Source organism: Nicotiana sylvestris, chromosome 3 (assembly GCF_000393655.2).
Source record: "Nicotiana sylvestris chromosome 3, ASM39365v2, whole genome shotgun sequence".
Taxonomy (NCBI): Eukaryota; Viridiplantae; Streptophyta; class Magnoliopsida; order Solanales; family Solanaceae; genus Nicotiana; species Nicotiana sylvestris.
In genome coordinates this window covers 177,089,510-177,158,999 of record NC_091059.1, presented here as the reverse complement: position 1 = coordinate 177,158,999, position 69,490 = coordinate 177,089,510, and the positions used below count along the sequence as shown (strand labels likewise).

Genomic DNA, 69,490 nt, shown 5'->3' with positions numbered 1-69,490 from the left:
GAACTAAGGATTCTGCTCTTGAGTGGTTCCCGTAAGTACCCTCATGGACTTAACTCATGGAGTATTCGGTCTCTCCCGAACCTAAGCATCTAGCCTGTGGGCCGAAGAAGGGTTTTTTGAACAACACCCTTTCGACTAAGCTAAATCTGGCAGCTTTGGTGCTCAGGGCTCTTGATTCCTTGGGGTCCGATGGCAATTTTCCTGTCTTCAGGTAGTCTATGTATTTGTTTCTCCAATCCCAAGTCAAACTTGTCGAGTTTACTTCGGCGTGACCTTTTTCTACCACCGAGTTCATCAGTTGCACTACTGCCCCCGAGCTGAATTCATCAGAGTCAATGAACGACCCCAAGTTGGCCAGTGCACAACCTCACTATTTTGATCTCGAGGTATATGCTTCAGAGTCCATTCCTTGAAATGGTGCAGGGTTACCTGTAATTTTTCCAAGTATCTCTACATTCATTCCTCTTTTACTTCGAACGTCCCATTGATCTGATTTACGAAGAGGAGGGAGTCACATTTGGCTTAAATCACTACAGCCCCGAGGCTCTTAATGAGTTCTAGACCTGCAATCATGGCTTCATAGTCGGTTTCATTGTTAGTCAATTTTACAGTTCTAATAGACTGCTTAATTACGATTCTTGCTGGTGGTTTAAACATGATATCGAGCCCGAACCCATTCGCGTTGGTGGCACCGTCTGTGAATAGGGTCCAAATTTCCGAATTAGCCCTCGAGGTGAGCAATAATTTCTTTTTGACTTTTGTTATTAAGGTCTGCGTAAAGTCAGCCACGAAGTCTGCCAAAGTCTAAGATTTTATGTTAGTTTGGGGTCGGTACTTGATATCTTACCCGCTAATCGCCATGGCCCATCTGGTCAGCCGGCCCGAAAGCTCGGGCTTATGCATGATATTCCTCAGCGGTTAAGAGGTTACGACATATATGAGTGGCATTAAAAGTATGGCTTTAACTTACTAGAAGCGCTTAGCAAGGCGAACGCTAATTTTTCTAGGTGGGGATATCTTGTTTCGGCATCGCCCAGGATTCTACTAACATAGTAAATAGGAAATTGCGTAATTTTTTCCTTCCGAACTAAGACACCACTTACCGCCACCTTGAAAAACCGCCAATTAGAGGTACAACTGTTCGTCTACCTTCAGAGTGTGCAGCAAAGGAGGCCTCAACATGTATCACTTGAGTTCTTCCAAAGCTTTCTGGCACTCCGGAGTCCAGGAAAAATCATTTTTCTTTTTCAATAGTGAGAAGAACTGATGGCTCTAGTCCGATGACCTCGAGGTGAATCGGCCGAATGCGGCTATATGAACGGCCAGTCTTTTAACTTCTTGACATTGTTCACAATGATGATCTCCTCTATGACCTTTATTTTGTTAGGGTTGATCTCTATCCTCCGATTACATACCATGAACCCGAGGAATTTGCCCAAACCGACCCCAAATGCGCATTTCTCTGGGTTTAGCTTCATGTTGTACATCCTTAGTATGTCGAAGGTTCCCTGCAAATGTTTCAAATGGTCATTTGCTTGCATGTACTTGACCAAAATATCATCAATATAAACTTCCATTGATTTCCCTATTTGTTCTCCAAACATTCGGTTTACTAGGCATTGGTAAGTGGTACCGGCGTTCTTTGATCCGAATGGCATTACGTTATAGCAGTAGGTGCCGAATTTTGTTATGAAAGAAGTCTTGTCTTGATCGTCCGGGTCGATCCGAATTTGGTTGTACCCAGAGAAGGCGTCGAGAAAATTGAGTATCACATGCCCGGTCGTCGTGTCGATTATTCGATCGATCTTAGGCAAAGGGAAAGAGTCCTTTGGGCATGCTTTGTTTAGATCTTTATAATCCACACACGTCCTTAGTTTATTTCCTTTTTTAGGTACTACCACTACGTTAGCTAACCATCCAGGTATTTAATTTTGTTGATGGATCCTATTTTTAGAAGTTTGGATACCTTGTCCTTGATGAACGTGTGTTTGATCTCGGTCCGTAGCGTTCTCTTCTGCTTAACCGGATGGACCTTTGGGTTCAATCTCAGCTTGTGAGTGGTTACCTATGGTGGGATCCTTGTCATGTCAAGATGGGACCAAGTTAAACAATCAGAGTTAGCTTTAAGAAAATAAATAAGTTTTTTTCCTAAGCTCGGGGGTTAACCCCGTGCCCAGATATACCTTTCGATTCGGTAGATGCTCGATTAATAAAACTTGCTCCAACTCTTCAACCGTTGATTTAGTGGCGTCGGTGTCATTGGGACCTATGAATAATCTCGAGATGATGTAATCAGCCTCATCGTCCGCTCTTTGTTTTTCCCGTTTCTCCAGTTCGAGTGAGGTCGGTATCAATGACTGCAATTTAATCTCTTCTTTTTTGGTCAGTTTTGCGCTCCTCGATGTTGAAATCGTGGCACCATGATTCGTCAATAGCAAACATTTCTTTTGCGGCTGATTGTTCTCCGTAGACCGTTTTGACTCCCCTAGTGTGAAAAATTTCAGCTCCTAGTGCAACGTCGAAGGTACCGCCCTCATGTTGTGGACCCATGGCCTACTGGAAAAAATGGGTTACCTCGTATCCCCTTCGATCACGTAGCGTTTCTTGGATTCTCTTGGCAGTGTTTACTGGCAAATTTATCTCTCCCTTCGTGTTCCCACACGCCATGTTGAATCCATTCAATACCCGAACTGCCGGTACGATTTGATTCGGTAACCCCAATTGCTCTACGACCCTTGATCTGATGATATTGGCCAAGATACCCAGATAAATCAACACACATTTAACCCGCGATTCATTGATAATTACAGATATTACCAGTGCATCTTTGTGAAGTGTACGATGCCCTCGCCATCTTCGTTGTTGAACGAAATGGCTCCCACCGAAACTTAATCTCGGTTCATTATTTCCACGTATTAGATACTTTAGTATGTTTTATTATTGGCCCTTGGAGGACTTCGTGTTACATCTCGCGTTTTTTCCTACATTAAAATTTCGTCTTTAGTTAATTGACATAGACTCAAGGATGAGATTATCTGGAGGCTAGCATATTTATGCGATTTATAACAAGCAATAACTAAGTACCATGAAGGAAAGGGTACACGAATTAAAGAAAATGAGTTTCGTTGAAGGTTGTCAATTTGGAATAAAATACGGGTCGAGCGATAATACCCGATAATTATGAACTAGTATCATGCAAGGTACCATATGACCATGGTAGTATATATATAAAGTATATATGATGTATTTTAAAAATAAATAGAATTTTAAGTAATTTGTGATAATTTTTAAATTATGCAGGTAATGGGACATTACCCGATTAACTAATAAGTGGATAAAAAATTAATAAAATAACTCACCCCTACTCCCCACGTGGAAGTGTGCCATCATTCAACATATGACTCTTGGTCATATGTATGTAACGTGTAAGTCCCTCCATAACTCATTAGAATGAGTCACTTTAGGGAAAGAATTGATCAAACTTTAAGGCTTGATACCTTTTGGACAAAAGAAGGAAAAGCCCGCTCTGATCCTTGGTTTTAATTCAAAATGACACTTTGTCTTTAAGAAGACAAACGTTCAAGAATAGAATCAGAAGTCTCGTCCAAAAATTTCAGAAAAATCAAGCCAATTTCGTCCCACAAGTTCGAAAGCGCAGAAGCTTAAATCCGATTTTTGGATTCTAAGTTCAATCCACGAAGGTTTCCAAACGGGATAATTATACGGAGTTGTTCCTTATCTAGATATGTTAAGGCTATCCTTTCTTTCTTTTGACATGATCCATACGATACGAACGAAATGTGCAAGTGCACAAATTCCATGAATAATTCTATTCATAGAAGTATTAGAGATATCTATGTTCTTGAATTTCCGTGTATCATAATATTTTATCATCTGTTCATGGGTCTCAAAAAAAATACAAAAGTTGAAAAGAATTTACTTTATGATATTACTCAAAGGTAAAATGGTCTTATGAAGCTTTGAAAGATTTTATTACGTATTTTTCATGCATTTCATACATGTGCATTGACCCATGACCAGATGGCGTTATATACGTGTATATATGTAAATATATGTAAATGGGATATGGAAAAAGGTTACGGCGTTATATACGCACCACCACCTGATCAGCTGGTATATGATGATGATGTTGCCCACAGTGGCTGAAATATGATTCAAACGGTATATATATGGGATACGGGAAAGGTTATGGCATTATCTACGCACCATCACCTAATCAACTGGTATATAATGATGATTTTGCCCGCAGTGGACGATATGATATGATGTGATGCCCTCAGAGGCTGATGATGTTATGAAACATGTACTTATGCACGACATGACGTTCATACGCATATGCATGATACTAAAAGTAATTTTTGATTTACAAAGTTATTCAGACTTACAGGTTGAGTCATGTACTCTATATGTCTTCCATATCTCTTATGTAATTTTTTATGTGCCTTACATACTCGGTACATTATTCGTACTAACGTCTCTTTTGCTTGGGGACGCTGCGTTTCATGCCCGCAGGTCCAGATAGACAGGTCGAGAGTCCTCCAAGTAGGCTATTAGCTCAGTGGAAGATGTTAGTGCGCTCCATTTGCTTCGGAGTTGCTCGTTTGCTTAGTATAATTTAGACGTGTATTATTTGGTATGACGGGTTTCTGTCCCGACCTTTATGATATTTATGTATTCTTAGAGGCTTGTAGACATATGTCTTGTACATAAAATATTGTACGGCCTTGTCGGCCTATGTTTTGAGTTTATAAAGGATCATATTGGCTTATTAGGCTCGTATGTCATGTGTATATAATGATGTAATAAGAAAGATACATTATGTTGGTATTCGGTTAAGTATAGTACCAGGTTAGGTCGCTGCCCATCGGTTTGGGTCGTGACAAAAGTGGTATCAGAGCAGTTCTGTCCTAGGGAGTCTACAAGCCGTGTCTAGTAGAGTCTTATTTATGGGTGTGTCATGCACCACACTTATAAGCAGGAGGCTACAGGGCTTTTAGGATTGTCACTTTTTCTTCTTACTCTAGATCGTGTGGTAGAGCTAACTTATAAGAATTCAAACTCCGAAATTCTATTTCATTCGTAATAAGACGATACCTACATCCGCAAAGAAGGTTGGAAAGACAGATAGTTGAGAACGAGCTGAGTCAGAGGAATTAGATTTTTGTATGATGCCTACGATAAGTAAATGTGAGGTCTTTAGCAGATGATGGGTATATTGAAAGGTGTAAGCCTCCTGATAAGAAGCATTAAGGCAAGAATGCCTACCCATCTTTATGGTGAAAGACAATGAGAGATTAACAAGATAAATGCAAGTTTCAGTAAGCAAAAGAAACGAGACGAAGAAGGATACGAGGCGCCCAGTTAATGAAGGTTAACAATGTTTATAATTCAGGCAGAGAAACATAAGCTTTTTGAGTTATATTCAACAGTAACAAAGGTATATACAATTGGACGCACCCATTCTAGATATGCCCTATGGGGGTTAACAGAAGTAGTATAAGAAGATATGTTGTATGAATTGTTTGCGCCAGTTGACATTTTCGAAGGATGTTGTAAATGGGCTAATAGATCTTTTTTTGAGACACCCACATGGTACACTCTAAAATAGTGCAGCTAGATATAAGTACTACAAAGACATGCACTATAAGCCTTCGGGGGATATATATTACCTTAGTGTGGCTTGCGTCCCTAGTAAAGCGAGAACGTTAAGCAACTTGAAGAGCCACTGGATGGAGCAAAGGGAAGCTGAAAGCAAAAGAATGTCTTGTTTGAGTTTTCAGAATTAGCAAGAAAATAAGAAGAGAGTTAATGAAGCATTATGAGTAAGATGTGATACATGGATGACAACGGTAGATAAAAATAAAAAAAATGACAATATTACAGAGTTTACAGTCAAGTGAAGGGAAATACAAGAGGTGACAAGCCTTGAGACAACAAAAGAGTATAGGCCACAAAGTCATATCGTCACTTTGAGAAATAAGTTCGTGACTCTAACACGACTACCAGAAGGAAAAGTTAGACCCCATAATAATAGAAATTAGCGTAGATTGGTGAACAAGATAAACTAAACATGAATTAGGAACTGAGTGATTTGATAATGGTTGGCATCACGAAAATTTCAGATTGCATTCCAGCAATAATAGAAGGGACGAAGAAGAATAACCTTTAAAGGTCATTCAGGAAGACGCTTCCCTAAAGCAAGAAATGTGAGCAAAGTTAAGATTAAGCGACTGTATGTGCCAGTTACACTAAATGTCACCATCGCGAGTGAGGAAATTTTGTTATCCTTTGTACGGAAAGACTATCGCAAGGCGAGTAAGGATCATTGATGATGTGAAAGGATGCCAAAGATGAAAAGGTAAAATATCTATAGGCAGGTCGTCGTAGCTCCAACTCTTAGTACACCCCTAAAGGGGGAATATGGAATGGTGTGGTATTAAGTCAGAATTAAGTGGATCTAGTAATTATGGAATGATAAAGGAAAAATGCGATAAGAATGAGAAAGGGATGAGATTGTACTAATTCAAATGTTACAGATATGCTATGATTCCAGAACATTATTTAAGCACGGCACCAAGAAAAGGAAGTAAGGGTTCCTGCCCGGGATGTTTTTGATAAATAAGGAGCCAGTGCGAGACGTAAGTTAAGACAAAGGAAATAACCCAAGAAAGATTTCACAGAATATTGACATGAGAATAGGCCAACGATTAGTTAGTAGTTGATTGAAGAAGAGCCTAGTCACAACTAGACAAGAAGTTATAGACAAATTAGCAGATCATGCAAGATAAATGTAGTAAACCCCAACATGGAGAATTCAGCCCCGCAGTTATGACATTGTAATACTTGAGATATATTCATATAGGAGTTGGAGAAGTTAAAAAGGTACTATATGAGTGTTATGGAAATAAAAGAGAGTGCCACTAGGAAGACAATCAAAATATCAGTCCAGAAGCAACCCCACAAGTACAATGGCGTGGAGATAAGTAACTACGGATAAGTATAGGCAAGGAAGGATAGTAGAAGGTCCGTCAAGTATACGATATAATAAGCTCGCATATTTACAAGAGTCAGAGGATCCTCCGTAAGTACTACAGTGAAGGACTAGCTTAGGAAATGAGGAAGAAGGCTTCAACCTAAGCACAATAACCTAATGAAGAAAGGTTCATGTAAAAGCAGTATCACAACAAAAATTGTATACCCTCCAAAAGAAAGTGGCACCTACCGTGGCTAATGAACGGGGAGAAAGATCGAAGGTAATATTTGAGACTATATGAGTTGCACAAAAATTCTGGCATGTGTGGGAACTAGGATGAGTTAAGTATGCACGCAACAAGGGGTAGAAAGACCAGGAAAAGTAATTGCATACGTTTTAAGAGAGCTGAGATGGAACGAAAGGAATTATTCGATCAATGATCCATAGTTAGTACGTTATGGACACACTCAAGATTTAAGAGCATTATAATTGTTGGCAATCATACAGCCATAGAAGACTCAGGTATAAGTTAAAAAGAAGAATTGAGCCCAGAGCATAGACAAATGATTGAATTGTTAGAAGATTGTATCATGCATATTTCTCAAGCCCATGAAAGGCTAGACAGGATAACTAATACCATGAACCACAGATCGGAAGATAGCTTAAGCCTATATAAAGGTTGATCAGAGGGAAGAGGAAACTAAAGAGTGACATCAACTAAGTAATCAGGAGTCTGATTATTGGACCCAAAAGTTATAGGAATCATGATTGAGAACATAGAAGAATCACTCTTAATATTAGAAGTGCAAGAGAGATAGCACAACAACTATATTCTATAATGGCTCTACGATAAAACTAGTTAGAAGAAGTACCAGCCTCATAAGAAGTCAGTATGGAGCTCCCACCAGATTATATAGGCACCAGAGGTGTAAGTATTATAATAAAGCTTCAAATGGTGGATGTGATTTATACCTATGTGGGAGGAAGGTTATGAAGGAAAGATAGAAGAATGTAAGGTGATATTTTAAAGTAAGTAAGGTAAAGGTAAACAACGTATGAAATACTCAAGTATAGAAGGATGAGAGTGGTCCATACTTGAGGTACAAGATTAGAAGCGCTGGGATTCAATATCCAAGAATGATAGCGGCTCGTCAGTGACATATCTTCTAGTTAATGATTTCTAGGTATCGAGAGGTCTAGTTAAGAAAATAAAGAAGAGTTAGAGACGATGTGATGTCTCACTTTATGTATAACACAAGGAAATTCAAGCAAGTTGAAGGAAGATTATGAGTAGTATAAATAGATATGTATAGTTATAAGCTAAAGTATGGTAAAGCAACAAGGTTTTAGGAGGACAGGAATACGGATATGAAAGGGCAGTGAGAAGATGACGAAAATGGATTAGGCCTATGAAAACAAGGGAGCTAATGGCTTCTCTATAATAAGCTCAGTATAGCCTGAATGGACTCAAAGGAGTTACTCTTCAAAAGTAGCATTTAGAAGAGATGGAATGCTGCCCTAATAGTATAATAAGGGTGTAATTGTGATAGATAAAGGATGACGTTTGGGCCTTTGATTGAGTAATGATTTAAAAAAAGAGAAAAAGAGAGAAAAATAAAAGGGATTCATGAATTGTACGGGATTAAATACCCACTTTGGGATGCTATAGAATACGGTTATTGCATTACAATATCGCCGCTAAGTGGATTAGGAAAATTACTTCGAATATTCCTTGATGTAACGTAAGCCCTAGAGGCAAAGTATTACGTAAGAAGTTTCAAGTTAGCAGTGTTATATTGGAGATCAATATTGAGGTGAATCAATAATGGATGGACAAAAGTCACAAAGTATGAGATGAGATTAGGCCATCATTCTAAAGATGAGCAGTAACGAGGAAGCATTAAAGGACTTAATTCATACACATGGAATAAGCAATGAGAGTAAGATGGAATTTGGTAGCAGACCTAGCAACGATAAATTAAGGTAAAAGCTATGGTAGTAAATTCATACGGTTGGCTAAACGGACCTATGCGATAAGATATAACAATATTCGTGAATTCAACAAAGTACCCAGCGAACAACTTCAGTATACTCATAGATGCCCAAAGGAATATCTTATCAAGATCTACGTATGAGGCCTAGATATTAGGCACCTTTAAAGGTCAAAATCGTACAGGCTGCATGATAAAAGGTAGCAACAGTTACGAGACTGGAAAGGTTCCGACCATAAGTCGTGGTGTGAGAAAGAGGCATGAAGGGGGGAATACAGTGGACTTTGGATTTAATCATAGAACTGTTGCTTAGATGGCAAGGAGAGTAATAAAGTATTCAGAAGACATAGGCTATGAAAATGATAAGAGCACCAGTTAACATTCGAGGACGAATTCCAAAGAGGGGAATGATATTACATCTCGCATTTTTCCTATGTTAAAATTTCGTCTTCAGTTAATTGACGTAGACTCAGGGATGAGATTATCTGGAAGTTAGCACATTTATGCGATTTATAACAAGCAATAACTAAGTACCATGAAGGAAAGGGTACACGAATTAAAGAAAATAAGATTCGTTGAAGGTTGTTAATTTGGAATAAAATACGGGTCGAGCGATAATACCCGATAATTATAAACTAGTACCATGCAAGGTACCATATAACCACGGTAGTATATATATAAAGTATATATGAAGTATTTTAAAAATAAATAGAATTTTAAGTAATTTGTGATAATTTTTAAATTATGCGGGTAACGGGACATTACCCGGTTAACTAATAAGTGGATAAAAAATTAATAAAATAACCCACCCCTACTCCCCACGTGGCAGTGTGCCATCATTCAACATATGACTCTTGGTCATATGTATGTAACGTGTAAGTCCCTCCATAACTCATTAGAATGAGTCATTTTAGGGAAAGAATTGATCAAACTTTAAGGCTTGATTCCTTTTGGACAAAAGGAGGAAAAGCCCACTCTGATCCTTAGTTTTAATTCAAAATAACACTTTGTCTTTAAGAAGACAAATGTTCAAGAACAGAATCAGAAGCCTCATCCAAAAATTTCAGAAAAATCAAGCCAATTTTGTTCCACAAGTTCGAAAGCGCAGAAGCTTAAATCTGATTTTTGGATTCTAAGTTCAATCCACGAAGGTTTACAAATGGGATAATTATACGGAGTTGTTCCTAATCCAGGTATGTTAAGGCTATCCTTTCTTTCTTTTGACATGATCCATACGATACGAACAAAACGTGCAAATGCACAAATTCCATGAATGACTCTATTCATAGAAGTATTAGAGATATCTATGTTCTTGAATTTCCATGTGTCATAATATTTTATCATCTATTCATGGGTTTCAGAAAAAAAATACGAAAGTTGAAAAGAGTTTACTTTATGATATTACTCAAAGGAAAAATGGTCTTATGAAGCTCCGAAAGATTTTATTACGTATTTTTCATGCATTGCATACATGTGCATTGACCCATGACCAGACGGTGTTATATACACATATATATGTAAAATATATGTATATGGGATATGGAAAAAGGTTACGACGTTATATATACACCACCACCTAATCAGCTAGTATATGATGATAATGTTGCCCACGGTGGCTGAAATATGATTCAAACGACGTTATATACGCGTATATATATATATGGGATACAGGAAAGGTTATGGCGTTATATACGCACCACCACCTAATCAACTGGTATATAATGATGATTTTGCCCACATTGGACGATATGATATGATGGGATGCCCTTAGAGGCTAATGATGTTATGAAACATGTACCTATGCATGACATGACATTCATACGCATATGCATGACGCTAAAAGTAATTTATGATTTACAAACTTATTCAGACTTAGATGTTGAGTCATGTACTTTATATGTCTTCCATATCTCTTATGTATTTTTTATGTGCCTTACATACTCGGTACATTATTCGTACTGACATCCCTTTTGCTTAGGGACACTGCGTTTCATGCCCGCAGGTCCCGATAGACAGGTCAAGAGCCCTTAAACTAGGCTATCAGCTCAGTAAAAGATGTTGGTGCACTCCATTTTCTTCGGAGTTGCTCATTTAGTTAGTATGATTTAGACATGTATTGTTTGGTATGGAGGGACTCTGTCCCGACCTTTATGACATTTATGTATTCTTAGAGGCTTGTAGACATATGTCGTGTACATAAAAGATTGTACGGCCTTGTCAGCCTATGTTTTGAGTTTATAAAGGATCATGTTAGCCTATTAGGCCCGTATGTCATATGTATATGATGATGTAATAAGAAAGATACGTTATGTTGGTACTCGGTTAAGTAAGGTATCGGGTGCCCGTCATGGCCCATCTGTTTGGGTCGTGACACTTCGAATCCCCAAACAATCATGTTGATCACGTGCTGAGGCACCTCTTGTTTGACCCATTTGTTGGCATCAATGTTTCTGAAGTGGGTTTTGGCTCTATCACTTAGGAATTTTCGGAGGTTCCCATTGTTGAACTGTCTAGCAACTTCTTCTCTTAGCTGTTGGCAATATTCGGTCTTATGACCGTAGGTGCCGTGATACTTATACATCAAGTTAGGATCTCTCTAGACTTGGTCGGATTGCAATGGTCGGGGCCACTTGGTCTCTTTGATGCGCCCTATGGCTGACAAGATGCTTGCATCATCCACGTTGAAGTTATATTCCTATAATCCTGGTACCTTCTTACTTCTGAGCAACCTGAAGAAACCATTATTGCTTATCAAGCCCCGACCACTAAGCCCTCGATCGCTTTTCTTTTGTTCCTCGCAGGTGACGTCTGGATCCACTCCTCCTTCGGTCTGTGCTTTATGGTTGATATCAATATCGGATCAGTGTTGGATATTGATCAATGGCATTCTTAGATCTATCATCGGTCTTAACAAGGTAAACAGACCTAGAAGGGGCCCCGAGTTGGTCGTCCTCGACCCTAATCTTCGATTGACACCTGTTGTGGATGTCGGCCTAGGTTACCGCCGGGTATTCCACTAAATTTTATTTTAGCTGTTGGGAGGCCACGAAACTTCAGAGGTTGAGCCCCTGAGTGAATGCCTAAACGGCCCTATCATCTGCAACCGGTGGTAGGTACTATCTGCTCTATCTGGAATCTTGACACGAACTCCCTGAGCATCTCGTTATCCCTTTGTTTTACCTTGAAAAGTTCTGACTTTCTGGTCTCGACCTTGATGGCCCGAGTATGGGCCTTTACCAAAGCATCCCCCAAGCATATCACATGAGTCAATAAAATTGGGAGGCAAGTTGTGATACCATATCATTGTTCCCTTGGACGAAGTTTTCCTAAACTTTTTCAGTAACACCGACTCGATCTCATCATCTTCCAAATCGTTCCCTTTGATCACACATGTATAGGAGGTCGTATGCTCATTTAAAGCCATAGTCCCATTATATTTGGAATTGTAGGGCATACGAAACCTCTTTGGGATCGACTTTGATGCCGCGCTCGGAGGAAAGGGCTTCTGGATAATTTTTTTGGAGTCTGGTCCCTTCAATATTAGGGGTGTTCCCGGGATCTGATCAACCCTAGAGTTGTATGTTTCCACCTTCTTGTCGTTAGCTTGAATCATTTTCTCTCCCGGCTCCACCCGTTTTGTTAACGCTTCGAGCAACTTCATCACCTCTGAAGTTATCCCGGGCTCCGCTTCACTCGGCCTCTCGATAATTTATTTGCCTCTTCGAGTGCTTTCCGAGGATTGTTCAGGCTTGACCCTGCTGGGGGCATGGCTTTGATTCTAAAGCCATGCTATTGCCGTTTGTTGAGCCTGCGACATTTCAAAAATTAGTCGTAGGCTCACTTCATCACCTTCACCTTCACCTTCGGGCGCTTCTCGAGCTGTTAGTCGGGGTCTCGTGCAAGTTGGCAAATTGATGTTGATGGCCACCTGCTAGTTATCACCGATCGGGTCAGCAGCTGGGACACCATTGGGATCTGCAGGAAGCACATTATTGCTGGGGCACCATATTATTATTTTTGCTATAATGGCTTGACTCAGCGCAACGTTCAAGTGAGCTGGCCGAGAGTTTGACATTTTTAGGCTGACCTGGAATTAATATTTCAAAAAATAAGTGTAAAATAGGGTGTGTTATGGAGATTCGTATCAAATCACCACTACTATCCTTAGCCCCACGCTACGTGCCAAACTATTTACCACAAAAATGGGTAACAATCAAATTTTTATGTGGTTTAAAGGATACGTGGTTTAATTCAATTCGAATAATTAAGAATAATAGATAGATAGATTAAAGGAAAAATAAACGATCAAACCAATTGCAATATGACGACCAAGTCTATTCTCAGATTGAACAGTGGAGTTCGTCCTAGATCGGACCCTCGGTACAAGCTCGATCGTGAATAAGGAATAGAACAAACAAGTGATGCCTTGAACAATAGCTAGAGGACATAAATAAATTTTTTATTGCCTTGAGTTGCGTGTCACAATGTCCAAAACTTTTCCTTTATATAGTAGGAGAATTTTAGTCATAGTATAAGTCTAAAAAAGGTAAAAATCTTCTTCTTCCGGTAATTGTTGATCCATAATCGATACTGAACGAGATTCGCGCTGTAATATCTTATTGAGGGCAAATATTAAGGCGCACTATCTGTCATGTATAATCGTTCATCGCGTCTCCCGAGGTCTAGAAGTCATACTCGGCCCGATATGCGTTGCTTCACCATATCTGATATCTGATATATCGTTCATTCTTCCTAAGTCTCAATACGAGGGATTTCTGGCCTCTATTACAATCACGTCGCTTCGTGCTTCCCCTTTGTTCTCTCATCAGGGAACCGAAGAAAACTTTTGCCTCGATTTTACCCGTACACACTAAAATCTTTTTGAAAAAAAATACTTACCAACACTCAATGTCTGCTCTAGATCAAGTAATTTAATATTAAGACTCAGAAATTAAGGCAAGAATACATAACACTTAACTATAAATTGTAATAGTTTATATACTCGATGCATATCTTGCAATTATTCATTTGGTGCAAACATCGTGTATGTGAAGTTCTTTTTTTCTGTTTTTATGCAAAAATTGGCACAATTATCTCATAACAATTAAACCTAAACAAAAAGAAAAAAGACAAAAAAATGCGTCCCTCATGATCAAGGAAAGATTAGTGAATAATTTGATCAAATGATGGTACAAATAACTTGATCAAATCACCGTTAATTTCAAATTTTCCTATAATTAATTATAATAACATTCTAAAAAGTTAGCGTATGATTTAGAATTAGGTCACTATTGACGAGCAAAACCAACAAATGCTACTCCCTTCCGTCCATTTTAATTGATGTTTTAGATGTTTTTACACATATTAAAGAATTCATTTTCCAATCAAGAGGTTGTGAGTTCGAGTCTCCCCAAGAGCAAGGTGGGAAGTTCTTGGAGGGAAGGATGCCGAGGGTCTATTAGAAACAGCCTCTCTACCCCAGGGTAGGGGCAAGGTTTGCGTACACACTACCCTCCCCAGACCTCACTAAGTGAGATTATAGTGGGTTGTTGTTGTTGTTGTAAAGAATTCATCTTTTAGCATTAATTAACAATAAAATTGACCTTATTAACCTTAATTTATTTATTGAAAATACAATAAAAACTTCTAGGCTCTTTACTCCAAATACAACTTTGAAAGAAAAAACGTTAATTCCTTCTTAATATCTGGAAAAAATCAAATATCATGGACCATAGTAAAAAGGCCAAAAAAGTAATTAAAGTGTACCGGAGTATAGTACTACAAATGTGGAAAGGATAACTTGGGGGCTTCAATTAATAAATTGTGATAACTACTCATTAATCAATAGGCTCATTAAAATTATCCGTTGCAACTGCGTGGAATATATGGTGAAGGTTACGAAGAATTTCATACTCATCATATAATTAGCAAAACAATTACTAATATCTTGACTCTGTAGTCTGTCTACACATAAAGTGTTTTTCCATTTTATAGGAAAAATCTTTAAAGATGTCCCATACACGGCACCATCCACCCTGTGAAAACTGTTGAAGTCTTCGACTGCATCTAAAGTCAATGCCTTTTTTGCATCAATGAATTTCCCATTAATATCAACGACTAGACCTATAGAATAGTTGTATTTGATGAACACTTTATTATTTTACATAATTGTAGCAATCAGTCTTTATCTGGCCAGAACCATATCCATATGACGTGCTACATAATATTTCCTCTGATAAGAGGGAAGAAAAGGGTAACCCAACCAAAAAAAAGGTTTCTAAAAATAATGGACACTATGGATTCATATTTGCATATACCTAATTGGAAGCCTAAAAGGATTATAAGTGTAGTTTCTTTAAAAGATTACGAAAAGTAATTACTCTTATCCATTTACTATTTCAAGTTTACAAGAATATAACACAACATCAATACTCTTAAGGATTTAAATTCTATTCACAGATTGCTTAAATTCCTTCTTTTCTGTAGGTTGTTAACCCATATTTTCATTATTTGTAGCTAGCTTAAAAAGGAAAAAATGTATTGGTACCAAACAAATAAATGACTGATATGTATATTTCCTTACTTTCATTTCTAGTAATTCTAAAATAAAAAAATTGTTTGATTTGATAAATAATCTTATTATGTAAATACTTTTTATACTCTCCAAAAGTTAAGCTAATTCTTGGTTAATTATAGAGGACACCATGTTGGAAGCAATCTAAAATAATTTTGGGAAGAAGCTATCTTTTTATTTCTCAAAAATTATTTCTGCTTCATGTAAAAGCACTTATTTTTCTTTTAAATTTTTTGCCAAACCCCTTAATTTGAAGAAGGAGAAGAAAAATCATCAAAAAAGTACTTTAGGCCAAAAGAAAACTTGGACAAAAAAGCAAGGAAGTCTACATCTTCATCTAAAGTCAGTGCGTTTCTTGCATCAATCAGTTTCCCAGTAATATCCAGACGACTAGACCTATAGAATAGTTATATTTGATGAACACTTTATTATTTTACATAATTGTAGTAATCAGTCTTTATCCGGAACGAACTATATCCAGATGACGTGCTACAGTCTACATAATATTTCCTCTAATTGAAGAGAAAGGAAAAAGTAACCCCCTTTACTGCTAGACCAGCAAAAAAAATGTTTCTAAGAATAATGGACACTATAATGGATTCGTATTGCATACTTCTATTTGGAAGCCAAACGGGTCGTTTGATATGAGGTATAAGTAGATATGATGCTGGTATAAAAAATTAATATCATTATAATACTTTGTTTGGTTAGCAAATCCGGTAAAAGTTATTTCAGGATTAAAATTAGTACTAGGATGACTTATACCTTGTAGGGGGTGTGGTAATTAGTGTCGGAATAACTTATACCTTCTTATTAGAAATTATGCAATTGTCATTTTTAATACAACATACCAAACAGTTGATAAAAAACAATACCATAATAACTAATCTCAGCATAACTTATCACAGCATAAGCCATATTCAAACTAAACTACTCCTAAAAGGACTAAAAGTGTAGTTTTTTTTTTTTGGCAAGGAAAGTGTAGTTTCTTTAACGAACTAGGAAAAGGTATTACTCTTATCCATTTATTTCAAGTTCACAAGAATATAACACAATTAATACTCTTAAGAGTTGAAATTCTATTCGCGGATTACTTAAGTTCCTTCTATTCTGTAGATTGTCAACCCATATTTTAATTATTTTCAGTGCTTAAAAAGGAATAAAAGTATTTCACTACTAGAAATCCGAAATTTAGCGACCAAAATTTTACGACTAAACTTAGTTTGTCCAAATTAACGATCAAAGTTGATCGGTAAAGAAGAAAAAAATATTTTATATTTATTTATATAAATTACCGACCAAAGTTGGTCGGTAAAGTGGTCAACAGGTTGACCCAGATGGTCAGCATTGTGTAGTCAAAATAAATTTCACATTACCGACCAACTTTGGTCCCAATTAAAAATTTTTAATAGTTATATTATTATTTAAAATATTTTATAAAATATAAAGAAATCTTATTTAAAATTAACGACCAAAGTTGGTCGGTTAATACAGGGGAAGCATTTACCGACCAACTTTGGTTGCTTTTTTTAATATCTAGAAAGTAACCGACCAACTTTGGTCGGTTAGTTGGTCAACATTGGTCAAAATTTAAATCACTTTTATATTTACTATCTAAATAATATAAATGTAATCCGTTAACACTTTTGTAATAAAAGGGATGAATACACTAACATATACTATAACATGCTATATATGTAGTTAAAGTAGTACAACGTTTTATTTTTAATATTCAACGATGCATCTAAGTAAGTTATAAGTCGATGAATCAATTTACAAACAGATATATTTGATGATAAATTATATATACTAATTAGGATCTTCACAAGTACGTCTTTTTGGGATTGATAGACTTGTGAATATCCTAATTAGTATATATAATTTATCATCAAATATATCTGTTTGTAAATTGATTCATCGACTTATACCTTACTGAAATGCATCATTGAATATTAAAAACAAAACGTCTCACCTATATATATATATATATATATATATATAAATTAATTATCTAGTTAATATAATTTACTTACATAGATGCTATTAAAAATTTATTAAATAATCTACTTAAAAATTTACTTACATAGATGCTATTATAATCTATTAAAAGTAATTATCTAGTTAATATAATTTTTTGTAAATATTATGCTTATAGTTTATAATTATTTATATTAATTATAGTAAAATAAAATAAATATTTATAGTTATTAATAATTTTTTATAGCTTATAATATGTTAAACAATAGAAATAAAAAAGTTAGTTTTTTAAGAAAACCGACCAAAGTTGGTCGGTATTTGGTCAAACGGTCAACACTTAATGTACCGACCAACTTTAGTCGGTAATTCTGAAAATCAGAAACTAAAAACGAGTTTCCCCCTCATTTCTATTATTTTCTTCCCCAAATTTTGTTAACTCCTCCCTATTCTCCTTCTCAATTTCCCCCATATAAATCCCATTTTCCACCCCGTGTAGCCACCGCCCAACGCCGTCTCCGTCGCCGGAGTTGCCACGGCCACTGCTCCGCCTCTCTCCTAAACCCTAAAAAATCAAGGTTTGAATTACAACTTATTTCTTTGTTATCTCTAGTTTTCGTTTCAATTATTTGAACATTGTATTTTATTGTTTCAATTCTTTGAACATTGTATATTATTGATGACTAGGGTTTAGGTCTTGTTTTAATTAGTTTTGTTTATTAATTTTATTAACTAATTAGTTTAATTAGTCTTGAATAATTTAGTAAGATTTGAATTATACTTTGTACAGTCCTGAATAGTTTAGTTAGAATCTAGAGTTTAGTAGTAGTAGTTGAACTTTTATTTTATGAATTGAAATTTAGGATATAAATTGAAATTTTAGGATTTGTAGTTGAACTTTTAGTTCATGAATTGGACCTTTTGGATATTAAATTGAATTTTTAGTTTATAAATTGATTTTTTTATATGAGTTGAACTTTTAGTTTATGAATTGAACTTTTAGTTTATAAATTGAAATTTTAGGATATGAATTGAACTTTTAGGATTTGTAGTTGAACTTTTAATTTATGAATTAGACTTTTAGTTTATAAATTGAACTTTTAGTTTATAAATTAAAATTTTAGGATATGAATTGAACTTTTAGGATTTGTAGTTGAACTTTTAGTTTATAAAAAAGATTATGATATGAAATAACTAAATTAATTTGTTCTTGTTTTATTTGTATAGATGGAACATCGTACTTGGATGTACAATAGGAATTATTCTAATCGGCGGGGATTGCAGAAGGATTTTGTAGAAGGGGTTAATGACTTTATTAGACATGCAATGTCACTTCCACTATACCAAAATAAAGGAGTAATTAGGTGCCCTTGTGTTAGGTGCGACTGTATGAAGTTTGAAAAATCGGAGGAAGTTAAGCTTCATCGTTATAGGAAGGGATTTATAGAGAATTACTTTGTATGGACTAATCATGGAGAGATCGATGGTAGCCGTGGGATATTTCATAACATGGTTGTTGGTGAAAGTAGTAGGTCGGTGAAGAATACAAATCGTGATTCTAGAATTCATGATATGGTTATGGATGCTTTTGGGATGCACTTCAGGGTTGAGCCCAATGAAAATGTTGAACAAACTCTTAATGATGACGCAAAATGTTTTTATGAACAGTTAGAGGAAGCTAGTCGTCCACTACGTAAAGGAAGTCTGCACTCTGAGCTGTCTGTTGCAGTTAGATTACTAAGTATCAAATCTGATTGGAATATTTCTCAAGCAGCTATGGACTCTTTCATTGACCTTATGAGTGAATTAGTTGACCCTAATATCAAATTACCTGGTGATTTCCATAAGGGAAAGAGATTAGTTTCTACGTTAGGACTTTCGTCAATGAGAATTGATTGTTGTGAAGGGGGTTGCATGTTATATTATAAAGATGATGTAACTTTAGACAGTTGTAAATTTTGCAAAAAGTCTTTCAAGAGGCTTTTCATCGGGAATATGGTCGCTATCAAGGCGATGCATTATTTACCTCTTATACCTAGGTTAAAGAGGTAATATGCGTCGATGCGTTCTGCTCCTCAAATGAGATGTCACTTTGAAAATAGAAAACCACCTGGTGTTATGTGTCATCCTTCAGATGGAGAAGCTTGGAAGAACTTTGATAGGACATATCCAGATTTTGATAGTGAACCAAGGAATATTCGGTTAGATCTGTGTGCGGATGACTTCACGCCTTTTTCTATATCTGCGACACCATATTCATGTTGGCATGTCTTTCTTACACCTTATCATCTACCACCCGAGTTGTGTATGACTAGTCCATATATATTTTTAAATTGTATATCCCCGGTCCACGTAACCCGAAAAATTTGATTGATGTATATTTGCAACCTTTGATTGATGAGCTAAAACAATTGTGGTATGATGGTGTTGAAACATATGACATATCAACCAAGCAGAATTTCAATTTGCGTGCTAATTTAATGTGGACTATTAATGATTTTCTTGCGTAAGGAATGTTGTCTGGGTAGATGACTGCTGGGAAGCTAGCTTTTCCTTATTGCATGGAAAATAGTATAGCATTCACTTTGAAACATGGCCGAAAACAATCATGGTTTGATTGTCATCGTCAATTCTTGCCTCATGATCATGAGTTTAGAAAGATGAAAAATGCATTCAAAAAGAATAAAATGGAATATGATTCTCCACCTCCGATACTTTCAGGTGAGAAAATTTGGGAGAGGGTCCAGAATTTCAGTAAAGTTACTGAAACTCCCCCTTATAGATTCCCCGGATATGGTGTTACTCATAATTGGACGAAACATAGTATATTTTGGGAGTTGCCTTATTGGAAGGATAATCTTCTCCGTCACAACCTTGATGTCATGCACATTGAGAAAAAATATTTTGATAATTTGTTCAACACAATGATGGATGTTAAAAGTAAGACAAAGGATAACCCGAAGGCTAGAATGGACTTACAAGAATATTGCAGGCGGCCTGAATTATACTTACAGACAACAAAATATGGTAAGGTGTTCAAGCCCAAAGCAAGTTAAACATTCACTTTGGAGGAAAGATGGCAAATTTGTGATTAGGTTACGAAATTGAAGATGCCTGAGGGTTATGCGTCGAATCTTGGAAAAAAAGTAGATATGGAGGTAGGGAAGTTGAGCCATTTGAAAAGTCACGACTGTCATGTTTTCATGGAGACCTTAGTGCCTATTGCATTTTGCGGTTTGCCTGAAAGAATCTGGAAACCCATCATAGAGATTTGTTTGTTTTTCAAAGACTTGTGTTCTACCATATTAAGGGAAGCAAACCTACTCCAGATGGATCATAACATTCGTGTAACTTCTAGTAAGATGGAAAAGATATTTCCATGTGGTTTTTTTAATGTGATGGAACACCTTCCAATCCACCTTGTACACGAGGCACGACTTAGAGGGCCTGTTCAATGCAGATAGATGTATCCCTTTGAGAGGTAATATTATAAGTTTGATGTAATTTTCTATTTTATTTGAAGGATCTATGGCTAACATGACATTATGTAGGACAATTGGAAAATGCAAACAATTTGTTAAGCAGAGGAATAAGATTGAAGGATCTATATGCGAAGCTTATCTTGCAAAGGAAACTGCTCATTTTTGCTCTTATTATTTTGAGAGTAACGTGCCATGTTCTAGGAATAGGCCCAATAGGCACATGGTCGAATGTGTGAATGATCCATTATATCCGCCAATGCCCATATTCAATCGACCAGGCTGATGTTCTAAAAATGTTAGAAAGAGAAGTTTGAGTGATATGGAGTACAAGTCAGGTACACTTCATGTGTTGCTAAATTGTCCCGAAGTTGTACATTTCTCAAGTAAGTATTGATTTATTAGTTATCAAAATATAAAATTTACAGTGATTACATCTCGATGCAACTACTAAATTTTTTTGATGTGTAGCAGTCACTTCATGGGTCAATTTGGCCATGATGCTGTATATACGAGATTTGATACATCGTTCAAATAATTTGTAAGTTTATCTTGATAATTTTCTAACACTATATAGGTAAATAATGTTTGTAAGTTATGCTAACTTATGAATTTTTTTAACATCATGTAGGTAAATAATTCAAATAATAGTGTAAATCAATTTTTGAAAGATATATCTTGGGGACCTGGGCTTGAGGTCACAACAATGTCTAAGTACGTAGTGAATGGTTATAAGTTCCATACAGAGGATTGCTCTAAAAATAAAAATAGCAACAACAACGGGATGTGGGTTCAAGGTGGTGATGGCAACCAAGTTGGAGATATTGATTATTATGGTGTGCTCAAAGAAATAATAGAACTAGAATATACAGGTTGGCCATTTAAGAAATTGATGCTCTTTAGATGCAAGTGGTTTGACCCAAATCCAACAAGAGGTATAAGAGTGCACAATCAATACAATATAATTGAGGTTAATCATACGAGGGAGTATGATCGCTATGATCCTTTCATAATTGCACATAAAGTTAGGCAAGTGTATTATGCTCCTTATCCATTGGGGCGAAATAAGTCTGATTGGTGGGTTGTAATAAAAACTAAGCCTGTAGGTAGGGTGGAAGTCGAGAATGTGTTAGATGTTGCATATCAAAACGATATCTTCAGTGTTCACCAAATAGTGGACGATCAGCTAGAAAATAATTTGGAACATCGTGAACACATATTGGAAGAAGTTGATATAAATGAAGTAACAATTATAGAAAATGAGGACGAAGAATCAATTGATGAAGCTCAAACAAGTGAGGACGAAGAATTCTCGGACGAGGAACAATATGTCGATGAGCTTTAAAAAGTTGATTTTTGAAATAACTCTTTTTTATAGCTAGTTTCTTATATGTTTCAATCTAAATATATATTATATTATGCAGATGATAGGCAAGGGTCAAGGTAACAATGACCCTACTGGTTCTCGGGGTCGAGGAAAGGCTAGGAAAGAAAAGAGGAGGCTAGTTAATGATACTCCCTCTTTTCCACCCTCTACAGAGATGCCTATGTCTTATCCTCCACCCCACGGATATATTGAGCTGCCACAGCATCACGAGCCCTACACCTTCATGCAGACACCAGGTCTTTCATCACAGGGCCATAGGACTGTACGTCCGACATACAGTCCAACTACCTCACGATCATGTGGATCACAACCATCTGCATCGTATGGATCACATCCATCTATGTCACAGCCACATAGATCACAACCACTCCAGTCACAACCATCAGTATCACAGCCACTTGAGGTCTATCTAGCTATGTCGCAGTCATAGGGATCACAACCATCTTCATCATCAACTCTATCTATTTCAGGCCTTCGCCTACGAGGTAGTAGCTCTGACCCCCCTACACCGTCCACACATACCTCTGATATACATGCTTCGGACGATGATGCTGATGATGACGAGGAGGTGCATTATGATCGATATGGCAGGATCATCATAGTCCCCGAGGGTGATGGGTAAGCGTTATTTGTTATTTTTGCGTTTATTGTTTTGTAAAGTTTTTACTAAGATATTAATCTATTTTTATTGTTAAATTGCAAGTTCATCCCGAGGAATAAGACCACGAGGATAATCACCAAAACCAGCAGAAAGCTTTATGATGGCCCTTATGCGACTTGGACTGATTTCCTATTCTCGCTGAAGGAGCAAATTTTCAATCAATTTAAAGTATAATGTTCTTTTAAGCAGTTTAATAATTTATATTTATGAAATTTTCAGATAATATTTAACTTTTGAAATACAGAGCAAGTGTGTATGGGAACACCGCTATAGCGCGGAAGTGGCTGCAAATTTCCATCACAAAGCTTGCAAGCGATTGTCGCATACTTTCTCCGAAGTTAGAAAGAAGAACAAGAAGCCTAACTGGTTACTTCAAAATTTATGGGATGATTTGCAAAGGCAATGGCTTACCGCAAAGTTCTTAGAGAAGAGCGAAAAAGGAAAAAAGCTCACGCATCTGAGAAGGGAGGCTCCTTGCACACTAGAGGTGCGATCAGCTTAGGGACAATAAAAAGAAGATTGGTACATAATTGTTTAAATTATTTTAATTTTCAAAGTATATCTATTCTGTTTATTAACTAAATTAATTTTTTTTTCAGGAAAAGAAGTTGGGGCGTACAATGAACCATGATGAGCTATTCAAGGAGACGCATATTGTAAAGAAGAAGAAAGAGAAGAATCAAGAAAGATGGGTCGAGGACTGAGCCTCGACTGTATATGTAAGCTTTCACTTTTCTTTAAGTATTTTAATTTACTTTTATATAAATTTTGAAATACTAATTCAATTTAAATTTTCGTATAGGATCGCTACCAAACTAACGTGGAAGAGTTCATCCGCACTCAGCCAACTGATGAATCGGGCGAGCCAGCCCAATCTTCGGACGAGGATGCTGAAAGAATATGGATGGAGTCAGCTGGCAGTCCAAAAAGAGGGAAGGTATACGGTCTTCCTACTAAAAAGTTTCATCGCTATAAGTGTGGAATGCAAGGAATAAGGACTTCCTCGCAAGGCGAGCAACTTGATGGGGAGAGCCTCTCCGCTATGCGGGAGACTGTGTCACAGCTCACATCCGAGCTAGAAGTGGCCAAGGAAAGAGAAAGGGTTAGAGATGCTCAATTCCTTGGCATGCAAGCTCAGATCAGAACTCTCCTATCTACTGGAGCTTTTCCATTGCCCCGGTCTCGTGAGTCATCGCCAGAGGCTCGACTTGAACGTGAGCGTTCCTTCCGTTCTCCCCGTGATTGTTCCTCCCGTCCTCCCCGTGGTCGTTTTTCACGTCCTCCACAAGACCCTTCTCGACACCGTCTTTTAATGAAAGTTCATCAGACGGTGATGATGATGTTGTACAAAACACTCCTTGACTTGTATATACTTTGAACTAGACAAATAGAACCGATTTTGAACTAGTTGTAATAAGTATTAACTTGGTTTTGGATTTTTTTAGTTCTATTGAACTTTAATTTGTTAGTTTTAATGTATTTATTGAATTGTGTTGTTGTTGGCATAAAATGTCTGTTTAAGAATTTTGGTATGCTGGCAGGTGGTGTAGCTGCCAAAACAGACATTTTATGCCAAAATTAAAACCCAGAAAATCGACCAAAGTCGGTCAGTATTTAATTTTAGAAAAAAAATTCTTCTGATTAGCGACCAAAGTTGGTCGCTTAATCTTAAAATAATAATAATTAATAATTACCGACCAAAGTTGGTCGGTTAATGAACAAGGATTACCTAGATTTCACATTTACCGACCAACTTTGGTTGCTAATTGTTAAATTTTAATTTTTAAAAAAAATATATATTTTAATTTACCGACCAACTTTGGTCGTTAATCTTTAAATTTTAATAGTTAATAATATAATGTAATTTACATACACCGAATAACTTTGGTCAGTAAAATTAAATTGTTAAAATATGTTACCGACCAAAGTTGGCCGTATGTGCTTTAAATTGCACAATTGGTCCTTTTACCTTTGCGACCAACTTTGGTCGATATATAAAAGCGACCAAGCCTGTTAGGACGGGTTTTGGTCGGTATTTTGCATAAACAGACCGACGTTGATCGCTTTTTGTGATCGCTAAAACCCAGATTTCTACTAGTGTTTGTTTAACAAATAAATGACTGACATATACCTTTCCTTACTTTAATTTATAATAATTCTTAAAATGTACTTATTTGATAAATTATTTTATTATGTAAATACTTTTATACTCTCCAAAAGTTAAGCTAATTCTTGGTTAACTATAGAGATTAGAGGGTACCATGTTGGAAGCAATCTAGAACTATTATGAAAGCTTAATAATTTATCAGGTACCATGTATGCTAAACAAATCAAGCCATGTACTAAACTTTACTAGTAATAAATAAAAGTAGTTTCTTTTGGACAAAATAAAAAATAAAGAAGATTTTCAGTAAGATATTTTCCAGAAGTATCTCTCTCATTGTTTGTAATTTTTTCAGGGCTCTCACGTTATAACTTGCTTAAAACCCTTCTTACCTAAAAAAAAAAAACCTCAATTTCCAGGCTGTTTCTTTTCTGGCCTAGTTGGGATCTTCGGCTTCGCATATATAAAGAGGGCAAGACTCCCCAAATTGAGTTGGTAGTTCGTTTCATTCTGCAGCTGTTGGTTTTGCGTCATAAGTCGTAAGTCTCTTCCCCCCACTCAGTTCCGCTGCATGAAACATCTTGTATATATTTAAAAAAAATACTCCATTTTTTATTTGTATGTGTAGATAGATGATATATTTTCGCTTCTCCATTTACTTTCATGAATTTTAGCTCGTGACTCTCTTAACTTTCTTGTATTCTAATCTTTAAGTTTCATGTGTGTCAGCATGACTAACTGCATGACATCCGCTTTCTAGTAGAATTAATCGTTCAGTTGGATTCTCCAAATAATTTTATGGATTAAAAAGGGTATTAAACTTCTGTAATGCCGTTGATTTAGTGCCTAGTGCTTCTCGGTTTAAAAGGTGGGTTTTTGAATTTTGGGTTTGATGAGGTTATGTAGGTTAAAAAGTTACTTTTCTTGAGAATTGACAGGAAACTGCAACGTCACCATCAATTGGTGAGATATGGCTTTCGTTACTGCTGGCGTATCAATGATAAAAATTAAAATTTGGGTGTTTTTGAAATCATGATTCTTGAAATTTGTTTTGGGTTTATCACGTTTTCTTGTTCTTACTTCTCAAAAACAAAACATTCCTCCCTAAGTCCCTGTCTTCCACATACTATACCTACCCGGAAAAAAAAGGTTGCTCCCAATTGATCTGTTGTCTTAGTAAATGCAAAACCAGGGAAAACTGAATTATAGTCTATATTATTGCTCATTTTGACAAATTTCCGGAAGCGTTATATAGACTTTCTACTAGAATCTGAAAAATCCCTAAATTGCTGGTTAATGTAACAAAGACACAAGTATCATTTGCTCCAATTTATTTTGATATTCTTTTGGGCAAGTTTAGTGGGTTAATATGTGGACATGTTATGAATTAAATACTCTTAATATCTGTTGTTATGCTGTCTTTGCAGAATATGGGCAATTTGTTCTGTTGTGTTCAAGTTGATCAATCCACAGTTGCAATTAAGGAGCAATTTGGCAAGTATCAGGATGTGCTTGAGCCAGGTTGCCACTGTGTGCCTTGGTTCCTTGGAAGCCAGTTGGCTGGTCATCTCTCCCTCAGAGTGCAGCAACTAGATGTGCGCTGTGAAACCAAGACAAAGGTCTAATTTTTTCCTGTCTCTGATTTACTTTGGCTTGAAATAACTAAGTTAACATCGTATACTAATATCAAAGTTACTACGATTTACTTGTTGAATGGAAACAGTAGATGTAAGTTTGAAATTTATGAGTTATAGCTGATGCATTTATTGCACTAATATTCAGGACAATGTATTTGTCAATGTTGTCGCATCAATTCAGTATCGTGCCCTGGCGGACAAAGCAAATGATGCTTTCTACAAATTAAGTAACACTAAGGGTCAAATTCAGGCTTATGTTTTTGATGGTCGGTAACTGAGCTTTCACTTTATTTATATCTGATGATTTATTTCATGCATAGGTTTTTGTTCATTTATGACCATCTAACTTAATATTGATACAATTAAATAAGATATGACACATTTTTTGACTTGTCTGTGCTTTATTTCATCAGTCATAAGAGCAAGTGTTCCAAAACTCAATCTGGATGATGTCTTTGAGCAAAAAAACGATATTGCTAAGGCTGTTGAGGAGGAACTTGAGAAAGTAAGTGAATTGCTTGATGAATTTTCATTGATATCATTGATGTGGATCATATAAGTGCTTTCTTGCTCTTTTACAGGCTATGTCAGCTTATGGATATGAAATTGTTCAGACACTTATAGTTGACATAGTACCAGATGAGCATGTGAAGAGGGCTATGAATGAAATCAACGCTGGTATGAATAAATTCTTTACTCTGATTAAGCCTACCTTACACGCTTACTGTTTCTCAACTGCTCTAATAGAGAGGAATATCCATTCCAGTTGAGGTATTTTCCATGTACAGTTATAGCGATCTTCTTGTGGATAAAAATATTTAAATATGGATCAAAACACTGCGGTATTACGAATTGTAGTTACGTCTATGTCTTCCAAGCTTTTGTTCTGGTTAATATTTTGATGTGGAGATAGAGATGGCAATTCGATTTTAGTTTTCCAAATTCAAAATTTTGATACTCTTGTTCAGTCTTCCTTACTATTTTCATGTTCTAACTATATTCAACTCTACAGCTGCTCGGTTGAGGGTGGCTGCTAATGAGAAGGCAGAAGCTGAGAAGATTTTGCAAATTAAGAGGGCTGAAGGGGAGGCCGAGTCTAAGTATCTCGCAGGCTTAGGTATTGCACGACAACGTCAAGCAATTGTAGATGGTCTGAGAGACAGTGTGCTAGGATTTTCAGTCAATGTGCCTGGAACTAGTGCAAAGGATGTTATGGACATGGTCCTCGTAACCCAGTACTTTGACACAATGAAAGAAATTGGTGCTTCCAGCAAATCATCTGCTGTCTTCATCCCCCACGGGCCTGGTGCTGTAAGAGATGTGGCACAGCAGATCCGTGATGGACTTCTTCAGGCTTCTGTTGAGCATTAAATACTTATTGCTCATGAATGTTAAACGGGTTTCACATCAAGCAAGCTTTTGTCATTTTTAGTCTTTTCTTTCTTAAATGTGGAAATATGTGGTGACTTTGACTTTGTTAGAGATTGGTGAATCCCAATACTATCTCTGTTTATAATCGGATTGTGAGGTATTTACAGAAGAAATTTTTACAGAATTTTCAAGTTGTTCTACAACATCACATATACTTTTGCAGCTACCATGATCCCATACTCTTCGGCAGAAGTAACTCATTTTCTATCTGCGCTGCTCGGAAAAGTTTGGTTGCCCAAATTCTCTTAGTCTTTCATATCATGGCACCAGAACACTCGATCTGTAAGAGCCCCATGGAATATTTACGTGGTGCATTACTTGGTATTTTTACTTTACTTTGACTCACTTTAGTAGGTATTTTGCTTTACAATCAGGCATTTTGGTTGAAATCACACGTGTAATGTACAAAGTTGCGATATTGGGGAAGACTGACATTAGAAGAACGCTCGAAATTTACCATTATCTGTGAAATTGACCAATGAGAAAATTTCTTTGCCTTTTGTTCCTCTTCAGAGTATCGCTGGCGCTGCTACTAGAGTGTGCTATAATATTGGCTCTTAATGAAGCATCCTTGTGAATTTGACGTCTTAGGTTTATTACTTATCCTTCTTGACATTGGCATACTTTGAATAATGTGAGAGGAGATAAATTTCCTCTGAAAATAGTAGGAACGGCTCGAAAAGTTCAGCGTATCTCTAATGCATGTTGTTACTTCTACAATGGAGTAATTCTTTTGAAAAGTAGAGACACGGATAAATAGCACACCACCACCACCACCAACAACAACCCAGTATAATCCCACTTAGTGGGGTCTGGGGAGGGTAGTGTGTACGCAGACCTTACCCCTACGGATAAATAACACACCAAAAAGAGAAAAGTTGCTAACATGTGGCCTTCAAATTCAAGTTATGTAGTGTCTGTCTTCTTCCTTCAAAACATCTGGCAGTTTGTTTCTATCATATAACCTATAAGCTACATTAATTGTGGAAGAGCTGTAAAGATTTCTGAAGTTCCTCTAAGGTTTTCTTCCTCTTTAACTATGTAAAATTAGTCTCGTAGTCTCAGGCATTGCCCAATGAAGCCCAAAATAATTACACACACCAATCTCAGAGGCTGTAGAACAATGAAAAAAAAGAGATAAGTCCGGGTTTCTGTCAGGTTTGACACGTATCATTTAAAGCGATCCATCCAAAACAAGCAACTTTTAGGAGGGATTCTAGTTCTCGAGGAGAGAAACCTTGGCATGTAGTATTACCATTACCAACTAGTTTCCAGTACACCTTTTATAGCGTCAGCCATTTTCATGCTTAAGAGTTTATTGTCTTCAAACATGCAGTTTATAACAAGTACAGAGTGATTCTAGAATGTGGGACTTTGTTTGCATTAATAGGTCAAATATAGGAAATCCTCGAAGATAATATGCCCCTGAGAGAGACTGTTGCTGTCTTTGTTGTGACTTGTGACTCAGACCTTAAGGGAGAGTGAAACCCCCAGTGAAGCAGTGTTTATGGCATCCATGACATTCATCTCTGCTCCAATGGTTAGACCGAGCCGTGAGAGAAGATCGTGTTGAAAAAGAGTAGCCAAACTGCCATCACTTGCAACTCGAGCTTTAATCAGCATCAAAGGAAACGGGGAATGCTGGGCTCCCAGGGTAAGAGTCGTTTGTTTGCTGGAGAATTGATACATTAGCTCCGCTGCAATCCCTGTGTGTGTTAAGGGTTGAATTTGACGGTAAGCAAGAGCTCTCAAAGTGTCAGCTTTATCGCTCCTGCATTTTAACTGCATCAGAACATTGAGCATTCTTGCAACAGAAATGCTAGTACCAAATCTATATTGAAAGTTCACCCTACATTATTTAACAAAATGGGAATTCAAACTTAAAAAAGAAAAAGGGAAATTAATTCCTGTTGGAGAAGATTTACAAGGTGAGTGAAGCAGTGAGAATGTCAGTATTGAAGCTCAAACCAGCATCGCATTTGGCCACTGTATCAGTTGCTGCATCAAGTGAGATATCTGTTCCAGTGTTGAAAAAACCATTTCCAATGACACCAGAAAAACTTATCAGGGGGCTTTTTGTCAAACTGATGCCTGCTGTATACCCAAAATAATCACGCAAGTACTGCATTTCCACCTGTTTATACATATATAGGCATAAGAAAGGTAACAGAATTGTAATGTCAAAAGAAAGGAAAGAAATTCTCACCTTATTAGACCTCTGATATGGTAAATAGAACTTGAGAAGTGCCCTTATTTCCTGTCCCGGTACACTAGCTCTAACTACAGTAACCGAGAATACATAGATCGCAAAATGATACTTTGAGAAAGCAGAATATAAGGAAATTGAAGAAATAACAATAGATACCTCCACCGCTGAGGTTTAAGCTCCAATCTAACCAATTGAAGTGATAGCAAATTGGCGGCTGCATGTTAAAATCTCCATACAGAAGATCTGATATAAACAAGTAACATTATCAAATCCTCAATAGAATATACAAAGTTACAGATTCCATTGATTTACCTCACCAACACATGCCTATGTATACAGAGAGGAAACACAACTATATTCTAATTAAACGATTTCCAGCAGTCAAGCGTAACAAAATCAAAAGCGGGAGAAATAAATGACAGCAAGTACCTGTTGCATCTTTGCCAATATCAGAATAGATCCCTGGCTGCTTGCTCATTTTTTCTCCTCCGACCCAAAAATTGAGATCCTGAACTGTTAATTGATCCTTCCTTTTTAAAATTATATTTGAATTTGATATCTGCAAGCAAGGTTAACAAGACAAAAACGAAGCTTCCTTTTGAATCGAGATTTCATGCTGAGGAAGCTTCCATAGGAATGGTGGTACAACAGAGAAGATTATTGCAACAAGTTTCACATAAATGGCATTTCATGGTGCCGAGGAACAACAAATATTGAGCTTTTCGTTAAAAAAAATGTAAAAATTCTTCAAACAATGTGCATATTAAGACTTTTGCTTAAACTCTTAGCTTTGGCACTTCTCTGAATCACATTATTGGATTCCTGCACATTACTGCAGATCGATGAATAATCACATACAGCAGGACGTACAAGATCATAATATATAAATTGATTAATAATCAAATATAAAATCAATGCATACCACTGGAAGCTAGAAGATACCCACAAAAATCAAGTCTGAGTAGGTCAGTACGGTTTCTAAGAGCTGCTGCTTTTTGTTGGAGAAATCCAATATATAGAAATTTGTTTCTTGCTTCCCAAGACAAGTTAACTGCGGAGTAATATCTTTTTCCAATCAAGTAACAACTTAATGACTCTAAGTTCTGATTTGATTCAGCTCCTTTCAACATGGACTATTCTTTCCATAATAAATTAGTAGTTATTCCATTAAAACTTAGTAATAGTATTCCTTATTAAATTTCAAATTTACCATTAAACAATATTTAACTCTCCATGCTAATATTACATAGAACTAACTATCAATTACTGAATATTTAATTAATTGATTAAAACATTCTTTGCCAGATACAATTTTCGATTGCAGAGTTTACACAATAAAAAATCTCCAAACCAACATGAATTTCTATCAATACATTATTATGTCACATAATGTATACTTTCATCATCCAATTTATTAGGTATTTTTATCCATAATGAATCTCTCCATTAATAAGTCAAAATAATAATCAACATACATTGTTCATAACAATCATATCCAGATTAGAGTATAAGTATATTTAATGAACTAGAGAATTTTTTATATATAGCCAGTATAAAAACATTTATCTCTATTTAATCTTGTTTAATACATTTATAATGTACTGTTGAAATTAGACCATTTTCATAATCAAGATAAATTATATTTAGAAATTGTACTGTAATAATGTCGATGGTGAGCCCAACTTGCACATTAGATTGTGAACTTAAACTTATTCCTTAAAAATTAATCTTTTCATGTATGATCTAAACTCTAAACACCAAAGGATACACCAACGAACAAATGATCCAGGTAATGCAAATCTTTATTAAAGTAAATAACAATTGTTCCATGAATACATGCGAATACACCTAAAATTGTCACGGTTTTTTATTTAGACAGCTCACGTAGACGTTCTTCGGATTGAATACTTGTGGTAGACTCAAAGTATACCAATCAGACACATTTCATTGATATAGTTGATATCGTGAGTTGCATCTATAGGATGCTCGTGTTAATTGTCCTCTACTAATGTCCTATGAGTATTTTTGAAGCATAAATATATGTTCATACACACTTTCATTTCTTAATTATTCTATTTTCACTTTAGAAAAACTTACTTATTGTGGTTTATTTTTTTGGTACACTACAACCAAAAACATCAAGCCAAAGCATATGTTATACGGTGCAACTAACGCTATCAATTATGTCAGCGAGATATGTTTGATTGGTATAACTTGGACCTACTATAAGTATTTAATTGAAATAAGACCTACTTAAGGCGTCTAAACAAAAATCATGACAACTTTAGGCGTCTCCATATATATTCATTTCAGCCTTCTAAATACTAGTGTAACTATAGGCATGGTTAATAAACTGTGTTCCCTTTTTGCAAACTGATGCTTTGTAAGATGACTAATACTTTGGCCGGTTTATATATACTTCAAACAAGTCAAAAACAGAGCTGCAAGTTGCGAAGTTCCGGAACCTATTGGGAGATGAAGATCTTTGTTACTTTTCTTGTACGGAGAACTTTATCAATTTCAGCATTTCAAAACTGAAGCTGTTAATCTTTTCAACTATAGTATCCTTTCAGCGAGCCGTTCAAGCATCAGATATCGGAGGTATGCAGCACTTTAACAATGAAGCAAAAATGGAAAACAAATCAACAATGGGCGTGCAGTAGAATCTACAGTTGCAATATTTGTTCTCATGCGCTGAAATTGATTACAAATTTCGCCTTGCCAACTAATTGATTACAATTCGACCTTCCTAACTAACATAACATCAATGTGTCTATTCGTCTATCTTCTAAAACAAATACTTTTTTATGTATCTGATCCTCTTTACCTGCTAAACCTCACACCGTAACAATGAGAAGCCGTAAAAATGTGGGCAAGAACTTTAGTTTTCTGCTTTAGGGAGGATTCTATAGACACTGTCCGGTCTTGACTTCATCCCAATATGTGTCACAGAAAATTATAATGAAAAAGTTCACTTGATTTTTTTCATTTTTTTCATCAAGTGGCTCGATAGCGGATCGAACGGAAGGCGAGCAGCACTTTCATTTGCTGCAATTTGCCCTGCTTCATTAAGCAACTTGAGAATTACCTCCCTCTTGTCTTCCAAATCCTGCATCTTGGCATCAATTTTCTCCACTTTAAGCTTTAGTTTTGTTAAGTCTTTCTTAACATCGGGATTCTTTTCTTTTTTATCCTTCTTGTTCTTCTTCGTCTTATCTTTTCCATCCTTTTCCTTGGTTTTTTCATCCTTGTCTTTCTTCTTTTTATCTTTACCTTCCTTCTCATCTTTATCTTCTTTTCCATCTTCATCCGAATGCTTATCTTCTTTCTCCTTCTCATTAATTTCCTCATTTTCAGTTTTGGTTGCACCGTCATGTTTTCCTTTATCTTCTGTCTCTTGCATTGGTTACCTTTCTAGTTTAATATACCATTCAGAGTGTTGAAACCGAGTATAAAAAAGAGAAACGGATCAAGGTCATGGTATATATTTGATGAAGATGCTGATTGTGCTAAACATTTCTGGAAATGTCGGTAACGGATTTAAGACTAATTCAAGGTATCAAAGGGAAGAGATGACGATGAATTAACAGACCTGAAACAGTTTAAACATTGGTTTCTTGATCCAAGTGTTCAACTATGGTCCGTTTGTGTTGAAAATAAATAGGAAACCAAGATTTGAGAGGCTCCGTCCATACTCCCTATTTCTCTGCCATGGACACAAAAGAATTACAGCATATTGAACGGTATAGGCATTTTCAGAATTGTGCTGACGGTATGGACACAAATCACGCTACATTTAATCTGAGCGTCCTCTAGACATAACAACGTAGGCCATAATTTTGAATCCTGGATAATTGATACGTAATTATCTTAAGACTCATACCAATTTCAGAGTCCAATTCAAAGTTGATTTTTGATTGGCTAAAAGATAATAAGGCAAACGACTTCTATTGGATAGATACAAAAATCTCTTTCGTTTCAACTTGTTGAAATTAGTATGTGAAGTGTAGAGTTGTACATAAGCAATGATGTTTGTACATAATTGATTAGTGTTAGCTTAGTGTTGATAGTTAATTATACATGTGTTAGAGTTAATTAGAATAGAAGATATATAAATGTAAAAGGTCACACGTTTGGTATGAGGCAATAACAGAAAACTTCTCCAGAACTTTCCACTCTCTCTTTCTCTACTCTCTGTTCTTCCCATCTTAGCTCAAGGATCAGATCCTCTTCTCCTTTCAACATGGTATCAGAGCCATAGATCTATGATATTTTTTGATCCGATCCTTTGAAGAATCTAAGATTAGTATAGATAAATCCACTCAATATTGTCAGAGAAGTGAGAGATTAAGAGTATTCGTCGGAAATTTGGGGAATCTACCTAGGGTTTACGATTGATTTCAGAACTTGTGAATTCCGAGAAAGTGAAAGGTTTTCCTTGAAGATTGATGCAGATTCAACCTTCGAATCACTGATTCAAGCCTAGATGATGACGAACACAACTACTGAGACAGGGAAGGACGATGGAGAAAAATTCACGAACATTTATCCCATGCATCATCTGTACTTGCATCCCTCAAACAGTCCAGGTAGCGTACTTATTCATCAACAACTAACAGGAATAGAAAACAATACAGCTTGGAGCAATTCTATGCGAGTAGCTTTATTAGCCAAAAATAAGCTAGGATTTATAGATGGAAAGTGTCGGAAAGAACAGTATAGTGGTGATTTAGAGCATGAATGGGAGAGATGCAATGCTTTTGTATTATCCTGGATAACCAATTCAGTGTCTAAAGAGCTAGCCAATGGTATAATGTACTCAACCAATGACTGTAGTGTTTGGACAGATTTAAAGGAAAGATTTGATAAGAAAAATCTAACTAGAGTTTATCAACTTCTCCGTGAAATTTGTACCACCAGTCAAGGAAGTTTATCAATTTTAGAATATTACTCAAAACTGAAATGTACATGGGATGAGTATTGGTCAATGGTACCATTGCCATGTGACTGTACCAAGCATAAGGAATATGCTGAACACATGGAGCAACAAAGACTAGTACAATTTCTGATGGGCTTAAATGAGACATATGCACAGGCAAGGAGTCAAGTTCTATTAACTGTCCCTGTTCCCACTCTCAATCAGGCATACAATATGATAATGCAGGATGAAAGTCAAAGAGTGCAATCAAACATGATATCTCAGGTAGCACCAGCCTTGCAACAACTTGATTTGAATGATTCTATAGCATTAGCCTTTATTCAAAGTAACAGGTTCAGAATAAATAATGGAAATAGTGCATTGCAATGTGACTATTATTATATAAAGGGTCACAAAAAAGAAAATTGCTATAAGCTGGTAGGATATCCATCTAACAACAAGTTTAACAAAAGAAGAACTTTTGACAACGGAAATTCAGGAGGAAGTATGGGACCTACAGCTAATAATGTGAGTTGCATTGATGAATTTGAAGGAACTAGTTTAGTAGATGGTTTATCAGGAGGGCCCAACAACATACCATTTTTCACTCCAGAACAGTATCACCAACTGCTGAAGCTAATTGACAAAGAACCTTCAACAACAGATGCAAAAGCAAACATGGCAGGTATAGTTGATCTCCTTAATGCATGCCTATCTGTAGGTTCTGAAACTAATCCTTGGGTTATAGATACTGGAGCTTCGAATCATGTGGTTTCTAGCTTGGACATATTAACTGATTCCCACTCTGTTGCCTCTAATTCTAGTAAAGTACATTTGCCTAATGGTAACACTACTTCTATAACTCACACAGGATCATTAACTCTTTCTAATGACCTAGAACTTTATAATGTCCTTTATGTTCCTAACTTCAAATACAACTTGTTATCTGTCTCAAAGCTAACTAAAGAACTGAAGTGTTGTGCATTAATCTTTCATGAATTTTGCATTTTTCAGAGCCTCTACAATAGCAGGGTGAGTGGGATTGGTAAGGAGAAGGATGGACTTTACATACTTCAACCTGCCAAGATACCACCACCTGTCAAAGTGCCTGATACACCTTCAGCTCCTGCTCTCAACTCCTTCATATCTTCAGCAACCCCATATCCTAATATTCTAATACCAGAGTCATCTAATATCACATCAAAGCCATGTTCACATCCTTCTATTTGGCACCAGAGACTTGGTCATGCACCTGTAGCAGTATTACAAAAAATTCCTTCATTGAAGACTCATTTGTTGAATAAAGACAATTTAAACTGTATTGTTTGTCCTTTAGCAAGGCAAACTAGGTTTCCTTTTCCTACTAGTACAAAGAAAAGTGTATGTTCTTTTGATCTTGTACACATGGATGTTTGGGGTCCTTATAGACAATGTACTTACAATGAATACAAGTATTTTCTTACTATTGTAGATGATTACTCAAGAATGACTTGGATCTACTTGATGAAAATGAAGAGTGATGTCTTTCTTTTACTCATATCTTTTCTTGCTCTTGTCAAAAATCAGTTTTCTACCACAATTAAGATCATAAGATCAGATAATGGTCTTGAATTCTTCAATTCCCAGTGTTAAACTCTTCTCTCATCACTTGGCATTTTAAATCAAAGTTCTTATGTACATACTCCATAGCAGAATAGAGTAGTAGAAAGGAAACATAGGCATTTGCTTGAAATGGCTAGAGCCCTTAGGTTTCAAGCTCATGTTCCATTAAAATTCTGTGGGGAATGTGTACTAACTGCAGCCTTTCTTATTAACAGACTGCCATCTTCAGTCCTATTGGGGATATATCCTTATGAGGGTTTTCATGGACATCCTCCCACATTTGACTTTATTAGAGTCTTTGTTATGTAACTGCTTTACATAACACTGATAAACTCTCACAAAAGGCCATACCTTCTATCTTCATGGGTTATTCTACCTCTCAAAAAGGATATAGATTATACAATATTTTTACTGGGACTTTCTTTGTCAGTAGGGATGTCTCCTTCAGAGAAACAGTGTTTCCATTTAAGCATCCTAAATCTACATTCCTACATACTTTATCTTCAAGGTCCTCTCCTACATTTCCTATCAGTACTCCACCTTTTCCTTTTGATGATTCTTTTCCAGCTTCTATAGATTCCTTACCACCTACAACTTTAGATTCTCCTGTTCCTCCAACTACCTCTGAACATTCTTTACCTCCTTACTCTTCTATTCCTATATTCTCTCCACTTCACTCTTCTCCAATTCCTTCTCCTACTTCTTTATCTCCCATTCTGTCTGACTCTCCTACATTATTACCTTCAATTCACCAGCACCAGGATTTGCCCCATACTCCTGCAGCTCCCTTAAGAAAGTCTGGAAGACCATCTAAACTACCCTTGTGGCTTACAGATTTTGTCCATCAAGTCAAACCCTCATATTCTACTCCTTATTCCATCACTGATTCCATCAATTACTCTTCCTTATCACCTTCTTATCAAACCTGCTTGTCTTCTTATTAATCCATCATTGAACTAACTTCCTTTGACCAAGCTGTCACTGACAGTAATTGGGTTCAAGCTATGAAACTTGAGATTCAAGCACTTACAAACAATAATACCTGGGAGTTAGTGAATTTGCCTGCAGGTAAGTCTCTCATAGGTTGTAAGTGGGTTTATAAGGTCAAATATAAAGCTGATGGATCTATAGAGAGGTATAAAGCCAGGCTAGTTGCTAAGGGGTTTACTCAACAAGAAGGTCTGGACTATCATGAGACTTTTTCTCCTGTGGTTAAAATGGTCACATTAAGGAGTGTGGTTGCCTTGACTGCTCAACATGCTTGGTCCTTATTCCAGATGGATGTTTATAATGCATTCCTCCAAGGTGATCTTTCAGAGGAGGTCTACATGTCCTTTCCTCAGGGCTTTGGTAGGCATAGGGAGACTAGAGTGTGTAGACTACTCAAGTCCCTGTATGGTCTGAAGCAGGCCAGCAGACAATTGTTACAACCCATATCCACATGTGTTAGTTTATGCCATATATTAGTTAACATAAATCCAAGAAGGAATTATCTTTGAGATGATAAGAAGTCAATCCTATTGGTCTTAAATGATACAAGAGTGTATAAGGGTGATTAACAAGTATTAGAAGTTAAATGAATCAAGGATGTTGTAACTCATATTTTCAAGTAATCTAGCGGTGCTTAATACACTCAAGAGTTCATTTATTAAGTTATTTTAATCATATAATATCCGTATCATAAGTCTTGAAGTCAAACGAGTTATGAAACAAAAGTCGACAAAAGTTGTCGCAACTTAGGTTCATAATTTTACTTAAATATTAGGTCAAATGTTTCTAATCTTTTCTCCTAATTTACAAGGAATTACGGGGTGATCTACTAATCAAATTAAATATCTATGAGTCTAATTTCCAACTCATTAAACCGTTCATCGATACGATCTCGGAGTAGAGAGATATTTGCATTTTCGCGAGACTGCGCCAAACACCTCTCTATGGGGCACACTAAGGCGGTTTAAGATATTTGGACCTATATAGGATGCCTCCAACCCGTTTTAAGTCATTTCTTCTCACTATTTTCAGACCTTAGAACCCTAGGAACATCCTCTCAAGGTTCTCTCAAGATTCAAGACCCAAAAAAAGGGCAAACAACACAAATCAAGTGTCGGGAATTCCGTGGCGCTAGTAAGTCTCTTGTTCTTCTTGTTGTTGCTCATTTTTGTGTCGTTCCAGCTCGTGTGGGAGGTTGTTTTAAAGGGTTTATGTTCTGTAAATACTCCCTCATGTTCTTAATATCAATCCTAGGTGATTTCAAGCCTTCTAAAGTGATTCTAGTGCCGAAAAACACTAATTGATCGCTAGTTTCGCTTTTTTGTTGTTGTGGCAGCATTGGAGGGATATTTCATGGAAATTTAAGGTCAAATTGGAGTTGTTATTTCTGTATAAAGGTAAGGAACCTCTTACTCTATATGTATTTAAGATTATTCAAGTTGCGGCTAAGCCATTGAAGCTAGAACTTGTGAAATATATATCGAAAGGCTTGGTAGTAATGTTATTGTTTTGTGGACTGTTTTGCGTTGTTGTTGGGATGCATATTTTACTACTGTTTTGTGGAGTTTTGGAGGAGGAAGGGTGTGGAGAAACACCATATATATGTAGGGTTATGGGCTGATAGTTATTCGTAACATTTCCAGGTTGTTTGACACGATTGATGTTAATGTTGCTTCTCTTATGCTTATGTTATCAATGTTGTTGGTACTTCCTGATTCTTATAAGGTTCATAGTGAAGATTTAGTCCTAATAATGTGTACAGAGGATACCGACCTTACGTCACTCCAAAAGGTTTAGAATGTGATTCCATGAGTCGAGCATGCATTATATATATGTATCTATTTTACTCTACCGAGCCACGATATAGTTGGTCGGGTACGACACCTATTGTGCAGCCACTGATCAGTTGGGTTTTACCGAGCTTCACGTGGCCGAGTGCGATTCTACCGAGCCTTATGATGGCCGAGTACGTTTTTTTACCGAGCCTATTATGGACGGGTACGATATGATGATGATGATGCCCACAGAGGTGAATGTTTTAAGGGTTTATGTATTTATACATATGTATCATGCATTTCATGTAAGTAGCCCTCAGAGGTACTAAGATGTTACAGGTTGTATATTCTCTATCCTTGCTTACATTACTGATCGTATTTATGGTTCCCTGCCTTACATACTCAGTACTTTATTCGTACTGACGTCCTTTTATTTGTGGACGCTGCATGTCGTGCTGCAGGTCCTGATAGACAGGCAGGTGCAGCTCCCCACCACAGTAGGTTGTCCAGTTCAGTAGTGATTGGCAAGATCCCTTCTCCGGACTTGCCTTGGTCTTGGTATGCATTTTTGTTATAGACATTATGGGTATGTCGGGGCCCTGTTCCGGCTATGTTGCAGCACTTATGTTCATTTAGAGGCTCATAGACAAGTGTCGACTCATGTATAGTTTGGTATGCCTTGTCGGCTGGTTTTTGTTGTATAGTCTTTCATGGTAGCGTGGTAGCTCGTACCTTATATGTAGTTTCTTGATTGTCTGGTCATCCCCTGCTATGTATGTTCATGCCATCATATTTTATTGCTGGTTGTCCATGATCCAGGTCTACCATTTATATTGATCTCGTCAGCCCTAAAAGATAATAATGAAGGTTAGATGAAATGTACGTTGGTGCTCGGCAAGTGTGGTCGGGTGCTAGTCATGGCCCTCCAGTTTGGGTCGTGACAAACTTGGTATCAGAGCAAGTCTGTCCTAGGGGTTGTCTATGAGCCGTGTCTAGTAGATTCTTGATTATGGATGTGTAGCGCGCCACATTTATAATCAGGAGGCTACATGACATCTAGGGTTGTTACCTTCTTCCTGAATCTAGATCGTGCGTAGAGTTGAGTCGTAAGTGTTCGTCTCTAATATTCACCTTGTTTTTTTCAGTGATGCCTTCGACTAGGAAGCAAACGATTAGTAGACGGCTTGACACAACAGCGGGAGAGGGTACCAGTCAGGTGCCCCAAGTCAGAGCAAGACAAAGTGAGGCTCAGAGTGAGATGCCCTCTCATACCTCATCTACTCTATCTCCTCCAGAGGATATTAGAAGGCACCCAGCGCCTCCAGTTCCTCCGTCTGGCACTCCAGACTAGGATATGTGGAGTGCTTTGCAGTTATTGACCAGCTTGGTAGCTGCTCAGGCTCAGAGGCAGAATACAGGTGCTGCTGAGAAACCAGTTAGTACAAGAGTTCGTGATTTTATTAATTTAGACCCTCCAGTGTTTACCGGATCAGACCCCAAGGAGGACCCACAGACTTTTATTGACCAGGTTCATCGTACACTTCGGGTTATGCATGTTAGTGATACAGAGGCAGTAGAGTTGGCTTCTTATCGGCTACGGGATTTAGCGGTTCTCTGGTATGATAGTTGGGAGAGATCCAGGGGTCCGAACCCTCCTCCAGCTGTGTGGAAGGAATTTTCTGAGGCCTTTCTTCGTCACTACTTGCCAGTTGAGATACGACGAGCTAGAGCTGATAAGTTCTTGAACCTTAGACAAGGTAATATGAGTGTGCGAGAGTACAGTATGCAGTTTGATTCTTTGGCAAGGTATGCTCCCCATATGGTGGCCGAGATGAGTGATAGGGTGCATATGTTCGTGAATGGGTTGGGACCACATCTGATAAATGAGTGTACGACAGCCTCCTTGGTGGAGGGCATGGATATTTCCCGTATTCAAGCTTATGCCCAGACCCTAGAGGATCGTAAGCACCAGCAGAGGGCAGTTAGGGAGCAGGATAGGGGCCAGCATAAGAGGGCGAGATTTGCAGGGTATTCTGATGACTTCAGAGGCCGCATCAGGCCACAGTTTTCGAGGAGTTCGGCGCCACCTGTAGCTAGTGCTCCTCCACAGTTTCAGAGGCCTCGATATGATCGATCCTATTCTGGTCCAGGTCAGAGTTCGCGGGCATCTGGCTCGCAACATCACAGGGATACTAGTCAGATGAGACCCCCAACACCACATTGTGATCAGTGCGGCAAGGCCCACTTTGGACTGTGTCGTCGAGGTTCTGATGCATGCTATTCGTGCGGGCAGCCTGGCCATATGATGCGGGATTGTCCTAATAGAGGAGGTGATGGTATGGCTCAGCCGACTGGATCTGTGTCTGGTTCTTCCTCATCAGTTCGACCTCCAGCACGGGGTTTTCAGCAGTCGACAGGTCGTGGTAGGGGTAGAGGTGCAGTGCCGAGTTCGAGTGGTGCTCAAAATCGAACCTATGCTCTAGTAGGTCGACAGGATCTCGAGTCGTCTCCAGATGTTGTTACAGGTATTATATCTGTGTTTTCTTATGATGTATATGCGCTGATTGATCCGGGATCTACATTATCATATGTTACACCCTTTGTGGCTAATAAGTTTGGCATTGAACCTGAATTGATAAGTAAACCCCTTGTGGTATCTACTCCGATAGGAGATTCTGTGATTGCTAGAAGGGTATATAGAGGTTGCACTGTGATGATTTGTAGTCGTCAAACCTCGGCAAATTTATTTGAGTTAGAAATGGTTGATTTTGATGTGATAATGGGAATGGACTGGTTGGCCTCATGCTATGCAAATGTTGACTATCGTACAAAGATGGTTAGGTTCCAATTTCCGGGTGAACCCGTCATTGAATGGAAAAGGAACATTGCTACACCGAAAGGTAGGTTTATTTCCTATCTTAAGGCAAGGAAAATGATCTCAAAAGGTTACATTTATCATCTCGTTCGCGTTAGGGATGTGGAGGCGAAACCGCCTACTTTACAATCAATCCCTGTGGTCAACGAATTCCCAGATGTTTTCCCAGATGAACTCCCAGGCCTTCCTCCTGAAAGGGAGATTGAGTTTAGCATTGATGTGTTGCCTGACACTCAACCGATCTCTATTCCTCCATACAGAATGGCCCCGGCAGAGTTGCGAGAGTTGAAGGTGCAGTTGAAGGACTTGCTGGATAAGGGCTTTATTAGGCCTAGCACTTCACCTTGGGGTGCACCAGTCCTATTCGTGCGGAAGAAAGACGGGTCGTTACGGATGTGTATCGACTATCGACAGTTGAATAAGTCTACTATAAAGAACAAGTATCCACTTCCAAGAATTGATGACCTGTTTGACCAACTCCAGGGTGCCAAGTATTTCTCCAAGATTGATTTACGTTCAGGGTATCATCAGGTGAGGGTTAGGGAGAAGGATATTCCAAAGACGGCCTTCCGGACAAGATATGGGCACTTTGAGTTCTTGGTGATGTCGTTCGGGCTAACAAATGCCCCAGCAGCTTTTATGGATCTCATGAATACTATATTCAGGCCCTATCTTGATGTGTTCGTGATTGTATTCATTGATGACATTCTAGTGTATTCTCGTTCGGAGGCGGAACATGCGGGCCACTTGCGGATAGTATTACAGACGCTTCAGGATCGTAAGTTATATGCTAAGCTCTCCAAATGTGAATTCTGGCTGAACTCAGTAGCATTCCTTGGCCATGTGATATCTGATGAGGGTATTAGTGTCGACACTCAGAAGATCGATGCAGTAAAGAATTGGCCGAGACCTACAACACCATCAGAAGTCCGCAGCTTCCTAGGGCTAGCAGGATATTATAGGCGGTTTGTAGAAGGATTTTCCTCTATATCATCACCATTGACTAAGTTAACACAAAAAGCTACCAAATTCCAGTGGTCTGACACTTGTGAACGTAGTTTTCAGGAGCTGAAGAATCGATTGACATCTGCACCAGTGCTCACTCTTCCTGAAGGAACAGAAGGTTATGTGGTATATTGTGATGCCTCAGGTATAGGTTTGGGGTGCGTATTGATGCAGCGTGGGAATGTGATTGCTTATGCATCAAGACAATTGAAGAAGCATGAAAAGAATTATCCAACCCATGATTTGGAATTGGCTGCAGTAATATATGCTTTGAAGATATGGCGGCACTACTTATACGGCGTCCATGTTGACATCTACACAGATCACAAGAGTTTACAATACATCTTCAAGCAGAAAGAGTTGAATTTGAGGCAGCGTAGGTGGCTTGAATTATTGAAAGACTACGACGTCGAGATATTGTATCATCCCGGTAAAGCCAATGTTGTGGCAGACGCTCTCAGCCGTAAATCAATGGGAAGCTTAGTACATATTGAGGCAGGTAGATGGGGGTTGATTAAAGAGCTTCATCAGCTAGCCAATATGAGAATCAGATTGTTAGACTCTGATGACGGAGGTGTTACTGTACAGAATACATCAGAATCATCTTTGGTAGCCGAGGTAAAAACACGACAATATGAAGATCCTATCTTAGTACGATTAAGAGAAAGCATTCAACAGTGTAAAAGTATGGCTTTTGGGATCGGAAAAGATGGGGCAATGAGATACCAGACCCGATTATGTGTGCCTAATGTGGCAGGGTTGCGAGAGAAGATTATGAATGAGATTCATCAATCCCGATATTCCATCCATCCCGGCTCGACAAAGATGTATCATGATGTCAAGGAGCAGTATTGGTGGGATAATATGAAGAAGTCTATTGCAGAATTTGTAGCCCAGTGTCCCAATTGTCAACAAGTAAAGATAGAACATCAGAAACCCGGTGGATTGCTTCAAAATATAGAGATTCCGACCTGGAAGTGGGAGGTGATTAATATGGACTTCATTATTGGATTACCTCGCTCTTATCATAAGTTTGACTCCATCTGGGTGATAATTGATCGACTTACAAAATGTGCCCATTTTCTGCCAGTGAAGACAACTTACACGGCTGAAGATTATGCGAAGTTGTATATCAAGGAGATTGTTAGGCTTCATGGTGTGCCCGTATCTATTATATCAGACCGAGGAGCTCAATTTACGGCTAACTTTTGGAGGTCTTTCCAGAAGGGTTTAGGCACACAAGTAAATCTCAGCACTGCATTTCATCCGCAGACTGACGGACAGGCTGAACGTACCATTCAGACACTGGAAGATATGCTACGAGCATGTGTTCTAGATTTTAAGGGGAATTGGGATGATCATCTTCCACTCATAGAATTCGCCTATAACAATAGCTACCATTCCAGTATTAAAATGGCCCCATACGAGGCACTATATGGGAGGAGATGTAGATCACCAGTTGGATGGTTCGAAGTCGGTGAAACAGAATTATATGGGCCAGATTTGATTCACCAAGCTATTGAGAAGGTGAAAGTGATACAGGAGCGATTGAGGATGGCACAAAGCAGGCAAAAATCTTATTCTGATGTCCGACGTCGTGATCTAGAGTTTGAGGTTGGTGATTGGGTTTTCCTGAGGATCTCGTGAAATATATATCGAAAGGCTTGGTAGTAATGTTATTGTTTTGTGGACTGTTTTGCGTTGTTGTTGGGCTGCATATTTTACAACTATTTTGTGGAGTTTTGGAGGAGGAAGGATGTGGATAAACACCATATATATGTAGGGTTATGGGCTGATAGTTATTCGTAACATTTCCAGGTTGTTTGACACGACTACGGTGGTCGTCGTATGTATGGAGTGATTAGGCTGTGTGTGGACTATTTTGGGAGGCTCAATATGTTTATTATTGATGTTGTTTGGGCTGTTTGGTGACTGTTTTGAATGGTGTGAGGTCATATATATAGGGGAGGTGTTGTCCGTTTCATCGTAAAATAGGTTGTGGTCGATACATAATAGTTATGACGCTTAAATGATAACGATAGTATCGTTTCTCTTATTGTAGACTAAGGAGTTTTGACAATTGCATAGCTTGAGATTGGGGCAGTATATACAAGGTATGTGAGGCTATCCCTTTCCTTCTTTTGCACGACTCCGATTGTACATAATGTAATGAACGAGCTTCCAAGATACTCTACTCTTAGAAGCTAGCAGTACTTACATTGTTTTCCCTCTTATGGAACGATTGATGTTAATGTTGCTTCTCTTATTCTTATGTTATCAATGTTGTTGGTACTTCCTGATTCTTATAAGGTTCATAGTGAAGAGTTAGTCCTAATAACGTGTACAGAGGATACCGACCTTACGTCACTCCGAAAGGTTTAGAATGTGATTCCATGAGTCGAGCATGCATTATATATATGTATCTATTTTACTCTACCGAGCCACGCTATAGTTGGCCGGGTACGGCACCTATTGTGCAACCACTGATCAGTTGGGTTTTACCGAGCTCCACGTAGCCGGGTATGATTCTACCGAGCTTTATGATGGCCGGGTACGTGTTTTTACCGAGCCTATTATGGCCGGGTACGATATGATGATGATGATGTCCACAGAGGCGAATGTTTTAAGGGTTTATGTATTTATACATATGTATCATGCATTTCATGTAAGTAGCCCTCAGAGGTACTAAGATGTTACAGGTTGTATATTCTCTATCCTTACTTACATTACTGATCGTATTTATGGTTCCCTGCCTTACATACTCAGTACGTTATTCGTACTGATGTCCTTTTATTTGTGGACGCTGCATGTCGTACTGCAGGTCCTGATAGACAGGCAGGTGCAGCTCCCCCACCACAGTAGGTTGTCCAGTTCAGCGGTGATTGGCGAGATCCCTTCTCCGGACTTGCCTTGGTCTTGGTATGCATTTTTGTTATAGACATTATGGGTATGTCGGGGCCCTGTTCCGGCTATGTTGCAGCACTTATGTTCCTTTAGAGGCTCATAGACAGGTGTCGACTCATGTATAGTTTGGTATGCCTTGTCGGCTAGTTTTTGTTGTATAGTCTTTCATAGTAGCGTGGTAGCTCATACCTTATATGTAGTTTCTTGATTGTCTGGTCATCCCCTGCTATGTATGTTCATGCCGTCATATTTTATTGCTGGTTGTCCATGATCCAGGTCTACCATTTATATTGATCTCGTCAGCCCTAAAAGATAATAATGAAGGTTAGATGAAATGTACGTTGGTGCTCGGCAAGTGTGGTCGGGTGCTAGTCATGGCTCTCCAGTTTGGGTCGTGACAACAATGGAACATGAAGCTGACTTCAGCCCTTGTAGACTCTGGTTTTAGCCAAAGTAAATTGGATTATTCCTTATTTACCAAAAGGAGTGGCACAGATATAGTAATCATATTAGTATATGAGATGATCTCCTAATTACAGAAAGTGGCAATGATCTAATCCAAGATGCCAAAAAGATTCTGAATGATAATTTTAAGATGAAAGATTTAGGAGAGATTAAATTTTTCCTTGGTATTGAGTTTGCAAGATCATAGAAAGGCATTGTTATGAATCAAAGGAAATATGCCTTAGAGCTTATCTCAGAATGTGGTTTAGGGGGAGCAAGACCAGTTACATTTCCACTTGATCGAAATGTGAAGCTAACTAGTGTGGAATATGACAAACTATTTGGGAGACAGGAGAATGATCATGAACTAGAAGACACAAGAGTATACCAGAGGTTGATTGACGGACTTCTGTATCGGGCAATCACAAGGCCAGATATCTCTTTTGCAGTTCAGACTCTAAGTCAATTTATAAATGTACCAAAGCAGTCCCATTATGAAGCAGCCCTAAGAGTAGTAAGATTTGTGAAAAATAGCCCAGGGAAAGGTCTATTAATGGGCAGCAGACAAAATGGCAAGATTATGACATTTTGTGATGCTGATTGGGCATCATACCCAGTTACCAGAAAGTCAATAACAGGTTACTGCATAAAGCTTGGAGATTCAATGATTTCCTGGAACTCCAAGAAGCAGAGCACAATTTCAAGAAGTTCAGCAGAAGCAGAATACATGAGTATGGCCACAACTGTAGCAGAATTAGTATGGTTACATGGATTACTTGAGGAGATAGGTGTGAAAGTTGATTTGCCCATGGGGTTATACTGTGACAATAAAGCAGCATTGCAGATTGCATTTAATCCTATGTATCATGAACGTACAAAGCACATAGAAATTGATTGTCATTTTGTTAGAGAAAAATTGCAAACAGGAATGATAAAAACAGCTCATGTGCCCAATAAGGAGCAGATAGCAGACATATTGACCAAGGCACTTGGGAAGCAGCTACACAGTGAAATGGTTAGCAAGTTGGGTATGATAAATATTTTTCATCACCCAACTTGAGGGGGAGTATTGAAATTAGTATGTGAAGTGTAGAGTTGTACATAAGCAATGATGTTTGTACATAATTGATTAGTGTTAGCTTAGTATTGATAGTTAATTATACATGTGTTAGAGTTAGTTAGAATAGAAGATATATAAATGTAAAAGGTCACACATTTGGTACGAGGCAATAACTGAAAATTTCTCTCTGTTCTTCCCATCTTAACTCAAGGATCAGATCTTCTTCTCCTTTCAACACAACTTTCAAAGGAAAGCACCCGACTTTTAGTAGTTTTGCAACAACTAAAAGAATTTCTGGTTCTTTCACCTGCTTTTAAAACAAACGCCACTTAAAATTAGTGCAGCTGAAAGCTCATAGACTGATTTAACCGTATCAAGTATCCTTGACTACTGTGGAAATTCCACTTAATTTTACTGATCTAAAGACGATCCAATTATTTGTATTTGATCTATATCTCCTTTATTTTATACTTTTATTTCAGTAATGACAGATAGTTATGACTTATGGTACATGTGTGTATCTGACATATATCAACTAAAATTGAGTAATAGAACGCTTGTCAAAGCAAGAACAGAATTGGGTCTAACGTTTGCAATGCGGTAAAAGAAAGATATCATTATCTTTCATATTTATATTTGTCAAATAGAAATCAATGTCAATACTTTTCACGACAAAATTACAGCCAAAAAATAATCTTGTCATTTCAAAAATCTCCGCCCTTTAATCTCGCACTCCATTAGTCTAGCCCCATGGCTCCTTAACTCCTTTCCTCTCCACTCTCCACCTTTTTTTCCTTATTATTCCAACAGTTAGTCAATCATCCCCACTTGCCCTTTACTCTCACTTTTCACTTCTTCCGATGTTTGTAATGAAAAACCCCACCTGAAAAAGGAGATTTTCTCTTTTTTTCCTCCACAATTTCTGGCGCCAAAAAATATTGTTGACCAGTTTTTATTTACTCAGCAAAGTACTACATCAAACGGTCAGATAAACTTGGAAGTCTCCTAAAGAAATTCAAAGTAGCAGGTGGCATTGGGTCCCTAAACATGGGATGGCGCAGGAAGTAGAATCCAAGAGCCACTGCTACCATTTTTGGTGGCACTGCATATAAGACTATTGTTATAATTAGGCACACGATTATGAACAATTTCGTAGCCCTTGGGTCCCTCCAACTGACTAAGGCTTGGACCCTTTCTCCCTGGGTTGCAAAATCACCCAAAACTGTTTGTACCCTTGCTGCCAATATTCTCAACCTGTCATATCGCATTCGAATTATTTCTGGTGGTCTAGAACTTGGTAATGTGTCAAATTCCTCGTCCAATTCATCCGGGTCTACTGTCTCTGATTGGGAGATTCGGGTATCCATACCCGCGGGTATTTTAGGCCTGAACCGATAATACCATACACCAATCAAGAAGACGTATAGAAACCCAGTAGGAACAATCAAATCTGGATACCAAACAAGTACCAAGTATAGAACATGGACAAGTATCGTTGTTACTGAATTTCTCCACCTCCTAATGTCATCCAACCATTTTGCTAACCCAACAGCCCAGGCTAAGACGGCTACTATTCGAAACCAGTTAGCCTTACTCTTCCTCATGCTCCACGTGTGAGAATCCGCATCCAACATGTATCGAACCACCTCTGGTCCCAAAGGTGGCTCGGATCGAGCTAACCATGCTGCAACCATTTTGATAGCTGCCCCTCTCAATGCCTCTTGTTGAGCCACCCCAAGTGGGCGTAGATAATGCATCGTTGGTAACACTGGCTGCCCATAAACAGCACATGTTTCTGGTAACAATGATGGACAAACAAATCGAATTGCTACTTCAATTTCACCCATTTTCTTCAGCCCGGACCGCAACAGAACTAACAACGGATAGGAATTTGTGTATACTTTGTTATTCTCCAATGTAGAGACTCGTATACGTACTTTTCCTATACGATAATCGGGCTTGTCATCACCAGCATCAGCAAACATACGCCAATTATCAAATACTCCAATTGTAAGGACTGTACAAGGATCGTATACTTGCCATGTGTACTGCTCGTTCCAACGCGGGTCAAATGTATCGGTTATGGTCCGAGTCCGAACCCATTTCTTCCCGTATTTGGCAACACAGTAAGCGTCTGTGGATCCTTTTCCCGGACCCTTGGATTTCAATGGTAACAACCCGCGAGCTCCAAGAATTCCCAGCTCCAAAATACCAACAGCAGGTTTCCATAGCTGTTTAGCAGTGGGCCTGAAATCACTACACACGTGCGCTGCTTCATCAAGCACGTGATATCCTCCTTCTAAGCACATCCTCAAGTTTACCCTTCCGCAGTAGGACCCACCTGGTCCACCTTCCAATCCAAACCATTTGCCTGCAACGAGTCGCTCATCGAGCCGCTGCTCAATCGAGCTCACAGGAATTATTATATGCCCGAGGAGCACTGGATCCTTCGTTGTACGATCTTCCACTAGCAAGATGAGGCTATCTTCAAGTGGCTCACCGGCGACGAAGATTAAGTCTTCGTTCCAGTGGAACGCCGAACTATGATGATTCATGGACCCTCGCCGAGTTCGCACCGATTGAAACCCTAGCTGAGCTTTGACTCTTATCTCCGGCGCCGTCAACGGCGGTAGATTTGGGGCAATATGAAGGTCCTGAGCTTCAATCACAGTGACTCTTAGGTACCAGAGTTTGGGAGATTGATAGACTTTCGAGCGAGTGTGTGCCACGTAGGGTGCGTCTGAGCTCCACGATTCAGGAAACGCGTCGTCTGCTTGAGTTCCGATCCAAACAGACAATTGAATATCGCCGGAAACTTTGTGCTGGTCATCGCCGCCACCTTCGAGATGATACCATTGCGGAGCAAGAGGACTGTCCGGCGGATCTCGTACTGGCACATCGGTGAGGTCGAAACAAACTCCACCGAGGAAATTATCAGACGCGCTATCCCAAACTGAAATTTCAAGTGTTGAATTAGCCGTCTCTTGTTTGTTGTAGCCTAGGGCGAAGACCTGTTGCCACTCTGGATACGACAACGGCTCGCCGGGCCGGATAATACCCGGTTTAGACCGGACAAAATGGTTTGATGTACGGATCTTCACAAATGGGCTTTCACTGGGCGCAAGTCCTCTAGCTTTTACAATTCTAACGAATAGGTATTGCATTGGCTCAACGAGATCGAACGCCGAGATTTTTTCTGAATCCCCTCCGACTTTCCCGGAGATTACCCTAGGCGAGTAGTCTCCGTTTGGCCGTCTCAAAACTCTCATTCTTTCTCCAGCTCTTGCCGCCTGAATCCGCTTCACTTCCGGTGGTGGGTACTGATCAGGTGGTGGAACACTCATCATCATTGGTGGACCCTCCTCATGATGCCTGTGACTATGACTACTCTGCTGTTGTTGCTGTTCCGGCGGCATATGCATTGGCGGAGGAGACTCCTCAATCGTGACAATAGGCGGAGATTGTTCCTGTGCTTCCATGACAAACTCTGTGGGCATAGGAACTTCAAGCATCCTCTGACGGGGATCTTCCATGACAACATAAACAGGAGTTTTCCTCACTTCTTCCTGCGGCGGCGGTGGCGGCTGCTGCTGCTGCTCTGGTTGCGGCGGTGGCGGTTGCTCCTCAGCTTCTTGCATCATTTCATCATAGTAATAAATCTTCAAACCCAGCTCACCTCTAATCCAACTAAACACACTCTTTTTCTCCAAAGGGAAGTATATCAAACCCTCTTCACCCCTCCTCGCAAACTGGCTACCATAAAGCTTTACTCTACCTAAAAAATGATTTTTTCTTGCATTCCCATTACTCAGCTTCTTGTCGTTGAATACCTCAATGTCTAGCTCCTCAAACTCCATCGTTCTGGGATCGGATATGATGAATTCCAGACCCTCGTGCCATTCTGGGTTAAGATTTCTGCACACAGTTGAAGTCCGCTTCTTCTGCCCGTCAAAATCCACGACAACATATGGACTAGAGCTGCCTTGTCCATCCTTTGGTAGTAAATTACGTGCGTCAAGAATTTCTACCACAAGTTTACGGACTAGTTGCGGTGGTTTTGGGGGCGGTTCTTGCTGTGGGGGTTGCTGCTCCGGCGGCCCTGATGACATGGTTATGGGTTCATAGTGTGGAGGTGGCCGCGAGAGTGAAAGAGTTGGAAGAGATTATTGTTATGTTTGTTTTTTTGTGCTGCTTTGTTTGTTATTTGCCTTTTGCTTTTTCTGTTTTGACGCTGAGTTTTTTCAATTTTTGATTTTTTCCTGTTTGTGGGATAGTAAAATGGTAATTTTGAGGAATGTTTATGGAGGTGTGTATAATTGGATGGTGATGCGATCTCGATAGGTGAGAGAGATAGAGAGAAAGGATTATATTCCAATCTCTCTGGTGAAGTTTCCTTTCTTTTCTTTTCATTTTTTTCCCTCTGCTTTTCGGTTTCCCTCCTTTCGGGTTCTTAATTAATTAATCCTATGTTTATTCTGTTTCCCTCCTTTCTATTCTACATTTATTTTATTTTTTTGGTCGACATTCAATGATTATATATTTCACATATCAAACAAATAAAGTATGGAGTATTAATTTATTCGAATGAACTACCGATTGGAAGAGTTATTGCTAATTAAGTTTAGTTTAAATTTGAGTTTAGCTTTATGCTTTGTGGAGAGCTAAGGTGAGGCAGACATGGAGTTTGTCTCAAGTTATCCTCCTTTATTATTTTCTTATCATATACTGTAATTATTTGGGAGTATGAAAAATATATTTGAACCTAAATTATGGTGAAATTTGAACTATGGTTTGGATTATCACTTCTTGACTACTAACAAGTCCTTTAGATTTCAGTATATTTTCCTATCCATTTATAGGTGAAATGTTAACTATTTTAGCAAAACCTTTAGATCTGCTCAAAAGCCCTTCTTAAGATTGATATAATGGCGCTAGAGCTCCTTAATAGAATCTATATAGAACTTGTGGATAAAGTGATCCTTTTCTAGTTAAATCATTTGCTTACTTTAATTTTTACGTCATGTATAAGCCAGCATCCTTAGCGTAACTATCTCTATGAGGTTGAAACAAACCTCATTTTAAGAACATTGATGGATCATGACATGTATATGCGATTAAAAGAAAAAGTGGTACTTAGTGATGGTACAATCATATGAGCGTCATTTGAAATATTTTTATATACAAGTCATCTGACATTAACGGAAAAAGGATACGAGTAAGGTCGTTCCATATCTCTGCAATATCATCTTGTTACTGTCAGTAGTGTTTGCTGTAGCTCTTTTGTCAATATACACAAAGGTTACAGAAAATAATTGGGTTTAGACGCAATTAACTATTTTCGTTACCAAATAGTTAAGTTATTATTCTCTTTATATTTTTCACTTTTCAAGTTCACTTTAGAGCATATATTCTTTAATAGTGGTAGCTTAGGTACGTTTTAAAATGTTCCTATACAGTAGAGAATCTAGAAATTTTTCCAAGTGTGTTCAAATTTTAAAAAGTGAAAAAAAAAATTCCGACAAAGAATGTTCAATATGTGTTATATACCTCTTAAACGTAATATTTTACTTATATACGCCACTGTTCCTGTACCCTTCTTCGTTTCTCCAAATATTAGTGTGTAAAGCTTGACTATGACTAAACCGATAATTGATGCAACAGGAAGAAAATACTAGCTTTGGAGCATGATTCCACTGCCCAACAATAGCCTCTTCCTTTTTGTCAAAAGCACCTCGAACCAATTTGAAACAAAGGTAAGAAAAAAGAATCCTTTTTTCTCTTCTGGGGCCCCTTTTTCTTCACCACATAGCTATTGTCAAAACCATAGCTGTCAAATAGATTGTGTCCATTCTCATTTATGCCCGTCAGATTACATGCCCCATATTGTCAAATTCTTGTAGAAACTTTTTTTTTCGCGTACTAGTTTTACAGGCACATAGCAATGAGCCCTATTTACAGGCACATTATACGGTACGTTGTCCACTTTATTGTTGGTAAAGGTTCATTTTGAATTGCACCAATTATCTTGAAGCTTCGCATTACAGTCCACTTTATGACTAATGTTTCCACTTTACACATAGTGTTAACAATTATACCTATAAATACTGGATTTAGCTCGATAAAAGTCGAGAAAATTGCCCTGTTTGCACTGTGTTGGAAGTAACCAACAAAACTAGTGCTCTTAAATTTTGTCTCCTGAAATATAAAATAAGAACATGCTTATGGGGATTACAAGTATAATATTATGTTTACCTATATCTAAAATAGGATTCTGTCTCTTTAATGCTTTGTGGATTCTTCAACTTTTGGAAGTCCATAAGAGGGATCCAGGATTTGAATATGATTGGTGCACCATTGTGAATATGCGGATCTAGAATATATATTTGACGGGTTTAACTTTAGTCTCTTACCATGAACCCACTAAACTTTTGAAATTATTTGTTCAAAATTATATTCTTTTTGAAATTTTAGTGATTTTCACACACACACACACACACACACACACACACACACACACATATATATATATATATATATATATAAACAAGACTCGAATTTGAACAGTCAATTTCACATGTAGAGGTACGCCAAATAATTATTGCACGATAGAAGTTTTTAAGCATAGGTGCACGCACATATATTTAAGAAATTTTAAAGAAATATAACATTGTTATACATGATTTAAGGAAAGGAACATGAGTTCACGTAATCGATACCCCTTAACCTAGATACACCCCTGGTCCAATATCGGTGTGGCCGTGTGTCATGGTGCAATTAGACTGTTTATATAGTCTTGAACAATATTCCAACCCATGAGCTAGCGGAGTTAGGCTCAATGTTTATTTTCTTATTGTCAACTCACTTGAGGCACACAAAGCGAAGAAGCTTCCTCTTAAGGAATAAGGATAAAGTACCATATCATACACAGAGTTTTGCCTTTTGTGTATTGGTGGATAGTTTTCATGAGGAATCAGGTCCCTTTGAGATAAAATGACCTTTGAACTGATGCTTATTCTGGTGTATCTTTCTCTTGTTACAATCAGAATCAAATGAGTCCCTAGCTAGCTCCTCAATTGACTTGGATACTTCTTGCTTTTGTAAAGTGCACTACATTTACTGTGGTAGTATTTGATTGGTATTGTCAAACTGTAATTGTTTGAAAGCATTTTGCAAAACTAACGTAACTGATACTATCTGCACAAATATTATAACATAAACAGATCATATATCAACAATTATCCGATGTATTTTGTCAATAGGGTCTTGAATGCAACTTAGCTTGTGTGTTCGCTTTGATGTTTATTGCACGTTGAATATGTTGGGTACAGAATTCTTTATCACATAACATTATTTAGGTAGAGATACTAGTCAATCAATTTTACTTGACTGACATTTATGAGAAACTAAAACACCTAAAGAAAATGCAATCAAAGCTGTTATAATAATCATCTTATTCTTTCTCATCGTTTCTTTTGCTGCTGCTACCAATAGATTATTTTCGTGCCACTTCTTTGCCATTTTTGCATCATGAAATTCTTCTTCCTCGCTTGCTTCGCTCTTTTCCTCTTTGCCATTTTGACTTTGTTCTTTATCATCCCTAATTGGACCTTCTTCCTCCTCTGGCTTTTTCTGTTGATTCTCTTCATGAGAATTGCTATCAGTTGCTACCTCGTCTTCTTCTTTGTTTTCTGGTAATTCCTTTGGGATGATAACATACAGAATCCCATCTTCAAGCCTTGCGCTTGTATCCTCAGATTTTGATTTTTCAGGTGCTTTAGTTGATATTTTAAAGCGGATATATTTATATTCGCTTACTTTCCTTTCTCCACTTACCGTTATATTGCCAAATATATCAACTTGAAGCTTCACCTCCTCCCTTTTGAACCCCTCTAACAAATTACAAGAACAAGATAGAATATTTAACACCATCATGATAATATATACGAACATATTGCTCTAACTTAAAAAATTGTCAATTAATACAATCCAAATAATAACTTGGAAAAGAAAAAAAGAGATTTTAAAACGCAAAATGAGGAGACAATGAAGTATGAATACCAGGAAGATCAATAAGAAGATAATGGTTGTCGGTATCCTCTATCCAGCCAGAGGAAGGTTCAAGATCTTCATATATGGAATTGGTTGAACTTGTCCAATTAGCCCCTCCTCTATAATCCCCAAGATGTGACATTGATTAGAGTTGGTTGATGTAGTTGAACTAAGTAATTGTTTTACCCTTTCCCTTTGTCAGATAAAGCTGTTAGTTGAGTTCTGTTGCAATGTTGTGTGTATATATATTTGCCACAAACTAGAACAATAGCCTGAATATAATGCACTATATTGTTTAGTTTATTATGATCATAATTAGATAGCTTTTCTTGCAAGATCTTGCAATTTTTATTCGGTTCTTTCACCTTGGGACTCTGTTACGGCAAATCCCTTATTTCCTTGTTGAGAAAGGTAATGCTTTTATTCGATGCTTTACTTCAATCCAAATGGTCAAAAAAGAGAGAGAACTAAAGTTGTCATTTGTTGCCATTGTTCAAGTAATCTATGGACATTAATTTGCACACATTGTCCTTAGCTTAATGGCGTGGAGGATAGATTTTTCCACAAACAGGATTATTTCAGTTTCTTCTATTGCAATAAAGTATATTATTCGTATATTTTTTGTTGAACCTTATGCATTTTCAAGGTGATCAATTTGATATGAACAGTGAAGATAACTGTTACTATCACAGTAAGGCAATTAACGACATAATTGACATTAAAAATATGTAATAAGAATAACAAAACTTGAGTAATACACATTATCTTATTTTCATTCAAAAGCCAAAGTGTTAGGAATTAGGACATAAAAAGTTTGGAGGAAATGTGAAATTGAAACTCTCTCGTACACCGAGCATATGATATCCCAAATCGTGATCTTTCGATGCAGAATGAATACACAGCTTAGGGTTGTTATCGGGAATGAAATTGATAATATGAACATAATTTCTGTCAAAGTCGATGGCCAAGTGGCATGGCCTTCAACAAGTGGCAAGGCCTTTCAACAAATGTCAAGACTTTCAACAAGTGGCAAGCGTTTTCAACAAATATCAAAACTTTAAATAAGTGTAAGACTTTGAACAAGTGGTCAAATCCTTTCATGCAAAAGTGCCTATAAATAGGCCCAAACACTTGAAGAATATTATCAAGAAAAGTTTATCAATTATCTCCCTTTAAATTCCTCTTGTTTTACTTTATTATCTATTATTCCATAACATAGACTACTTGCTTTTGACTCTTTATATGATGTGTAATGAAAAAACTAACAGCACAACAGTACTCTTGAGCAAGAACAAACTCATGGTCAGAAGACAGAAGCCCACTTGTGAATCTGTATTCTAGTCTATTTACATATATATTGATCAACCACTTCTAGTTACATGACTAAAGCGACAAGGATGACTTCAAATAAAATTTGAATTCTAGTCTAGTCTAGAAATATATACCGCAATTCTTAACTTGAATGTAAGAAATAAGAAAATAGTATGCACATAAAATTTTCTTTTAGATGAAAATTCTCGGAAATATGTCATATTCAAGAGTCCTAATATCAATTTACATGGTCAGTTTACCTGACTTTTACAGTAAATTTGACTTGAATTCTTTAGATTTTATCTATAAAGTGGTCTGATTAGAAAAGTCAAACATGGTCGATTGGCGGGAAGTAAAATTCCTACCTGACAATTAATCCCGAACAAGATATGTCGCCTTAACTAGTTTTAGATTGTGAGAAGTAAATTCTTTTCCTAAACATCGCCGTTAGTCCCATCTACTTCAAATTGGTTAATTTACAAAAATAGCCTATTGATACAAGTAGGTGGTCACAACTCAGAACGGGGTTCAAGACTATCGTAATACTTGGAATTTTTTCTCCGCCAATATTATTGTGAGTTTATCAATATACTTGAAAAGTTTATATACTCAGCTTTATAATAATATTTTAAGAAGACTATGTTTCACAATATAAAAAGTCTTTATAAAGTGACCCAAAATTATTGATTTCATAAGGACCCAAAAAAATTATACTACGTACTTTTTTTTATAAACATATAAATTTGATTGAAGACTATCTGAATTTTGCCATTGTCTGCAAAGCATGGCGATGTATTGCTACCAAAGACAATTTTAACAGCGACCTGCCTAGAATTCCATGGCTGATGCTAGCAGAGGAAGAGGGTAACAAGGACAAAGGCAGTGACGACGACGATAGTTCATGTAGAAAGTTCTTCGGCCTCTACAATGGCATGATTCTGAAGAAGAGGATTCCGAAAGCTACTGGAAAACGATGTATGGAGTTTATGGGATGGTTTATCACAGTAGGAGAAGATGACGGTGAAGTCAGTCTGTTACATCCTTTCTCCGGTGTTCAAATCAAATTGCCGCATCAAAATACCACCGAAGATTATGAGGCCTACCAACTGGGCCATCCAATGACCTTTTTCCAGAAAGCGGTTATGTCAGCTAATCCTTCTCATACATCCGATTATGTTCTCATGGTCATCGAGGGAGCCATCAACTTCCTCAGTTTTTGGAGACCAGGAGATTTGAGATGGACCAGGATTACGTGGGAAGAAAACTCACTCTCCACTTGGTGATGTCGTATATTTTAATGGCCACTTTTATGCAGTCGATTTTCTGGGCCGCATCCTTTTTTGTGATGTTGCTGGCCCTGAACCCACTAAAAGTCATGTTGGACTTTAAGCCATTGGGCTTTAAAGTAGAAGTATGAATTGGAAATGGAGGGAAATAAAATGGAGGGAAAATAAAAAATTTGAAGAAGTGAACTTTTGTCTTGCACTTTGTCCCTCATTGGCGAGGGACAACCACATTTGTGTGCTTATATATAGAATCACTTCTTAAAGCTCTTAAAAGGAGTTGAAGAGAATGAACCCTCGCGTCGTCGTCGTCGCGCGGCTCGACTTGGCTCTCTGACCGTGATTCTGCCGCGGTCGCGGTGGAACCGCGGCAGGTTTATTCAGAGAGTCTCTCTGACCGCGGTTCTGCCGCGGTCGTGGTAGAACCGCGACAGGCAGTCACCTTTTCCAGACACCTCTTCTGATAATTGCCTATAAATTCTGAGGCAAGACTCCATTTTCTACACACGAAAAACACTCTAGAATTTCTTTCTTTCTGAATACACTGCATCCTAATTCGCAATCTCTCTCTCTCAAATTCGTAAGTGTGATTTTGCTCCATTCTTTGAGTTCGTTGGTATCCTGCAGTTTGTATTGTCACTGTTGCAGGAAGGTTTATTCCGTTTTATCCTGGGAGGATTTAATCCATTACCTTGGCAACTTGTGAGGGGTTAAAATTCCTTAAGGACGCACAAGAAAATTGTGGACTCGGAATATTTCTTATTCTTTATTGTTTTCTAGATTTCTTTATTCTTCTAACAGTTTTGTTTTCTGATTTTTGTTTTAACACAGTATCGCTCACAAGCTTAAGGAATTTTATTTACTAACGTTTCTGTGTTGATTATTAAACTGTTTCTATATACTTTGTTGGAGACTAAATCTTTGTTGCTTTCTACTCCTATAATTGTTTATGTCCGGTTTAAAGTACATAAAAACTTTGTCGGAATAATAAACGTACGGATTTGAAGTATATAAAAACTTCACCATTGTTACGTGTTGTATGTTTGGTTTGGTATTCAGTTTGAAGATATCAAAACTTCACTGATTTAACAAGTTCTGTATTGTTTTCAACTTTACAGAAATATGACGAATGAAAACCAAACTAATGGAAGTGTTGCGGGAACGGGTGCTACTGTTACGAGTGTTGCTGCCTCGTCAAGCCGTTCTACTCCTGCTCATGCTATGGCACCGGCAGAAAAACCCGGAAAGTTTTCCGGTATTGACTTCAAACGCTGGCAAATGAAGATGCTCTTCTATCTTACTACGTTGAGTTTGCAACGTTTCATCAAGGAAGATCCTCCGGTCATGGCTGAAAATACTCCGGATGATGAACGACTTGTTGTAACTGAAGCATGGAAACATTCTGACTTCTTGTGCAAAAACTACATATTGAGTTGTTTGGAAGATGGCTTGTACAATGTCTATAGTGTCATGGAAACTTCAAAAGCGTTATGGAATGCGCTTGAGAAGAAGTACAAGACTGAGGATGCCGGACTTAAGAAGTTTGTGGCTGCAAGGTTTTTGGATTTCAAGATGATTGACACTAGGTCCGTCATAACTCAAGTCCAAGAATTACAAGTCATTGTGCATGACCTCCTTGCTGAAGGTATGACCCGAATCAATAATTTTATTAATAAGATTTATCTTATTATTAATTATGAATTTGTTATTGAAGGTATGGTCATAAATGAGGCCTTTCAAGTCGCTGCTTTCATTGAGAAGTTACCTCCATTGCGGAAGGATTTTAAGAACTATCTTAAACACAAACGGAAGGAGATGACACTAGAAGACTTGATTGTTTGTTTGAGGATAGAAGAAGACAACAAAAATGCTGAAAAGAAGTCACGTGGAAACTCGACAATAATGGGGGCAAACAAAATAAGAAGAGGAAGAAGGCTTCTGGACCAAAGAATTACCCAAGCAAGAAAAAGTTCAAGGGTAATTGCCACAACTATGGAAAATCTGGGCATAAGGCCGTGGATTGTCGTGCGCCAAAGAATGATAAGAAGAAAAAGAATCAAGCTAACATGGTTGAAGATGAAATAGAGGACTTATGTGCCATGTTGTCTGAATGCAACTTGGTAGGAAATCCAAAAGAATGGTGGATAGATTCTGGAGCCACCCGCCATGTTTGTGCTAACAAGGAGTTATTTTCTTCTTATGCCCCCGTAGGACCCGACGAGACAATCTTCATGGGAAATTCATCTACGTCCAAAATTGAAGGAGTTGGCAAGATTGCGTTGAAGATGACGTCGGGAAAAATAGTGACTCTAAACCAAGTCCTCCATGTTCCAGAAATTCGCAAGAATCTTGTGTCTACCTCACTTCTTGTCAAGAATGGATTCAAATGTATTTTTGTTTCTAATAGTGTTGTACTAAGTAAGAACGATGTATATGTAGGAAAAGGTTACCTAAATGAGGGCCTTTTTAAGCTAAATGTAATAGCAGTTCCTATCAATAAAGTGAATGTTTCTTCTTACTTACTTGAGTCAAACACTTTATGGCATTCGCGTTTAGGTCACGTAAACTTCAAAACATTGCGGAAGATGATAAATCTAGAAGTATTGCCAAAATTTGATTGCATTAATTCCAAATGTCAAATATGTGTGGAATCAAAGTATGCTAAGCATCCTTATAAGTCTGTTGAAAGGAATTCAAGTCCTTTAGACTTAATTCACACAGATATTTGCGACATGAAGTCAACACCATCTCGCGGTGGGAAAAAGTATTTTATTACTTTTATTGACGATAGCACGAGATACTGCTATGTTTATTTACTTAATAGTAAAGATGAGGCAATTAATGCTTTCAAGCAATACAAGAGTGAAGTTGAAACGCAACTAAACAAAAAGATCAAAATGATAAGAAGTGATAGGGGTGGCGAATATGAATCTCCTTTTGAAGAAATTTGTTTGGAAAATGGCATTATTCACCAAACAACTGCCCCTTACTCTCCACAATCTAATGGAATTGCGGAGAGGAAGAATCGAACGTTGAAGGAGATGATGAATGCATTGCTAATAAGTTCTGGCTTACCACAGAACTTGTGGGGGGAAGCTATACTTACAGCTAACCGGATAATCAACCGTGTACCTCATAGTAAAACACAGTCCATTCCTTATGAAAAGTGGAAAGGAAGGAAGCCTAGCTTGAAATACTTCAAAGTGTGGGGGTGTTTAGCTAAGGTACAAGTTCCTAAACCTAAAAGGGTTAAGATAGGTCCAAAAACGGTTGATTGTGTGTTTATTGGATATGTAACCAATAGCAAGGCATATCGTTTTCTGGTTCATAAATCAGAAAATCCTGAGATTCACATTAATACGATAATAGAATCAGATAATGCTGAATTCTTTGAAACTATTTATCCGTATAAAAAGGAAAGTGAAGTGACCTGCCAAAAGTCAAAACGACCTCGGGAGGAAATAACAGATGGTATGCCTAATGAAGAAAATCCAAGAAGAAGTAAACGTCAAAGGATATCTACTTCATTCGGTCCAGATTTTCTGACTTTTCTGTTAGAAAATGAGCCTCGTACCTTCAAGGAAGCAATGTCTTCCTCAGAAGCACAATATTGGAAGGAAGCTGTCAATAGTGAAATAAAATCCATATTGAGCAACCATACTTGGGAATTGGTTGATATTCCTCCAGGTAACAAAACGTTGGGTTCTAAATAGATTTTCAAGAAGAAAATGAAGGACGATGGTACTATTGACAAATACAAGGCAAGACTTGTTGTCAAAGGATTTAGACAACGAAAAGGTCTTGACTATTTTGACACATACTCGCCAGTAACAAGAATTACATCCATTCGGATGCTAATAGCGTTAGTCGCCTTGTATGGTCTTCAAATCCATCAAATAGATGTAAAACAGCATTCTTAAATGGTGATCTTGAGGAAGAAATTTACATGAACCAACCTGAAGGATTTGTGGTTCCGGAAAAATAAAAGAAGGTGTGTAGACTTGTCAAGTCCCTTTATGGACTAAAACAAGCACCCAAGCAATGACATGCGAAATTTGACCAAAAAATGTTGTCAAATGGTTTTAAGATTAATGAATATGATAAATGTGTTTACATTAAGAATGTTCCAAATCATATAGTCATTGTTTGCTTATATGTTGATGATATGTTAATAATGAGCAAAGACATTGCCGACATTCAAGCTACTAAACGTATGCTCGCTAGTAAGTTTGATATGAAAGACTTAGGAGTTGCCGATGTAATTCTAGGAATTAAAATCCAGAGGACTCCTCAAGGTCTAGCTTTGTCTCAGTCACATTACGTGAAAATGGTACTGGAAAAATTCAAACACTTGGAATTTAGAAGTGCAAGAACTCCAATTGACTTAAACCATCATCTTATAAAGAATAAAGGTGAAAGTACGTCTCAATTGGAGTATGCTCGTGTGTTGGGAAGCTTAATGTACATCATGAACTGTACACGACCTGAGATAGCTTGTGCAATAAGTAAACTTAGTCGATTCACAAGTAATCCCAACAAACATCACTGGGTGGCAATGAAACGAGCTCTGGGATACTTGGAGTATACCCAAGACTACGCCTTGCACTACAATAAATATCCTGCGGTTATCGAAGGATATAGTGATGCAAATTGGATAACCGGCTCAACAGAAACAAAGTCCACAAGTGGATATGTTTTTACTGTTGGTGGAGGAGCAGTATCTTGGAAATCTTCCAAACAGACGTGTAACGCTCGTTCTACAATGGAATCAGAGTTTATAGCTTTGGATAAAGCCGGTGAAGAAGCTGAGTGACTTCGAAATTTCTTAGAAGACATTCCGTTCTGGCCAAAGCCTTTGGCTCCTATTTGCATACATTGTGATAGTAAGGCTGCCATAGGACGAGCAGAGAGCATTATGTACAACGGAAAGTCTCGTCATATACGACGAAGACATAACATCGTTAGACAACTACTTTCTAGTGGAATTATCACTATTGATTATGTAAAATCAAAGGATAATGTGGCAGATCCGCTTACAAAAGGCTTAACTAGAGAGGGAGTTGAGAAATCATCTAAAGGAATGGGACTATGGCCGAGGACAAGTCAACATGGCGGTAACTCTACCTAGAATCTTGGATGTTCCGAGATCTAGGTTCAAGGAGCTCAAACAAAGTTGTGATTGACCGGTTCAACATTGTCAAAATAAAATCTTTGGTCCATTCTCGTGATGAAGACAATGTTCAGTAACAAGGATAGAACTTTACACGTTCTTTAATGATTACCAAAGTTTGATGAGGTATCTATCAAATAGTATCAATCTAAAGGATTACACGTTTAGGAATCACCTACGTAAGTGTGAAGTGTAACCGCTTCAAGGAGAATTATGTAAGGCCAATTCTCTACGCACTTATGAGACCAGGCGGTGTTCATGGCTAAAACGAACACAACAATGAGAACCAAAAGACGGTTAAGGGTTGGTTGTGTGACATATGGTTGTCTAGGTATACACTAAAGTTCGACGGTTCAAAGATATCAAATCTACCGATTGACCGAGTATATCCGACATATGTTCACTACGGAAAGTTCAAAGGGAAACCTACTTATCCAGATGCAATTAATCCTTACTTGCAAAATCACATAGCTTTCATCTATGATCTTTCTTGATACAGACATTCCCATTCATGTGGGGGATTGTTGGACTTTAAGCCATTGGGCTTTAAAGTAGAAGAAGTGTGAATTGGAAATGGAGGGAAATAAAATGGAGGGAAAATAAAAAATTTGAAGAAGTGAACTTTTGTCTTGCACTTTGTCCCTCATTGGCGAGGGACAACCACATTTATGTGCTTATATATAGAATCACTTCTTAAAGCTCTTAAAAGGAGTTTAAGAGAATGAACCCTCGCGCCGTCGCCGTCGTCGCTCGCTCGGCTCGGCTCGACTCGGATCGGATTTGGATTTGGAAAATGATCGATCGATGAGATTATTTTTTGGACAAAATTTATTTAATTATTTAATAATTAATTAAATGCCAAGTCACTGCTGAAAATACGCCAGAATCTTGCTGAAGATTCAGAGAGCCTATCTGACCGCGATTCTGCCGCGGTCGCGGTGACAAGCTGCGTATTCTTCTGAAAAGTCACCTTTTCCAGATGCCTCTTCTGATAATTGCCTATAAATTCTGAGTCAAGGCTCCATTTTCTACTCACGAAAAACACTCCAGAACTTCTTTCTTTCTGAATACACTGCATCCTAATTCGCAGTCTCTCTCTCTCAAATTCGTAAGTGTGATTTTGCTCCGTTCTTTGAGTTCGTTGGTATCCTGCAGTTTGTATTGCCACTGTTGCAGGAAGGTTTATTCCGTTTTATCCTGGGAGGATTTAATCCATTACCTTGGAAACTTGTGAGGGGGTTAAAATTCCTTAAGGACGCACAAGAAAATTGTGGACTCGGAATATTTCTGATTCTTTATTGTTTTCTAGATTTCTTTATTCTTCTACATGGCTATTACAGATGCTGTGAAAGAGGCAATTTGGCTTCAAGGATTGCTAAAGGAGCTTGGTGTTGAACAAAAAGGTATCACAATTTTTTGTGATAGTCAAAGTGCTATTCAATTAGCGAAGAACCAAGTTTATCATGCAAGGACGAAGCACATTGATGTTCGGTATCATTTCGTACGAGAAATCATAGAAGAAGGTGGAGTCACGGTGAAGAAAATTCATACTACAGAGAATCCTGCTGATATGCTGACAAAGGTGGTGACTGCGGTCAAGTTTCAACATTGTTTGGATTTGATCAACATTGTTGAACACTGAAGATTGAAGATGAAGACACAACCAAAATTTGTTATTGAGAGAGAATTGAAAATGTGGAATTTTGCCAAGGTGGAGATTTGTTGAAGTTTGGCAAAATGCCAAAGTCCCACATTGGTTGGGAGTTAAGTTTGGGGGGGATTTTTCCCCTATAAAAGAAGGCCTAATGTTTAGGATTGAAACACACCTCTCATTTGCCTTCTCATCTGTTTAAGGCATTTGTATCTTCTCTCTTTAGTATTATTTCACTTGTATTTTTGGAGTGAAATAAAATATTGGTTGTGTCCGAGGAGTAGGCAAAATTAGCCGAACCTCGTAAATTCTGGTGTTCCCTTTATTGTTGTTTTATTGTCTTATTTATTATTTGGTGGCTGTCATAATTTTTGGTATAGTAGTTGTGACTTATTCACACTATATACATTTGGCTTCCGCAACAATTGGTATCAGAGCCAAGGTACTGTCTAAGTATGCTCTGTGGTTGCAGCATAGTCTGATCTTCCACATCAGAAAAGATTTATCTTGGTAACTGAGTCAAGGTTCTGTCTGAGTATGCTCTGTAGTTGCAGCTTAGTCTGATCTTCTACATCAGAAAGGAAATAATCTTGATTTGTGTCGTCAGCTATTAAATAATATTTGTGTCAAATATGGGGGACAATAAACAAGAAGAATCTACATCAAGTGTCAACAATACGTCATCATTGGCATCTTCGCTTATGACAAGAATTGTGTCAAATGCGAAATTTGCGGTAGAAATTTTTGACGGGTCCGGACATTTTGGGATGTGGCAAGGCGAGGTTCTAGATGTCCTTTTTCAACAAGGGCTAGATCTGGCCATTGAAGAAAAGAAACCAGATGTTATTGGAGAAGAAGATTGGAGAATTATCAACCGTGTTGCTTGCGGTACCATTCGATCCTACCTTGCTAGAGAGCAGAAATATCCATACACAAAGGAAACTTCTGCAAGTAAATTATGGAAAGCACTGGAGGATAAATTTTTGAAGAAAAACAGTCAAAATAAATTGTACATGAAGAAGAGACTGTTTCACTTCACCTATGTTCCTGGTACCACGATGAATGAACATATCACCAGTTTCAATAAGTTGGTCACAGATTTGCAAAATATGGATACAACTTATGATGATGGTGACTTGGCCTTAATGTTGTTGGCGTCACTTCCTGATGAGTACGAGCACCTTGAAACTACTCTACTCCATGGAAATGACGAAATTTCTCTCAGAGAAGTTTGTTCAGCTTTGTACAGCTATGAACAAAGAAAGCGAGAAAAACAGAAGGGCGGAGAAGGAGAAGCACTGTTTGTGAGGGGTCGTCCTCAAAATCAAACGAGGACAAAGAAGGGAAGATCCAAGTCAAGATCCAGACCCAGCAAAGATGAATGTGCCTTTTGTCGAGAAAAAGGGCACTGGAAGAAAGACTGTCCGAAGTTGAAGAATAAGGCCAAACATAACAATGGAAAGGCTATTATGGATTCAAATGTAGCTGATTGTGATGATTCAGACTTCTCATTAGTTACAACAGAGTCATCAACATCATCAGACATATGGTTGATGGACTCGGCTTGTAGCTATCATATGTGTCCCAACAGGGACTGGTTCGTGGAATTTCAAGAAGGAGAATATGGAGTCATCCACACAGCGGATAACAGCCCTCTTACCTCATATGGCATTGGTTCAATACGATTAAGGAACCATGATGGAATGATCAGAACATTGATAGATGTTCGATATGTACCGGATTTGAAGAAGAATCTCATCTCTGTGGGAGCCCTAGAATCAAAAGGGTTCAAAATCATTGCAGAAAATGGAGTGATGAGAGTATGCTCCGGTGCACTAGTGGTAATGAAGGCTAATCGGAAGAATAATAATATGTACCGCTATCGTGGCAGTACAATTATTGGGACAGCGACAGTAACATCCAGTGACGACAAAGAGGCAGAAGCAACCAAGCTATGGCACATGCGCTTGGGACATGCTGGAGGAAAATCCTTGAAAACTCTATCAGATCAAGGATTGTTAAAAGGAGTAAAGGCTTGCAACTTGGAGTTTTGTGAGCATTGTGTTAAAGGGAAACAGACAAGGGTTAAATTTGGTACAGCGATCCATAATACTAAAGGCATTTTGGATTATGTACACTCTGATGTTTGGGGTCCTTCCAAAACACCTTCATTGGGTGGGAAGCACTATTTTGTAACCTTTGTTGATGATTTTTCCCGAAGAGTATGGGTGTATACAATGAAGAGCAAAGATGAAGTGTTGGGAATTTTTCTCAAATGGAAGACGATGGTGGAGAATCAGACAGGCAGGAGAATCAAGTGTATTCGCACAGACAATGGAGGTGAATACAAAAATGATCATTTCAATAAGGTCTGTGAAAATGATGGCATCGTCCGACACTTCACTGTTAGACATACACCACAACAGAATGGAGTGGCAGAACGTATGAACCGGACCTTGCTGGAGAAGGTACGATGTATGTTGTCCAATGCTGGCTTGGGCAAAGAATTTTGGGCTGAGGCAATTACATATGCATGCCACCTCATTAATCGTCTACCATCTGCTGCTATTGATGGCAAAACACCATTTGAAAAATGGTACGGAAAACCTGCTGTAGATTATAACTCTTTGCACGTGTTTGGCTCAACTGCATATTATCATGTGACGGAGTCAAAATTGGATCCAAGGGCAAAGAAGGCTATTTTTATGGGAATTACTTCTGGAGTCAAAGGATATCGCTTATGGTGTCCTATGACAAAGAAAGTAATATTCAGCAGAGATGTTACCTTTGATGAATTTGCTATGGTAAATAAGGTAACAGAAGATACCAAACAAAATGAAGGTGCTTCTAAGCAGGTGGAGTTTGAGGGAAAATTTATTTTTCCTACACAAGAAGCAGAGGAGGAAACAAATGAAGATTACCCTCTGGAAGGAGAGCCAGTAGAGGAGATTCCAACTCAGGAATCTCAACAACAACTTGAATCAATAGCAACCAGCAGGCCAAAAAGAACAATAACGAAACCTGTTCGTCTCATAGAGACGGTTGCTTGTGCAACCTCAATTGTAGCTGATGATGTTCCTACTACTTATAAAGACGCTGTCCAAAGTTCAGAAGAAGATAAGTGGAGGATTGCCATGAATGATGAAATACAGTCCCTTCATCAGAATCATACATGGAGATTGGCCAATCTCCCGAAGGGAAAGAAAGCAATTGGGTGCAAATGGGTATTTGCAAAGAAAGAAGGATTTCCTAACCAATTAGATGTTCGCTACAAAGCAAGATTGGTGGCCAAAGGATATGCTCAAAAAGAGGGAATTGATTACAATGAAGTGTTTTCTCCAGTTGTAAAACATTCCTCCATTAGAATTATGTTGGCTTTGGTAGCACAATTGGATTTGGAACTAGTTCAGATGGATGTAAAAACTGCGTTTTTACATGGAAACTTGGAGGAGGAAATCTACATGACTCAGCCAGAAGGATTCAAAGTTGCTGGAAAAGAAAATATGGTGTGCAAACTTGAAAAATCGTTGTACGGATTGAAACAATCTTCTAGACAATGGTACAAGCGATTTGACGAGTTTATGTTGCGGCAAGGGTACAAGAGAAGCAAATACGATCATTGTGTGTATTTGCACAAGCTTAAAGATGGTTCCTTTGTATATCTTCTCCTATATGTTGATGATATGTTGATAGCTTCCAAGAATTTGGAAGAAATTGATAAGTTGAAGATTCAACTGAAGAAGGAGTTCGAGATGAAGGATTTGGGTGAGGCAAAGAAAATTCTTGGCATGGAGATAATTAGAGATAGACGTTCAAAGAAACTCTGTTTATCTCAAAAGGAATATTTGAAGAGAGTACTTCAACGTTTTGGCATAGATGACAAGACTAAGCCAGTTAGTACTCCACTTGCTTCCCATTTTAAGCTAAGTACTACTATGTCGCCAATGGATGAAGCTGAACGAGAGTATATGTCAAAGGTACCATACGCAAATGTTGTTGGTAGCTTGATGTA

At 37.9% G+C, this 69,490-nt stretch overlaps 5 protein-coding genes across 7 annotated transcripts; 1 reads left to right on the top strand and 4 right to left on the bottom strand.

The window, feature by feature from the left end:
* The first annotated feature begins 25,573 nt into the window (after positions 1 to 25,573).
* On the top strand, positions 25,574 to 28,382 carry LOC104247618 (hypersensitive-induced reaction 1 protein). Of its 3 annotated transcripts, none has more exons than XM_009803680.2 (6): positions 25,574 to 25,703; positions 26,592 to 26,783; positions 26,947 to 27,067; positions 27,215 to 27,306; positions 27,383 to 27,479; positions 27,814 to 28,382. In XM_009803680.2, exons 2-6 carry the CDS (start codon positions 26,595 to 26,597, stop codon positions 28,170 to 28,172), a joined length of 858 nt encoding a protein of 285 aa, XP_009801982.1. In that variant the 5' UTR covers positions 25,574 to 25,703; positions 26,592 to 26,594; the 3' UTR covers positions 28,173 to 28,382. The 3 variants fall into 3 exon arrangements, with proteins under 3 accessions (XP_009801982.1, XP_009801981.2, XP_009801983.1); XM_009803679.2 differs by lacking the exon at positions 25,574 to 25,703 and adding an exon at positions 26,182 to 26,313; XM_009803681.2 differs by lacking the exon at positions 25,574 to 25,703 and adding an exon at positions 26,308 to 26,477.
* Positions 28,383 to 29,110: 728 nt separating this feature from the next.
* LOC104247617 (mitochondrial outer membrane protein porin of 36 kDa-like) lies at positions 29,111 to 31,397 on the bottom strand. The gene is made up of 6 exons (XM_009803678.2): positions 31,364 to 31,397; positions 30,871 to 30,954; positions 30,598 to 30,684; positions 30,439 to 30,512; positions 30,158 to 30,366; positions 29,111 to 30,003 (listed from the first exon to the last, which is right to left on the bottom strand). Exons 2-6 carry the CDS (start codon positions 30,917 to 30,919, stop codon positions 29,697 to 29,699), a joined length of 726 nt encoding a protein of 241 aa, XP_009801980.1. The 5' UTR covers positions 30,920 to 30,954; positions 31,364 to 31,397; the 3' UTR covers positions 29,111 to 29,696.
* A 2,015-nt stretch (positions 31,398 to 33,412) lies between these two features.
* LOC104247621 (uncharacterized) lies at positions 33,413 to 33,844 on the bottom strand. Its single transcript, XM_009803684.1, has one exon. It carries the CDS (start codon positions 33,842 to 33,844, stop codon positions 33,413 to 33,415), a length of 432 nt encoding a protein of 143 aa, XP_009801986.1.
* A 14,759-nt stretch (positions 33,845 to 48,603) lies between these two features.
* LOC104245873 (protein QUIRKY) lies at positions 48,604 to 52,506 on the bottom strand. The gene has a single exon (XM_009801575.2). The coding sequence runs from the start codon at positions 52,121 to 52,123 to the stop codon at positions 48,986 to 48,988; it is 3,138 nt and encodes a 1,045-aa protein (XP_009799877.1). The 5' UTR covers positions 52,124 to 52,506; the 3' UTR covers positions 48,604 to 48,985.
* Positions 52,507 to 55,277: 2,771 nt separating this feature from the next.
* On the bottom strand, positions 55,278 to 56,323 carry LOC104245882 (17.5 kDa class I heat shock protein-like). The gene is made up of 2 exons (XM_009801582.2): positions 56,073 to 56,323; positions 55,278 to 55,903 (listed from the first exon to the last, which is right to left on the bottom strand). Exons 1-2 carry the CDS (start codon positions 56,203 to 56,205, stop codon positions 55,383 to 55,385), a joined length of 654 nt encoding a protein of 217 aa, XP_009799884.1. The 5' UTR covers positions 56,206 to 56,323; the 3' UTR covers positions 55,278 to 55,382.
* Positions 56,324 to 69,490: the final 13,167 nt, after the last annotated feature.

What these genes read in the sequence shown, in the direction of transcription:
- LOC104245882 (XM_009801582.2), bottom strand. Translation starts at nt 56,205, where the DNA reads ATGTCACATCTTGGGGATTATAGAGGAGGGGCTAATTGGACAAGTTCA. An exon ending in TCTTCTTATTGATCTTCCTG is followed by an intron (nt 55,904 to 56,072) that starts GTATTCATACTT and finishes GTAATTTGTTAG; the next exon opens with AGGGGTTCAAAAGGGAGGAG.
- LOC104245873 (XM_009801575.2), bottom strand. Translation starts at nt 52,123, where the DNA reads ATGTCATCAGGGCCGCCGGAGCAGCAACCCCCACAGCAAGAACCGCCC.
- LOC104247617 (XM_009803678.2), bottom strand. Translation starts at nt 30,919, where the DNA reads ATGAGCAAGCAGCCAGGGATCTATTCTGATATTGGCAAAGATGCAACA. An exon ending in CTTAAACCTCAGCGGTGGAG is followed by an intron (nt 30,513 to 30,597) that starts GTATCTATTGTT and finishes CGGTTACTGTAG; the next exon opens with TTAGAGCTAGTGTACCGGGA. An exon ending in CATATCAGAGGTCTAATAAG is followed by an intron (nt 30,367 to 30,438) that starts GTGAGAATTTCT and finishes ATGTATAAACAG; the next exon opens with GTGGAAATGCAGTACTTGCG.
- LOC104247618 (XM_009803679.2), top strand. Translation starts at nt 26,197, where the DNA reads ATGATTCTTGAAATTTGTTTTGGGTTTATCACGTTTTCTTGTTCTTAC. An exon ending in TACCTACCCGGAAAAAAAAG is followed by an intron (nt 26,314 to 26,591) that starts GTTGCTCCCAAT and finishes CTGTCTTTGCAG; the next exon opens with AATATGGGCAATTTGTTCTG. An exon ending in TATGAATGAAATCAACGCTG is followed by an intron (nt 27,480 to 27,813) that starts GTATGAATAAAT and finishes TCAACTCTACAG; the next exon opens with CTGCTCGGTTGAGGGTGGCT.
- LOC104247621 (XM_009803684.1), bottom strand. Translation starts at nt 33,844, where the DNA reads ATGCAAGAGACAGAAGATAAAGGAAAACATGACGGTGCAACCAAAACT.